This window comes from Manis pentadactyla, chromosome 3 (genome assembly GCF_030020395.1).
Source record: "Manis pentadactyla isolate mManPen7 chromosome 3, mManPen7.hap1, whole genome shotgun sequence".
Lineage (NCBI taxonomy): Eukaryota > Metazoa > Chordata > Mammalia > Pholidota > Manidae > Manis > Manis pentadactyla.
The window spans coordinates 115,875,262-115,947,350 of record NC_080021.1 but is presented as its reverse complement, the minus strand read 5'-3'; the positions used below and the strand labels follow the sequence as shown (position 1 = coordinate 115,947,350).

The 72,089-nt window shown below is 44.5% G+C and overlaps 1 protein-coding gene across 3 annotated transcripts; it reads right to left on the bottom strand.

Moving 5' to 3' along the window:
- Nucleotides 1–28,887: 28,887 nt before the first annotated feature.
- On the bottom strand, nt 28,888–68,937 carry JCAD (junctional cadherin 5 associated). 3 transcript variants are annotated; one of them, XM_036912254.2, is made up of 5 exons: nt 68,803–68,937; nt 55,331–55,669; nt 36,532–40,036; nt 36,282–36,360; nt 28,888–31,546 (listed from the first exon to the last, which is right to left on the bottom strand). In XM_036912254.2, exons 2-5 carry the CDS (start codon nt 55,609–55,611, stop codon nt 31,512–31,514), a joined length of 3,900 nt encoding a protein of 1,299 aa, XP_036768149.2. In that variant the 5' UTR covers nt 55,612–55,669; nt 68,803–68,937; the 3' UTR covers nt 28,888–31,511. The 3 variants fall into 3 exon arrangements, with proteins under 3 accessions (XP_036768149.2, XP_036768147.2, XP_036768150.2); XM_036912252.2 differs by having other exon boundaries at nt 36,282–40,036; nt 68,803–68,936; XM_036912255.2 differs by having other exon boundaries at nt 36,282–40,036; nt 55,539–55,669; nt 68,803–68,936.
- Nucleotides 68,938–72,089: the final 3,152 nt, after the last annotated feature.

Here is a 72,089-nt window from a genome sequence, read left to right as displayed (position 1 = left end):
TACCATTGGAAGTGTATATATTTTTTTTTTTTGTGAGGGCATTTCTCATATTTATTGATCAAATGGTTGTTAACAACAATAAAATTCTGTATAGGGGAATCAATGCTCAATGCACAATCATTAATCCACCCTAAGCCTAATTTTCGTCAGTCTCCAATATTCTGAAGCATAACAAACAAGTTCTTACATGGAGAACAAAATCTTACATAGTGAGTAAGTTCTTACATGGTGAACAGTACAAAGGCAGCCATCACAGAAACCTTCGGTTTTGCTCATGCATTATGAACTATAAACAGTCAGTTCAAATATGAATACTCATTTGATTTTTATACTTGATTTATATGTGGATACCACATTTCTCTCTTTATTATTATTATTTTTAATAAAATGCTGAAGTGGTAGGTAGATACAAGATAAAGGTAGAAAACATAGTTTAGTGTTGTAAGAGAGCAAATGTAGATGATCAGGTGTGTGCCTGTAGACTATGTGTTAATCCAAGCTAGACAAGGGCAATAAAACATCCACGTATGCAGAAGATTTCTCTCAGAACAGGGGGGGTGAGGTTCTAAGCCTCACCTCTGTTGATCCCCAATTTCTCACCTGATGGCCCCCCTGCGACTGTGCCTGTCTTAGGTTGTTCCTCCCTTGAGGAATCTTACCCATCTCTGGCTAACCAGTCATCTTACGGGGCCATACAGGGAAATGTAAAGTTGGTAAGTGAGAGAGAAGCATTATTGTTTGAAAAGGTTAGCTTTTCACTTCTTTGGATATTTATGCCCTGTGGCTTCTATGCCCAGCATTTGTCTTGAGGTATCTTTACCACTTGGAAGAATTATGATACTCAGTAAATTTGATATGAGGCACGAATTCTATTTAAGAGTTGTAATTAGGAAGGAAGAAGAAAAGCTATAGAAGTAGCAGACGGAAGAAAACATGGGAAGATTGATTATTTCTTTGACATATCTTCTTGTAGAGTACTTCAGCATGTATAGGTTTTAAGCTACTACTTAAATTGCGCACACACATTAACATAATAGGAGTACAGTTACATAACCAAAGCATACCTGTAATTACCAGCCATCTCCAGTGAAACCAAGAAAACCAGTTAGGCACCTTAGGCATTTGTGAAAACTTATCTATGATATGGTGGATATTGTCCAACTGAACTTGAACAGTCTGAGAGAAATCAGACAAATTAAAACAACCCATTCCTGGGGAATGTTCACATCCCTTATGTTCTTTTAACAGTAAATAGTCTGTAGTTGTAAGATTTTGGAGCGCTACAATTTGCACTTCTCCTAATTCTTGATTGAGTTCCAACAGTATAGATCCAGTCAAATTTGTTGTTTTACTGTATGCACAGGCCAGCTTAGATATCTCCTTCCTCATTCCCATGGCAAGTCCAGGAAATGGTGGGATGAGTGCATCTACAGCTGTAGCAGTGTGTGGATCTTTGTTGGGGTTTTTTGATGACCATCTTCTGGCATGAGTCTTCCAGAGAGTGCTGATGTTGGAAGTTCTTTTTCATATCGTATCTTAGTTCATTTTCTGGGTAGCCAAAATAGGCTTTGATCCTCTGTATAAACACAAACAGACCCTTTGCCTACACTTTTATATGCCCTTTATACCCTTGTGTAGAACTCATTGGAGGTTACCACACAGGAACTGCCCTTTTTTTTTTTTTTGGTATCACTAATCTACACTTACATGACGAATATTATGTTTACTAGGCTCTCCTCTATACCAGGTCCCCCCTATAAACCCCTTTACAGTCACTGTCCATCAGCATAGCAAAATGTTGTAGAATCCCTACTTGCCTTCTCTGTGTTGTACAGCCCTCCCTTTTCTCCTACCCACCCATGCATGCTAATCTTAATACCCCCCTACTTCTCCCCCCCCTTATCCCTCCCTACCACCCATCCTCTCCAGTCCCTTTCCCTTTGGTACCTGTTAGTCCATTCTTGAGTTCTGTGATTCTGCTGCTGTTTTGTTCCTTCAGTTTTTTCCTTTCTTCTTATATTCCACAGATGAGTGAAATCATTTGGTATTTCTCTTTCTCAACTTAGCTTGTTTCACTGAGCATAATACCCTCCAGCTCCATCCATGTTGCTGCAAATGGTAGGATTTGCCCTTTTCTTATGGCTGAGTAGTATTCCATTGTGTATATGTACCACATCTTCATTATCCATTCATCTATCGTTGGACATTTAAGTTGCTTCCAATTCTTGGCTATTGTAAATAGTGCTGCGATAAACATAGGGGTGCATTGGTCTTTCTCATACTTGATTGCTGCATTCTTAGGGTAAATTCCTAGGAGTGCAATTCCTGGGTCAAATGGTAGGTCTGTTTTGAGCATTTTGATGTACCTCCATACTGCTTTCCACAATGGTTGAACTAACTTACATTCCCACCAGCAGTGTAGGAGGGTTCCCCTTTCTCCACAGCCTCGCCAACATTTGTTGTTGTTTGTCTTTTGCATGGCAGCCATCCTTACTGCTGTGAGGTGATACCTCATTGTGGTTTTAATTTGCATTTCTCTGATAATTAGTGATGTGGAGCATCTTTTCATGTGTCTGTTGGCCATCTGTATTTCTTTTTTGGAGAACTGTCTGTTCAGTTCCTCTGCCCATTTTTTAATTGGGTTATTTGTTTTTTGTTTGTTGAGGTGTGTGAGCTCTTTATATATTCTGGACTTACTAGATTATTTAAATGGAGGGCCCAAATGCTTATAGTAAAGTATGTAAAGTGCCCTATGCTTCACATGTTTTACATGTGTGATTGCTTGGTAACCACCACCAGACCTAGACAGAGGACATTTCCAGCTCTCTGGAAGCCCTCTGCACTTACTAGCTCTCTCCCCAAAGTGCCTACCATCTTGACTTGTATCATTATAGATTAGGTTTGCCTATTTTCTAACTCTATATAAAATGGAATTGTGAAATAGGTGCTTTCTGCATCTGGTTTTTATCACTTATATTATTTGTGAGATTCATTCATGTTGTCATAGGACATAGTTGGTCTTCATTGCTACATGTATTTCATTGTATGGGTATACCATCATTTAATTATCCATTGGCATTGTTTCCAGTTTGGGACTATCCTTGTACATGAATTTTGATGAGTATATTGTGTACAGATTGAAGATTAGAATTACTAGGTCATAGGATTCATGAATGTTCCATTTTTTTTTAGAGGGCATCTATCATGTTTATTGATCAAATGGTTGTTAACAACAATAAAATTCTGTATAGGGGACTCAATGCACAATCATTAATCAACCCCAAGCCTAATTCTCAATAGTCTCCAAACTTCTGAAGCATAATGAACAAGTTCTTACATGGTGAACAAATTCTTACATAGTGAATAAGTTCTTACATGGTGAACAGTGCAAGGGCAGTCATCACAGAAACTTTCAGTTTTGATCACGCATTATGAACTATAAACAATCAGGTCAAATATGAATATTTGTTTAATTTTTATACTTGATTTATATCTGAATCCCACATTTCTCCCTTATTATTATTATTATTATTATTTATTTATTTTTAATAAAATGCTGAAGTGGTGGGTAGATGCAAGATAAAGGTAGAAAACATAGTTTGATGCTGTAAGAGGGAAAATGTAGATGATCAGGTGTGTGCCTATAGACTAAGTATTAATCCAAGCTAGACAAGGGCAACAAAACATCCACGGATGCAGAAGATTTCTCTCAAAACAGGGGGGGTGAGGTTCTAAGCCTCACCTCTGTTGATCCCCAATTTCTCACCTGATGGCCCCCCTGCGACTGTGCCTGTCTTAGGTTGTTCCTCCCTTGAGGAATCTGACCCATCTCTGGCTAACCAGTCATCTTACGGGGCCATACAGGGAAATGTAAAGTTGGTAAGTGAGAGAGAAGCAATATTGTTTGAAAAGGTTAGCTTTTCACTTCTTTGCAGATTTATGCCCTGTGTCTTCTATGCCCAGCATTTGTCTTGAGGTATCTTTACCACTTGGAAGAATTATGATACTCGGTAATTTCGTTATGAGGCACGAATTCTACTTAAGGGTTGTAATTAGGAAGGAAGAAGAAAAGCTATAGAAGTAGCAGATGGAAGAAAACATGGGAAAATTGATTATTTCTTTGACATATCGTCTTGTAGAGTAACATAAGCATGTATAGGTTTTAAACTACTAATTAAATTGTGCACACACATTAACATAATAGGAATACAGCTGCATAACCAAAGCAGACCTACAATTACCAGCCATCTCCAGTAAAACCAAGAAAACCAGTTAGGCACCTTAGGCATTTGTGAAAACTTATCAATGATATGATGGATATTGTCTAACTGAATTTGAATAGTTTGAGAAAAATGAGACAAATTAAAACAACACATTCCTGGGAACTGTTCACATCCCATATGTTCTTTTAACAGTAAATAGTCTGTAGTCGCAAGATTTTGGAGCACTGCAACCTGCACTTCTCCTAATTCTTGGTTGAGTTGCGATAGTATAGATCCAGTCAAATTTGTTGTTTTACTGTATGCACAGGCCAGCTTAGATATCTCCTTCTTCATTCCAATGGCAAGTCCAGGAACCGGTGGGATGAATGCAGTTACAACTGCAACAGCACCAGGATCTATGTTGAAGTTTTTTGATGATCATCTTCTGGAATGACTCTTCCAGAGAATGTTGATGTTGGAAGTTCTTCTTCATATCATATCTTAATTCGTTTTCTGGGTACCCAAATTAGGCTTTGATCCTCTGTATAAACACAAACAAACCCTTTGCCCACACTTTGATAGGCCCTTTATACCATTGTGAAGAACTTATTGGAGATCACCACACAGGAACTGCTTTTTTTTTAAAAGAAAGGAATATTATCAGAAAAATGTACTTCCATAGCTGATCATCTGACACCCTTTAAATGATCAAAATTAAGGATATTTAAAGCATGCAATAATCATTGATTTACAGTTAGTTTTATCCTCTCAGGGAGTAATCCCACTTTTCTTTCTTCCTTTTTTTTTGTTATCATTAATCTACAATTACATGAAGAATATTATGTTTACTAGGCTCTCCCCTATACCAGGTCCCCCCCACAAACCTCTTTACAGTCACTGTCCATCAGCATAGCAAAATGTTGTAGAATCACTACTTGTCTTCTCTGTGTTGTACAGCCTTCCCCTTTCTCCCCCCCATTATGCATGCTAATCATAATTCCCCCTTCTTCCTCCCCCCCCTTATCCCTCCCTACCCACCCATCCTCCCGAGTTCCTTTCCCTTTGGTAACTGTTAGTCCATTCTTGGGTTCTGTGATTCTGCTCCTGTTTTGTTCCTTCAGTTTTTCCTTTGTTCTTATACTCAACAGATGAGAGAAATCATTTGGTATTTCTCTTTCTCTGCCTGGCTTATTTCACTGAGCATAATACCCTCTAGCTCCATCACATCTTGTTGCAAATGGTAGGATTTGTTTTCTTCTTATGGCTGAATAATATTCCATTGTGTATATGTACCACATCCTCTTTATACATTCATCTACTGATGGACACTTAGGTTGCTTCCAATTCTTGGCTATTGTAAATAGTGCTGCGATAAACATAGGGGTGCATCTGTCTTTTTCAAACTTGAGTGCTGCTTTCTTAGGGTAAATTCCTAGGAGTGGAATTTCTAGGTCAAATGGTAAGTCTATTTTGAGCATTTTGAGGAAACTCCATACTGCTTTCCACAGTAGTTGAACTAAATTACATTCCCACAAGCAGTGTAGGAGGGTCCCCCTTTCTCCACAGCCTCGCCAACATTTGTTGTTGTTTGTCTTTTGGATGGTGTGAGGTGATACCTCATAGTGGTTTTAATTTGCATTTCTCTGATAATTAGCGATGTGGAGCATCTTTACATGTGTCTGTTGGCCATCTGTATTTCTTTTTAGGAGAACTCTCTGTTCAGTTCCTCTGCCCATTTTTTAATTGGATTATTTATTTTTTGTTTCTTGAGGTGGGTGAGCTCTTATATATTTTGGACGTTGAGCCTTTATCAGATCTGTCATTTACAAATATATTCTCCCATACTGTAGGGTACCTTTCTGGTCTATTGATGGTGTCTTTTGCTGTACAGAAGCATATAGTCCCACTTGTTCATTTTTGCTGTTGTTTTCCTTGCCCAGGGAGATAAGTTCAAGAAGAGGTCACTCATGTTTATGTCTAAGAGGTTTTTGCCTATGTTTTCTTCTAAGAGTTTTATGGTTTCATGACTTACATTCAGGTCTTTGATCCATTTTGAATTTACGTTTGTGTATGGGGTTAGACAATGGTCCAGGTTCTTTCTCCTACATGTAGCTATCCAGTTTTGCCAGCACCATCTGTTGAAGAGACTGTCATTTCGCCATTGTATGTCCATGGCTCCTTTATCAAATATTAATTGACCATATATGTTTGGGTTAATGTCTGGAGTCTCTAATCTGTTCCACTGGTCTGTGGCTCTGTTCGTGCCAGTACCAAATTGTCTTGATTACTATGGCTTTGTAGTAGAGCTTGAAGTTGGGGAGTGAGATCCCCCCTACTTTATTCTTCTTTCTCAGGATTGCTTTGGCTATTTGGGGTCTTTGGTGTTTCCATATGAATTTTTGAACTATTTGTTCCAGTTAGTTGAAGAATGTTGCTGGTAATTTGATAAGGATTGCATCAAATCTGTATATTGCTTTGGGCAGGACGGCCATTTTGACGATATTAATTCTTCCCAGCCATGAGAATGGGATGAGTTTCCATTTGTTAGTGTCCCCTTTAATTTCTCTTAAGAGTGACTTGTAGTTTTCAGGGTATAGGTCTTTCACTTCTTTGGTTAGGTTTATTCCTAGGTATTTTATTCTTTTTGATGCAATTGTGAATGGAATTGTTTTCCTGATTTCTCTTTCTATTGGTTCACTGTTAGTATATAGGAATGCCACAGATTTCTGTGTGTTAATTTTGTATCCTGCAACTTTCCTTAATTCAGATATTAGTTCTAGTAGTTTTGGAGTGGAATCTTTAGGGTTTTTTATGTACAATATCATGTCATCTGCAAATAGTGACAGCTTAACTTCTTCTTTACCAATCTGGATTCCTTGTATTTCTTTGTTTTGTCTGATTGCTGTGGCTAGGACCTCCAGTACTATGTTAAATAGCAGTGGGGAGAGTGGGCATCCTTGTCTAGTTCCCGATCTCAGAGGAAAAGCTTTCAGCTTCTCACTGTTCAGTATAATGTTGGCTGTGGGTTTATGATATATGACCTTTATTATGTTGAGGAACTTACCTCTATTCCCATTTTGCAGAGAGTTTTTATCATGAATGGATGTTGAATTTTGTCAAATGCTTTTTCAGCATCTATGGAGATGATCATGTGGTTTTTGTCTTTCTTTTTGTTGATGTGGTGGATGATGTTGATGGATTTTCTAATGTTGTACCATCCTTGCATCCTTGGGATGAATCCCACTTGGTCATGGTGTATGATCCTTTTGATATACTTTTGAATTCGGTTTGCTAATATTTTATTAAGTATTTTTGCATCTACATTCATCAGAGATATTGGTCTGTAATTTTCTTTTTTGGTGGGGTCTTTGCCTGGTTTTGGTATTAGGGTGATATTGGTTTCATAGAATGAGTTTGGGAGTATTCCCTCCTCTTCTATGTTTTGGAAAACTTTAAGGAGAATGGGTATTATGTCTTCTCTGTGTGTCTGATAAAATTCTGAGGTAAATCCGTCTGGCCCGGGGGTTTTGTTCTTGGGTAGTTTTTTGATTACCGTTTCAATTTCTCTGCTCGTAATTGGTTTGTTTAACTTTTGTGTTTCTTCCTTGGTCAGTCTTGGAAGGTTGTATTTTTCTAGGAAGTTGTCCATTTCTTCTGGTTTTCCAGCTTGTTGGCATATAGGTTTTCATAGTAGTCTTTAATAATTCTTTGTATTTCTGTGGAGTCTGTCGTGATTTTTCCATTCTCATTTCTGATTCTGTTGATTAGTGTTGATTCTCTTTTTCTCTTCATAAGTTTGGCTAGAGGCTTATCTATTTTGTTTATTTTCTCAAAGAACCAGCTCTTGGTTTCATTGATTTTTGCTATTGTTTTATTCTTCTCAATTTTGTTTATTTCTTCTCTGATCTTTATTATGTCCCTCCTTCTGCTGACTTTAGGCCTTATTTGTTCTTCTTTTTCCAATTTTGATAATTGTGATGTTAGACAATTCATTTGGGATTGTTCTTCCTTCTTCAAGTGTGCCTGGATCGCTATATACTTTCCACTTAGGACTGCTTTCGCTGCGTCCCACAGACGTTGGGGCTTTGTGTTGCTGTTGTCATTCGTTTCTATATATTCCTTGATCTCTATTTTAATTTGTTCACTGATCCCTTGATTATTTAGGAGCATGTTGTTAAGCCTCCATGTGTTTGTGAGCCATTTGTTTTCTTTGTAGAATTTATTTCTAGTTTTATACCTTTGTGGTCGGAAAAGTTGGTTGGTAGAATTTCAGTATTTTTTAATTTAGTGAGGCTCTTTTTGTGGGCTAGTATGTGGTCTATTCTGGAGAATGTTCCATGTGTACTTGAGAAGAATGTATATCCTGTTGCTTTTGGATGTAGAATTCTATAGATGTCTATTAGGTCCATCTGTTCTACTGTGTTTTTCAGTGCCTCCATGTCCTTACTTATTTTCTGCCTGGTGGATCTATCCTTTGGGGTGAGTGGCGTGTTGAAGTCTCCTAAAATGAATGCATTGCAGTCTATTTCCCCGTTTAGTTCTGTTTGTATTTGTTTCACATATTCTGGTGCTCCTGTGTTGGGTGCATATATATTTAGAATGGTTATATCCTCTTGTTGGACTGAGCCCTTTATCATTATGTAGTGTCCTTCTTTATCTCTTGTTACTTTCTTTGTTTTGAAGTCTATTTTGTCTGATATTAGTACTGCAACCCCTGCTTTCTTCTCTCTGTTGTTTGCCTGAAATATGTTTTTCCATCCCTTGACTTTTAGTCTGTACATGTCTTTGGGTTTGAGGTGAGTTTCTTGTAAGCAGCATATAGATGGGTCTTGCTTTTTTATCCATTCTATTACTCTGTGTCTTTTGATTGGTGCATTCAGTCCATTTACATTTAGGGTGACTACTGAAAGGTATGTACTTATTGCCATTGCAGACTTTAAATTCGTGGTTACCAAAGGTTCAAAGTTAGCCTCTTTAGTATCTTACTGCCTAACTTAGCTCACTTATTGAACTGTTATATACACTGTCTGGAGATTCTTTTCTTCTCTCCCTTCTTATTCCTCCTCCTCCATTCTTCATATGTTGGGTGTTTTGTTCTGTGCTCTTTTTAGGAGTGCTCCCATCTAGAGCAGTCCCTGTAAGATACCCTGTAGAGGCGTTTTGTGGGAGGCAAATTCCCTCAACTTTTGCTTGTCTGGGAATTGTTTAATCCCTCCATCATATTTAAATGATAATCGTGCTGGATACAGTATCCTTGGTTCAAGGCCCTTCTGTTTCATTGCATTAAATATATCATGCCATTCTCTTCTGGCCTGTAGGGTTTCTGTCGAGAAGTCTGATGATAGCCTGATGGGTTTTCCTTTATAGGTAACCTTTTTCTCTCTAGTTGCCTTTAAAACTCTTTCCTTGTGCTTGATCTTTGCCATTTTAATTATTATGTGTCTTGGTGTTGTTCTCCTTGGGTCCTTTCTGTTGGGAGTTCTGTGTATTTCCGTGGTCTGTTCGATTATTTCCTCCCCCAGTTTGGGGAACTTTTCAGCAATTATTTCTTCAAAGACACTTTCTATCCCTTTTTCTCTCTCTTCTTCTTCTGGTACCCCTATAATACAGATATTGTTCCTTTTGGATTGGTCTTACTATTGTTTCATTCCTGGAGATCCTTTCATCTCTCTCTCTATGTCAGCTTCTATGCATTCCTGTTTTTTTTTTCTATTCCATTAATGGCCTCTTGCATCTTATCCATTCTGCTTATAAATCCTTCCAGAGTTTGTTTCATTTTTGTAACTCCTTCCTGGCATCTGTGATCTCCCTCTGGACTTCATCCCTTAGCTCTTGCATATTTCTCTGCATCTCTGTCAGCATATTTATGATTTTTATTTTGAATTCTTTTTCAGGAAAACTGGTTAGGTCTGTCTCCTTCTCTGGTGTTGCCTCTGTGATCTTGGTTTGCCTGTAATTTTGCCTTTTCATGGTGAAAGAAATAGTTTGCAGAGCTGGGACGAGTGACGGCTGGAAGAACTTCCCTTCTTGTTGGTTTGTGGCCCTCCTCTCCTGTTAGAACAGCGACCTCTAGTGGCTTGTGCTGGGCAGCTGCACGCAGATAGGGTTTCTGCTTCCTGCCCGGCTGCTATGGAGTTTATCTCCACTGTTGCTGTGGGCGTGGCCTGGCTTGGGCTGCATCTCCGATATGGTGGAGCCGCATTGGAGGGGGAGCGTCCAGGAGGCTATTTATCTCCATGAGGGGCCTCAGTGCTCTCTGCTGCCCAGGGGGTTAGAGTGCCCAGAGATCCCCAGATTCCCTGCCTCTGGACTAAATGTCCTGCCCTGTCCCTTTAAGACTTCCAAAAAGCACTCGCCAAAACAAAACAAAACAAAAAAACAATAACAACAAAATTAAATAAATAATTTTTTAAAAAAAAGGCGCTCCCTTTTCTTTGTCCTCAGGGACCCGCTCACCGGTCTTGCTGCCCTGTTTACCTAGTATCCAGGACCCCACTCATGCACTGTGTCTGCGCTCTGGTCTGGATGGCTGGGGCTCTGTGTTCAGCAGTCCTGGGCTCCCTTCTCCCTCCCACCTCCGACTCCTCTCCTCCTGCTGGGAGCTGGGGGGAGGGGTACTCGGGTCCCGCGGGGCCGGGGCTTGTATCTTACCCCCTTCGCCAGGCGCTGGGTTCTCGCAGGTGTGGATGTGGTCTGGATGGTGTCCTGTGTCCTCTGGTCTCTATTCTAGGAAGAGTTGTCTTTGTTATATTTTCATAAATATATGTGGTTTTGGGAGGAGATTTCTGCTGCTCTACTCACGCCGCCATCTTGGCTCCTCCAGCCAGTTTTCCAAAGCAGTTGCATCATTTCACACTACTGCAGGCTATGGAGGTGGTTCCCACTGTACCACATCTTACCATTGTCAACCTTCTAAAGAACTTCAAACCATTCTGGTGTGCATGCACAGATATTTCATTGTGGCTTTAATTTGCATTTCTTTAATGCACAAAATTGGATACCTTTTCATCTGTCAATGGCCATGTGGATATTTTCCTCTACTACTTATTCAAGAATTTTATATTTCTTTGGGGTTGTCTTGCCTTTTTCTTATTGATGTATAGGAATTCTTTATACATTTAGATTCAAGTTCTTTGTTGGGATGTGTATTGCAAATTTATTCTTCCACATTGTGGCTTGCCTTTTCATTATCTTAGTGATAGCTTTTAATCAACAGAAATTCTTAATTTTAATGTAGCCCAATTTATTTATTTTTAAATTGATTTTTTGTGTGTGCTTAAGAATACTTTGCCTACCCATGGTCATGAAAAGATTCTCCTATATTAACTTGTAGAACCTTATGATTTACCTATCACAATTAAATCTAAAATCCAACTAGAATTGATTTTATTAATAGCACAAGAAAGGAGTAAAGATTCATTTCTCCCTCGCAATGAATATCCAATACCCTTAGGCACAATTGATTGAAAAGAAGATCCTTTCTCACGCATTGTTACCAATTAAATAACCTGTATGTGGTGATCTGTTTCTGGACTTCCCATCCTTTTTCTCTGGCTATTTTTCTTTCTTGGGTCATACCACATTTTCTTAATTATGTTGCATCATAATAAACTTGATATCTGATGGTTGTATGTGTTCTAGCTTTGTTCTTCTTCAAAACTGTCTTTGCTATTCTCGGTCATTTGCCTTCCCACATAAAATTTAAAATCAGCTATTTTCTATAAAAATGGTTGGCATCTTTAATAGGATTGCATTGAATCTACACTTGGGAAGGAGTTGGGAGAGAATTGAAATCTTTATGATATTCAGTAATATACATAAGCATGAGATATCACTCCACTTATTTTTCTTGAATTTATCTCAACATTTTGTAGTTGTCAGTGTAGAGATAGTGAACACCTTTAGTTCCTAGATATTTAACTTTTTATTGCTATTGGAAAAATCATTTAAAATCTAATTTTCTAACATTTTGTTGCTATAGGCATAATTAGTTTTTTTAAGCATTTGAAATCCAGTAACCGTAAGAAATTCAGTTATTTATTCTAATACTTCAATCACTATGTTCAAAATAAAAATGCCTGGTGATAATAACATAATGCCTCTTATAAAAGCTGTAATTTATTTATTAACTTATTTTTCTTGCCTTACTGCATTAGCTAGGACATCCAATACCATAATTCAAAGAAGTGGTAAAAGCAGATTTCATTTCCTTCCCCATCTCAGATGGAGAACCTTCAACATTTGGTCGTTGAATGGGATGTTTGCAGGAGACATTTTTAGAGTTACTTTTTAGTACATTAAGAGAGTTCTCTTATATTCCTAATTTTCTATTTATCACAGATAAATGTTGAATTAAAATACTGTATCTTTGACTTATTTTGTTTGTCTATTTCCTTCATAGAATGCAGCCTCTCTGAGAGCAGAGAACTTTGTCAGCTTTGTTCTCTGCTTGTTTTCCCAGCGCCTAGAATAAGTACCTGGAGTAAGACTCCTGAGGTTGTGGGGTTAAATGAGATAATGTACATAAAGCACAGATATTTCATTGTGGCTTTAATTTGCATTTCTTTAATGCACGAGATTGAACACCTTTTCATCTGTCAATGGCCATGTGGATATTTTCCTCTACTACTTATTCAAGAATTTTATATTTATATAAGCCAAATATATAGTACTTTAATTATAGTGCAGTAAGGCAAGAAAAATAACAGGCACAGTGCCTAAAGCACAGTAAATACTCAAGAATTGTAGCTGGTTTTGTTGTCGTTCTGTGTGACAGTGGCAGGTGGCCTGTCTATGGCTCATATTCTGTCCAGGGGAATTCCTGGAGCTGTGCACCATCAAGAGCACCCACAAGCATTGAAAAATGAGGTGCCAGTGTGAGCACTTCGGGAATTGAATCTTTCTGTAGCTTTGCTTCTTGCCGGCACACCAACCACTGCCCTGTGTGCCACCCAGGGCAGAGCCAGAAAAATTCCATGGGTCACATAGGTGCTGTCAATTCACGTCTGGCACCTCATGGCCAGAACGGTGCAGGACCATTGGAGGGGTTCAGACATGAGTGATGGCTCCAGTGAGGACACCTGACAGGTGGTTTATGAGGCGTGGCTGGATGGAAGACCACTGAGAGCAGAAGATGTTGCCAGGAAAGCAACTATTTAACGTGGTGTGAGGCTGATGTAAGCGGGGTGTTTCTTGAAACACTCCAGGTTAAAACTAAGGAGAGGAGTTTTGAGACTGGCTATTGTGAGGTGTCCCTGACAGAAAGCAGCAGGTCAGCAGTGCATCTTTTTGACAGGAGAGTAGGAGCCTACATCACTTAGAAAGCCAAAAATTAGGCAACATGAAGCACTGTTAATTATTATTGATGAAACTCCCTGATCTAACCCTGCATTGACTCAGATAGGATGCTAGTACATCAAAGAACTGCCAAGGGTCCGTGATCCTCTCATCTTTATCCTGTCTGGCTTGAAGGGGCAGTACCAGCAGTAAGTGTGATTCACTCAAAGTAGAATTAAAATAAACATGTGCAAGTCCAGGAAAGGGCTGAGAAGAGTCCTGCAAAGTGCATGTATAATAACTGACATTATTATTTTTCTCAACAAGCCTGTGGTGTAGAATAGGGTTTTTCAACCTCAGAACTATAGCATATTGGGCCAGATACTGCTTCCTTATGGGGGCTGTCCTGGGCATTGTAGGAAATACAGTGGCATCTCTGCCTCTACCCACCAGATGTTAATAGCAACCCTTGCTCATCATAACAATCAAAAAGGTCCCCACATACTGCCGCAGGTCCCCCTGGGGGGCAATATCACCTCTGATGAAAACCAGTGCCCTAGAGAGAGTGGAACATGAGAATCTGCTCTTTGTTCTGTCTCAGAGCCCAAACCCTTCTTATGTTGTGAACATCTCACCACACTGAACACATTTCAGACATTTCTTCTACTACATGGTTTGAGAAGGCAGCCCAAACACTTCATCCCGACTGGGTGGAAAGCTGACCCATGTAGACTTATTGAAAGATGCTGTTAACATGGAAGTTTCCTAAAGGACTTTTCAAGGAGCACTTGAACTCTAAAAGATTTTCACTTTATGCTCTAACTCTAGACCAAAACCTCTAAGCAGGATGCTACTCCGTTGTTATAACTCTCTGCCACTCCTGGGATTACAAGAAAGACCCATGGAATTCAAGGTATTTTGGACATAGAGACCTGCAGGTTGCCATTCTTGAGAAAACAGGAATCAATAGTCATGTGAGGAATGAAACCATGACATAGAGAATATGGTCCATGACACACACAGCAAGTGAGTACTTGGGTCACAGCTCTGCTGCCTTAACAAAGACACCAAACCTGGGTGCCCTACAGAAGACATTGTTTACATGCCACTCATGTAACAGTCCCTACATTGGGAGACCACATGTGATAAATTAGAGCTCTGGTCCCTGCAGGCAAGGACCTCAGTGTACATCTTGCTATCCCACCATCTCTTCTTAAGGTGTGACTCTTGGGTGCAAGATGGAGGCCAAGTCAAGTCATGAGATGTCACTAAAGGGGAGAGAAAGGGTTCAGGGCAGCACATTCCTCTCTGACAAGTGAGGGGGGAGTGGGAGTGGCGCATACCATCCCTGCTCACATTCCACGGATAAGAGCTAGCTGCCCGGCCACACCCGGTCACAAGAAATGCTGTGGCACTCATAGGCTCTGGCTGCAGGGTCATGAACCCAGGAAGAAGGAGAGAGCAAGTCAGGGGAGGCAGGGGACAGGGTTGGGGAAGGAATCGGCTACTACCAAATGAGGAATTCAAGGTCAAATTCTGAAGGTTAGCATCTCCCTTAGAAAGGGACCAAATATTTTTTATAATCTTTCTAGATTGTACTCAAACTTTACACCAAAGATTGTTTAAAGACGGATATCTGCCTACATTTCCCAAAGCACATTCCTGGGCACAGAGATAGCAAACCATCTGAGGGGACATGTTGCTTGAGAGAAGATGGGGGTCACCAGTTTTAGTAGGATTAGGGGCTTCCTGAGCAATGCTGGGGCCGTTCCTGAAAGCAGCGTGAGGCTAAGCTGGCAGGAATGCCCACAATGGGCAGACTGGCATTTTTTCTACTTCTCCGAAGAAATTCTGTGCCAAGGGAACTGTCTTTCCAACCTCTTCCTCTTCCCTTCTCTGATAGTTGGAGCTAACTGTGCATTACCAAAGGCCCGTGGAAAATAACAAAAAAAGGACAGAAGGGCCTCGCCTTGCCCTGGGTTTTTGGTCCAGGCACTGTTCAAAGTCCAGAGAACTGTGCCAGCCTTGGCTGGAGAAGGGGCCAGAAATGAGCCCTCCCCATACTCGCCTGCTGGGCGACTTCAGGAACAATCACCACAGGGAAGGGTGTGTGAGGGACAGAGGACAGATCAGAGGTGAGGTGGAGGGGGCACACGGACTGAGGGCTGCCCTCCTCAGCCTGAGGGCCTGCATTTCCTAGAGGGAGGAGAGTCCCTGTTCACCCATAGCCAAGACTCCTTCAGCTCAGTAAAGAGCAGCCAGCCTACTCATCATTCCCCCAAAGCTGGCCCCTCCCACCCCTGCTGTACCCAAGAGGACAGCAGGACCAGAGAGCACACAATGGGGACAAGCCTGGCCCAGCAGAGCATCCCTGGTGTGGAGAACCAAGCCATTGTCTGGTTCTGTCCTCGGAGAACCTGCTTCCCACGTGCAAATGGTGCACAGGATTTCTCATGCCTGGAGTTCACCGTGGCACTAGGTGCCACACTGGAAATTCACCTAGGAGAGTTATTGTGGAAACACTGATGCCAACCCAAACACCCAGAAATTCTGATGTATTGGGTCTGGATGGGGACACAGGCAGCGGTCTTTCTAAAGGCTCAGCCCAGGCTGAGAACCACTAACATACAGGATCTCAATCAATCTTCTCAGTTATCCCATTGAGAAAAGTGGGACATTTTAGGGACAAGAAACTGTCTCCAGTATGAGGTGATCTACATAAGACCACCAGCAGACTAGCCAATAGATTCTTGTCCAGAAACCGCAATTTAATTTTCCCGTGAAGGAAAATGAAAATTTTTTAAAGAGTGAATTCATAGGTTGTCCCTGCCTGAGTGGTTTCTAGAGATAATGTGATTTAATTTTACTCTTGCAAAGGGCAGCGAAGGAAAACCATCCGAGGACCTGGCCGGCCCACCCCGCATTCTCCATGTGCCACAACAGGCCTGCCTGCAGTGGGGTGAGGACAGTCAGCCCCTGGTCTGCGGGCGATTCCAGTGGGTGAGTGTCTGCACCGCTGTTCTTGGTCTCTGCAGGGAGCTCAGCCATGAGACATTCACATCTTTTAATTTTTTTCTTGTCTGGCACGAGGCAAGGGTTCCCTGAACGGTAGAGAATCAGCTTAATCACTCACTGCCACCTTCCCCAAGAACATACCACCACGGGGCCAGAAAGCAAGCTGTTCAACACAGAGCAGGGAACGTCTGAACCCTAGAAGAGGTTTGAATATCTTGTGGCCCACAGAGGGTATTTTTGTGTACAATTATGGGAATGCTTTTGTGTTTAAGAAAGACTCGGCACTGAAGCAAGACCCTCATGAGGCTTGAGCACCCAGATTTGTCAACAGGCGACCCTTCCCACAGCTGCTACAGGACTAGGGAGAGAAGAGCTAAGCTCAACGATACTGTTGTCTCGGGAGTGTTAAAGCAAGCGCGAGTGTTGTGCACACGTATAATTACCCCCACACATGCAACACATGCTCACATGAAACAACACTCAGAGCCTGTGCGGGTGCATGTAACACACGCTGGTGCAACACACACAGTATACACACGCTCCAGACCCGCGCTATCCGCAGCCCCAGAGACTTGAGGGCCCTCACTGAGCACTTCCAACAACCCGCCAGCAGGGGGGCAGCATTGAGAAGGCTTTGGAGGAGGAGGCCTTTGCATCGAGGTAATAAGCAGGAAGGATTAATTGACTGTACAACCTGCATGCAGTGCTCACTATGTGCCAGGCATCATGCTAGGTGCTGCAGGGGGCCAGCAAGGAGGAAAACAGGAATGTCTCTTCCTTCAAAAACGGCTGCACACAGAGCCGGTGTGTGGCCCCTGAATGGTAGCAAAGTTGAAGCTTTGGACCCAGCCCTGCCTGTGACTCCGTTTGTGATGTTAGGCCAGCCACTTAATCTCTGCCCCTCTTTTGGGACATGAAATGGCTGGTAGAGCAGTATCATCTAATAGAAAGACAGCATGAGCCTCAAATGCAAGCCACATCAGTGACTTTACATTCCCTAGTAGCACCTTTAAAGTAAAAGAAACAGGTAAAATTAATTTCATTAATGTATTTGAGTTAACCCAACAGATTAAAATAGTGTTTCATTGTGTAATATAAAATTATGGAGCTACTTTATGTCATGTATGGGGGTCTTCACATCTGCTTGGACAGGACACATCACAGGTGATCAATAGCTGTATGTGGCCAGTGGTTACATACTGGATGGCATGGACAAGGCCTTGCAGCAGATTAGAATCAGCTGGGAGCTGTGAAAATTCACCTGTGCTGCTATAAAATTGCCAACCAGTGTGGGGCGGGGCCCACAATATTCATTGTTTTGCTGAAAGCCTGAGCTTATCGCCAAAATGCTAAATGACAACCTAGCCCTTTCTTTTCATTCATCTAGTGCACACCTCCGTCCTTCCTGACACACAGACACATATATAGATACACTCACACACCCAGATATACCCACAAATATACACACATACAGATACACATACACACAAATACAGATACACACACACACACATGCACAAAGTTTAGAACGTGAAGTTAGAGTTTCCTCAGAGATCCCTTTCATTAAAAAATACACAGTGGGAGGGAAAAGAGAATACATGTCTCCATGTATTCTTCCCTACATGTCTGTACTCTGGACTCCCCCTGTGGTCCCATGACCTTGCTGACACCCCTCAGGAGCACCCCCTCACGTTGTCCCCCTGACCCCAGCAGACACCAAGGCCAGAAGGGCTGGGCTCTGCTCCCCCATGGGACTCATGACCCCCACCCTGCGGGGTGCTCCAGGGCCTTCAGGCCTCCTTGCCTGCAGGTACTTCCAGTGTGAAGAAAGTACTACTGGGACAGGAACTTGCCTAAGAGGAACCTGGGTCCACCAGCTTCCTCATGGCACAGGTATCCAGGCATGTGGCTGCTCCAACTCCAGGAAACCAATGCAGGATGAATGGCTGTTTGACGCACCTCCATCGTGTCCCTTGGGCCCTGAGAGCAAAAGGATAATGGAGCAAAATCCCATTGATACTTTTTCTACATAGGGAGAGGAAACTAAATTAATAACAAACACCCACATAGCTCCTGGTTACCTCGCTAAGATTTGGGAAGAGAAGAGAGGTTTGGAGGAAATACCATTTTTAATTATGTAGCACTTGTATTCTAGACTTAAGTATCTCCTTGGCCATGGTGTTAGCCGACCTTGGAAATGGTCTTAAACTTCCTGAGCTTCTGTTGCCTCACTTGCAAAATAGGAATGAAAATACCTGCTGTACAGGGCTTCGGGAATAAGGAATCACACAAGGAAACTGGCTGAAACCTGTTCAGGACAGTGAAGGGTCTGAGTCTGTGCCCTCCTTGTAAGCAAACAGGTGAGCCTGCCAGTTTCAAGGATGGTGGTGGAAGATTCGACTCCTGGGTCAGAGATGAAGGATTCTGTCATTCCCAGGCACAACAGCAGGCAGGCAGCTGGGTTTTCTTGCATGGGACCCCTAAACCCCAGTTCCCGCAGGACCATGTGACGAGGGCCAGGTGAAACCTACACACAGGACAGGACTTTGAGCTTAGCTACCCTCCTCATTTAGAATGAGTAAGCTTGCCTAAGCGTTTCCCCCAAGGGATACTTTCTCTTTACTCTGTTGGGCAGTGAACAAACCTGCTTTCTGCTCAGGAGACAGCCACTGCCTCTGTCATCCCAGGCTGTTTGCTCTACAGACATCCTCAGAAAGTGGGTCCTGCACAAAATCTCGAACAAAAGCGGGCAGCCCCTCTGTGGGCACAAGGACAGAAGGGCAGAGGCCCATGGAGAATTCTCTCCACAGAAGACCAGGTGAAGTGCAAGTACTATGCATACCCCAGGTATCCTGCCACGCATGTTCTGACAATTGTCCTGTGGGAATGCAGGGCAGAAAGGCGCCATTGTGCTGCTTCTGTGGATAGGGGGGTCCCAGGAAGGAAGGGGTTAGGTATTTGCCCAGGGCCATCCAGTGCCTTGGTGAATTGCCATGGTTGACACTGAGAAATCTAGACTCCAGGGCCCTGGCAAGATTATCTCTAATGTCATTCAGCCTCATTCATCCCCACCACAAGCTACAAATTGTAACACTCAGCAGTCACTGCCCTTAGAGTCTTCTGAGGCTTCCAAGGCTGAGCTCATCTGAAAATAGGTGATATGTGTGCAAAACAGTTGGCTTTGTTCTGGGATATCAAAATGTTCCCAGGGGCAGCTCTGACCCACCAACTAGGAAGTCAGAGGGAGAGGAGCAAGCTCAGGGACACTCAGGGGCAATTGGAACCATCAGAGTATCCGTGGCTGCTTTGAGCTTCCAGGAGCAGAAGCAGTTGAGCTTCCTGGAGTTGGGGATGAGAAGGCCTGGGGGGTCAGCCAGCCACCCTCACTCCTCCTGCATTTCTCTGTCCTCAACAGATCCAGACCTGAGCGGTTCTTTGTGTGCAAACAAGATGGCTGGACTGGAGAGGTTATGTGGCCTGGGGAATGAGGTGTTTTTGCTTCAACAGATGCCAGTGAGTCTCTTGCCCTGGAGGGATTCTCACTGTGCCCCTGTGAGGAGGGTCTTGTGCAGGAGCTAGGAGAAGCCCTTCACACACATCATTTTTTTTTTTTCATTAAGGTATCATTGATATACACTCCTTTTTCATGAGGACTGCTCTGTTCTCCAGGTGTATGCAGTCTGGCACAGCCTTCTTTCCCGTTACTTTTTTAGGATTAGTTGTATTAACTATATTTTCATATTATATGCGATTTGGGGAGGACTTCTCTGTCTCACCTCTCACGCCGCCATCTTTAATCCTCGGGATCAAGTATTTTCTTAATCTTCATGAGACATGCTCAAGTCACACCACAACAAAATTCTGATTCATTAAAATACTACACTGGCTCTAAGGCCCCCAAATGCTTCCAATCAAGGGCTTGTGGGTTATCCACACATTTTCACAAACAAAGAGGAGGTCCAGAAGCAAAATCCCTTAAACAACTCTCTTTCCTGGCAGCCGGCTGCAGCCAAGTAGCTCAGTCTTAATCAATAGATGAGCAGGTGTGCACGCGCTGTTTGCCGGTTAAACTGCAAGGCGACAGGCAACTCCTTCCTTGGTGTGAACATACACTGCCCTCTAGTGTGCAAATGTCAGAAGCACACCTCCTCTGCTCAGGATGTACAGGATGGCCGCCCTGGTCTTCCCAGGAACCCGAAACAAAGCCCAGGTTTTCCCACTCTGAAGAATGGGCCATTTCCCGGTGGCCTCTCCCACACAGACAGCAGGGACCCCTGTGTGAAAATCTCAGGCATCAGTGTGCCGGGTGGGGCTGCCAGCACCCTTCTGCGGGTCCACTCTATAAGGAGGGATTTTTTTTTTTCTCTGAGGGGACATTTTGTTCAACATTTGCTATAGTCAGTCATCCCTGAACCATTAACCCCAATGACAAACGGCAAGTTGTTATTTGGCTATTTTCAACTTGGATTCCACACACCTCAAATGTATTTTCTATTCTCTCCCAGGTCACCATCCCTTTAGAAACCAAGTATATTTCCAAAGACATTACTCCACGTACACTAAGGCGCAAAACAACTCCTGATGTTCGAATTTTAGGAAAACGTTTGTATGTACAAAAAGCAGAGGAGTCCTCTATTGTAATGATTTGTAGCCTTTGAAGAAGTGGAAAAGTCTGAGTTCAACTTGACCCTCAGTATAAATGGGGGAGGAGTGAGAGGGGACACTTCCCGGGGTAGTAGCCTAGACCAACCAAGCACCCCTGTTGATGTTTTCAGGGCAGGCCTGGGGCCGGAAGCCAGGGAGACCACCTCTTGAGCACACACCCTCTATACAGGGGATTTTTTATATTCCAGAAGGCCCTGACCTCAGGCATTTGAAAGTTATAAAAATTCATGGATATCTTAAGAGCACACGATTCTCCCCATAAATGCAGTAGCATAAAATAAAAAACATAATCAGGCCATGTCCCAGTCAGCAACTATTGTAACGTTAAGAAGCAGCCACAAACACTTCAGGAACACAGCACTTTGTTTTTCATGGTTAGCTGGGGTGACCCTACTTCATGCTATGGGTCTTTGGGTTGACCAGGGTAGCCATCCGTTGTGTGTTTCTCATTTTTTTAAATGCTGCCTGGGGCACATTCTCATGGTAGTAGGAGAAGCCCAAGAGGGAAAGCTTAACCATGTGAGCATGTTCCCAGCCTTTGCTTAGATCAGATCTGCTAATAAATAATTGGCCAAAGTAAGCCACGTGACCAAACCCCAAATCAACAGGCAGGGATTTACACTCTGTACTTGCTATTTGCATTGGGTTGGAGGGAGTGGGGAGCAGAGAAAAACACTTACTCAACAGTAATGCAAACCCACACACCCCCTTGGGCCCTTGAGCTCATCAGTGATAGATACACAGAGCCATGTAGCGGCTGATGCAGGCCTGCTCTCTGGGGGGCAACTTAGCACTGCAAACTGCAGGATTTATGTGCAGGCCTCAGAAAAATGACTGATTGCTACTTTGCGTAAAGATCACTCAAGGATAGATAGAACTGTGCAGGCCAACTTGGCAAAGGCTCTGGGGTTGTGCAATTTCTTAGGGCCGAGAGGGCTCCTGGCAGACAGGTACTCATTGTGGCCATTGCGGGGTGGACAGTGGCGATGTCACTACAGGCGGCTCCTGGTTTTGATTCAAGAGCTCGCTCCTTGAAGTGGGTGGTCCCTCAGAGATTCTCCAGGATGCCCCAAGCAAGGCATCCTAGAGAAAGCTGCCCTGGAAACCACCTTTTATTTTCATAAGATGTGTGGTACCAGGATCTGGGCAATGGATCTGTGACTTGAAACTTCTCTTGATTAAGAAAAAAAAATGAAACCCTTCATAGGCACCATCCATTGGAGGCACTGAGACTTAAAAAGATTACCTCTGGTAAATGAAGTAACAAATTCTGCAAACTTTGGCTAATTTTTCTTCATGGTACCGTCGGATGTGTGTGGAATGGATTAGAACCAGATATAATGTAGGCACAGTTACACTCTGTGAGTAACCAGCCTTTATCATAAGAAGAGTCATTTAAAAATGGTAGTATAAACTTGGCAGCACGACATGGCACAACTCCGACTTGGTGTGCTGTCCCAGTTCATGGATGTAGGGCTCCCCAAAGGCAGAAGTAACTCTCCAGACAGCTTCTTCCTGTTCTTCCAGAGTTGAGAACAAAAAGGGCAGATTCTATGGAAAAATCAGGGAGCTATCGAGATGCTTCCTCCCAGGCTCCAGGCTTATATTGCTTTGTCTTTCCCAACAGCAACCACAAGATTCCCTCTTGCTTACTAACTTCCTTTCTCAGGTTCAAGGTCAAACATCCAGACTAAGTTTTCCATTCCTGCAAAATGAATCACCTCCAAATACAGCAGTTTGAAAGAACAGTACCATTATTTCACATCATTTCTGTCAACATGAAGGGGCAGCTGAGCTTGGTGGCTTGAAGGTCTCTGGTGGGGCGCACTCACAGTGTAGCTGTGGTCATTTGAAGGCTCCACTGAAGCTGGAAGGTCCTGTCCTGGGTAGCTGCTTACAGCTGGTGCTTTGGGCTTTGTGTTGGCTCCCCCATCAGCGCCACCCATTTGGGGCAACATGTTTAGTCCTTGGTAACAAAATCTTCAGTGCTGCCTGTGAGGTTCTGTCACAAACCTTTCCACAGACATCTGGGAAGCACATGTATTGCTGGCTGGTGGGCAGTCTTCAACACTGGGGATAATGCCTGTAGGTAAGCTAAGTGTGGCCCAGGCTTACAGTTGCCAATAATAATTATTGTTCATCTTTTTATTAGTAAGAGAACTTTGATTTTATTCAGACTCACAAGGGTGCCCAGTTTAAAAAAACAACATTTTCCAGGTTCCCTTGCAGCTAGTTTGATCACAGTACTGATTTCCAGCAAGTAGAATATAAGCAGAAGAGTGTAGGACTTCCAGGAAGTCTCTTTAAAGGAAACTAACTCATCTGGGAGAATTCTTCCTTTCAGCTACAGGGAAAGTGTCAAAGATGGCTGGCATTCTAGCAGCCATTACGGGGGTCTTGCCAATGGGTTTCAGCCCTGGGCAAGTTCACTATGCATTCAGTGTGACCAAAGAAATGACAGTAGAATGTTCTTGGGGTGAAAGGGTTATACCCAACTTTATTTTCATGGTGGCAGGTCAATCACTAAAATCCTATCTACTCAGAGTGAGTTTGCATGCAGCAAGCCAGTGTCTGCCTTTGGGCCTCTCTGCCCGCACGCTGTCCTCTGGGCCTCTGTCCTTAGCGCTGCCACCACTCCAGCTTCTTCTCTGTTCTCTTGCATCCTTGTAACTGCACCACCATGTCACCCAGAGCACTGGGCAGAGCTCTTTATATAGAGTCAATAGCAATGCATTGCTCACACATGTGTAGTGAGCTAGCCACCCAGGGCCAGGTGAGAATCCTGGCCACAGGAACTTTTATTTTATACACAATGGGCCATGAGGTTACCTTGAGGATGGAAAGCAACATGGTTACCTTCAGGATGGAAGGTGCTGGGACTGAAATTTGCAAGAAGCTTGGCTTCCCAGCTGCCATGGAGCTGACGTGCTAGCCCCAAAGCAGCTGCTGATGGACTCCTTTAAAATGTGGAACACATCTCCATCTTGTCTAAGTCACTGCTGCTTCCAATTTTCTGACATAAGCAGCTGAACCTGATCCTACCAAGTGCATTTAGCTGTTATATTTGAACTTCCTGACTAACTGGAGGATCGCTCTCTCACCTCCTGGGGTGCAGCAAATTAAACTAAACAGCATAGACTTTGGGACATAGACATAGACTTGAATCCCTGCTCTGCTGCTAGCTGCATGCTGAAGGCAATTCTCTGTCTTCTCTATACTGGTTTCTTTTGTAAAATGGTGTGCATTAAATTAATTCATGTATATAACATACCTGGCACATGGTAGAGATCTGACAATATTAGTTTCCTTATCTTCCCCTCTTCCCCATGCTGAGGATTTTATTTTAAATACTCAAACTCTAGGTTTATCTCTCTACAAACTGCCATAATAACCTTACGAACACCTGCAGGAGTGAGGCTAGGTAAAAAATACTTATAGTTAATGCAGCAGGAAGCAAAGGACAGAAGGAGGCAGCCAGGAGAAGAAACAGCAAATGGAGGCCTCATTGTCTTCCAGTGGGTTTCAGCCCTGGGCAAGTTCACTATGGATTCAATGAGACCGACAAATGACAATGGAACGTTCTTGGGCTAAAAGGGTTTGTTCCCAACTTAATTCCTACGATGGCAGGTCAGTCACTAGAATTCCGTCCACTCAGACTGGGTCTTCATACAGCAAGCTAGTCTTTGCCTCTGGGCCTCTCTGTCCCTGCAGCCATCTCAGTCTCTGTCCTCAGCACTGCCACCACTCCAGCCTCTGCTCTGCTCTCCTGCAGCCATGTGGTCATGCCACCATGTTGCCCAGAGCATTGGGTGGAGCTCTTTATAGAGTCAAAGCAATGTATTGCCCACAGGTGTGTAGTGAGCTAGCCCACAAGGGCCAGGTGAGAGTCCTGGCCATAGGAACCTTCACTTTATCCATGCCCATGATCTGGCATGGACATCCGCTAGCTCAGAGAAGAGCTGGCTCTCCAGCTGAAACCAAGCCCAAGGCCCACTGGGCCTAGGAGGGCTGGTGCTCACTATTCTTCATGGAACTGTTGTCTCCAAAAGGCTGGGCAATGGAGTGACCGACAGCATTTCCAGCCTGTGAAATACAACTTGGCCACCTGAGAATTCATGTGTGGAGTAGAAGCAGAAAGGCCGACTTAGCTGGAGAAGACACTAACATCTCTGAATCCAAGCACATTAAAAAGACACTAAGCAGCCAGTTGTGTGAAAGGCAGTCTATGTAACACTGTAGATTAATGCCTTAGGCTGACTGCCAGGCTCAGAACACCCAGTGCCCTGCTTGCACGTAAGAGAAATATGGGAGAATTCTGTGTGGTCAGTCTCTTGGCTGGTCACAGCCACATGTAGGGGGGAAGCATGGTGAGTTACTGGAATGGACAAGTAGACCACCCTGGTGGAAGAAATAATGCATCTGCCTGCCCCAGGGATGACCCTCTCCTCAGCCATGTACAGCCATAGTATCCAAATTATTTTAGTCTTGGACCTTCTGGCAGGGCAGAAGACCCCATGGGCTTCCAATTTTGACAAAAAAATGGTTAAATAATGTTAGAGTTGGAAGGAACCAGCTAATTCAGTTCAACTAGCACTTCACCACTTATGAAGTATTCCAGAGAGAGCCAGGGAGGTGGCCCCGTCACAGCTAGGTAATGTGGAGGCAGGCCCAGGATTGGGTCCCCTGACTCCAGGGCCGTATGTTTCATTTTACAGCATTAAGTTGGTCAAGGGACTTCTTTTCAATTATATTTTAATATGTGGATTCAAATATCAACCAACGGGGAGTAGCTCGTACATTAAAATCCACATATTAATGTGATTCTGAAATTTCATACTAAGAAGGCCCTGAAACTGTGGAGCTTTGAGACCTTCCCCACCGCCCCCCACTCCCGATGTGTAGAGCCAAGGAAGGGATACAAGGATAACAGTCTGCAAAAGCTAATGGAGAAGAGGAGATCAAGTTGCAAAGAAGGACCGCATTTTTTAAAACTCAGAAATAACAGGTTATGAACTTACTGGGCTAGTAGAAACACTTTGAGAGCATGACGGGGGTACCAAGTCTGCATCTGCTTCCAGAACCGTGACCCTAGAAATGACGTGCATTCCTAAAAGACAGCCCAGGCTTGGACGGTAAAACCTACGAGCTGCCAATCAACACTCTCCCCATCCCCGTAAGGTATGGGTCTGCAGTCTGCATGCATTTCCTATGCACTGAACACCCACCATGTGCCCAGTGTTATATTCAAGGAGTTAGAGGCAGATGGTGGGGGTGGCAGGCAGAGGCTGGGGAAGGGAGGTGTCAAGGCCATGTGGTTAGCAATGGAGCCAAAATTCACACTCAGTCCCCAAATTAACTTGAGGCCTCCTTCCGCCATGTCGGCGAGCCTTTGCGGGACACAAAGAGGGGCCTCCACAGCCAGGAAGCACTGGGTGGAGACCAAACGTGCTGGAACTGCTTGGGTCTCCTGCCCCTGGGTTACGGACGCCATGTGAGCTGCTCCCTGTGCAGCCGGCTGCTCTACACGGACCAGCCTTTAAGGCTCACCCAGCAGCTTTTGCATCCACAGCCAAAGACAATGGACAGAAGTTCTTTCATGCAGAATCTTTATTTGGATCCATGTATTATGAAGCAGGGCAATCATCTTGAAACAGTGGGAGTCTTTACATTGTGCAGGGAAACAGAAGAGCTCCTTGAAAACACTCATCTGTGTTGTGCTGGCTTTACTGTTCTTCACCCACCTTCACCTCTCGTCAACTGAAGCCTCTGGTTCTGCCTGGTCTGTGGGCAACAGCCTGCAGCTGGCTCTCAGCCCTTTCCGGAGCCGTCTCTTCCAGGGACCCTCTCTACCTGCCTTATGTAATAGTGGTGCCCAAAGAAATGAGGGGCAGATACAAAGTTAAAGTGGCTTTGTCCTCACCAAATTTTAGTTCTTTTTTCTTTTGTTTTTGAGATGCTTCTGCTTAGCTTTCCTGACAGATCTGAGTTTAGGACTCTGATTTCAGCTGACTCACGCGGGGAGGACTCCACTGATTCTTATAATCTGCAGGTCACTCTTTTCTCCCTGCTTGGGACATATGGTTTTCATTTCTAATTTCTGCCACAAATGCTTCTCAACTTGAACTTGCCTTTGCCTCCCTCTTGCTCTGTGACAGTGCATGTCAAACATGCTGGCCCTGCCTATGGGTGGGCCGACAGGGGGTCGGAGGGAGCAGGCTGTGCCGTCAGCAGCAGGCCCCAGCTGGCCCGGTTTCCACAGGAGAGAGGGGGTGTCTCATGGGGAGCACTTTCTTCTCCTCCCAAGTCGAGGCAATGGGAAGAAGGGCTCAACACCCTGGACTTGCCTTTGGGTTCAAGGTTCTGTCACTGAGCAGAGGCCACAGGACAAAGCCTCCCTCTAGTCTGACATAAATGCAACTGTGACGGCTTTTACAAGGCAAAGCCAGGAATCTGCAGGTGCTCTGTCCGCCTCCCTGCACTGCTGATAAACCCAAGGACCATTCCAGTGGGCAGTTTGCTGGACTGTATCAACCTTTTCAAGAGGCTGCAGTCTGAACTGTAGTCTTAATTGCTTTTTTTTTTAACAAAGCAAGCAGGCTGGGGACCATTTTCAATGTTTCTTTATCATCTCCCCCTTCTTCACTTCATGGGTTCCAGGAGGGACCAACCCACACTTCTGAAAAAGGACCTCCCCCCAGGCGGACTATTAAAGGTCACTTGGACTCTGTCTCCTAAATCCTGCTCTGAGTAGCAACTCTCCTCCCACAAACAGATGTACAGAATCTGCAGTTAAAAGAAAAATGAAAAGAAAATGCAAAAATCCTCCAGGTTTGCAATAACTTCAGCTTAAGAAAAACTCTTCTTTAAGCTTCACTCTAACCTTAAGCTTCATCTCCCTGCACAAATGGACCCAGCAAAACAGTGGTACAAACATCTAAACCAGCTGCTTTTGAGAACATAGATATTGGAAGTGCTTCTCTAAGTTCACATATTAGAGAGACAGAATTCTGTTCACTGGTCACTTTCCAAGAGATGCTAAGCTGACACTTAATTGTGTACTATTTAATCATTTTAAACAAAACAAAACAGAATAGCCAAAATGCACAAACCTTATCTTTGGGGGGGGTCACAGAGGAAGTGGTGGGTAATCTCATCTTGCATCAGTCCTTTCTGCTCAGAGCTGGGAAGTATTTGTGTCAACAGTGGCTCAGCTCATCATTTTTCCTCAGAAGCCTAGACCAAGCTGCTGTCAGAATAAGATGCTTTGCTGTTGTAAGAAGGCCTGAGTCTAAGCCCTGAGTCGTGAATTTGAACACTTGAAGTCCCTAATGACAACCCTTCCCCAACAGTCAAATGTAATAAAAAAATCTACTTAGAATTTCCACATGAATCAAAACCTCAACCTAAATTCCAGTAAGAAAACCAGGATCTCAGAGAGTAGCTACATTCTTAAGGGACTTTTAAGGATGAACTTCAAATAGTTATGAATGATATGGAAAAGAATCTGAAGATGCAGTTGGGGGCTGCACACTTTAAGGAAGAGTTTTCTGAGGTCTGCAGAAAATTTTGAAAATGATAATGAAGAAACTTGGTTTTTGATCACTCACAAATTTTCTTCAAAGAAAGGTAGTGACAGCTGTAGTACCAACATTCTCCCCCTTCTTTTGTAAATCAAGAAATACAAATACATCTCATATGTAATTCCTCATGTAATTTTTAGCATAAATGGTGAAAATCAGAGCTTTTAATTTGATAAGCCCCAAATTACTACCAACAGTAGGTCATATGTATGAAAAAACAATGGTAAACACAAAATAGGAAAACTACTTTTCTAGTCACAAATAACAAAGAGTTATGTATGAGAAGTAGAAATAATAAAAGGATAATTAGCATTAAGTTCGAAACCTCTGGGAAAGCTATTTTTAATTACAGACTGTATTATTTACCACAGAATATGCAAGTTTAAAAGTCTAATGTTCAAAGTTACTTCTCCCAACTGCTCCACCAAAAGATTAATATACAGGCTGGATTCCAGAAATTGAGGTGGCAAGTATAAATATTCATAATTTCAGTGAAATTCAGAATGGTTTCACAAAGATATGATACAACAATTTAAATAAAATAAAGCAGAGTAGTATCATATTTTGGGTTGTTTTTCCTTAGGATCCTTTTAGTTCTCTTGAGAAGGAAGTTAAAATTTAATTCTTTTCATTAAAAACAGTCTTTAGATGGACCAACAAAATGCAAGAGGAAGTGAGCACAGAGTTTTTATGTATGTATATTTACTTATACGTATATTTATATTTTATATATGTGTGTATATGTGTCTATATGCATATGTGTAAATATGTATATGTATACATGTGGATCCCATCCCATTTGCATTTAAAGAGCAAAGCATGTGCCACAGAGACTGTCAGGGAGCTCCCTCATTTAGCTCTACACATGACTGTGATTTGCTTGCTAACAGACTGGTCACCCTCCTTCCCGCTAGTTTTCCTGGGAAAAACAGTTTTAGCCATTCCTAGCAGAGCCTTGGCCCATCTCACTGGGTCACGAGAACGAGAGCCCTACTACAACACCTCGTGAGGGCCAAAATTTGGACAGAAGTGACTATAAGCGATAGGTAAGAGCCAAGGCTGCTAATCAGTGTATTTGAAAAGACTTTTCAGAATTACTTAGATTCTGTGTTGCTTATTACAGTCCAAATGCATGAAGTTCTTACGAAATAAAATCATATGGTACAGATAAAAAACGGCCATGAAAGCCCAGTCAGAGCTGTTTCAGGGCCAAATTTCAGACCACCCAACAGTTCACATTTTAGGAATTTGAAACGTCTTAAAATAGATAAGGTGGTTTCTCAAAAAATAAAAGAAAGAAAGAAGAAAAAGAGAAAAAAAAGGAAAAAAGGAGGAAGGAAGAAGACAAGAAACTGCTCAGGAAATGTTAGCTTAGAAGAAAACCTTAACTTGGATGGGTAAAATGCATAAAAATGCTTAAACTTTGTGCAGATTAATGCAACAGTAAACAGTAGAATACATAGGCCTCATAATACTTTCGTAATGGCATATATATAATGACTCTAGCACTTTTAAAAAATATGCAGAGACTAATTAAGGAACATTCTAGATAAAAATACCTATTTCTTAAAGGGGCAAGGGGCAGGGTGAGGAACTATGGTCTCAGGGCAGATCCCCACAGACATATAAAGATGAAACTATGTTTTTTGGTAATTCTAGTGGATATGGCAGCAAAAAGAGCTGTTGAGATGTTGGCTGGTTTTGAGAGGGATATTTTCAAATATAACTTTAAAGCTACATTTGTAAAAAAATCTCCATTAAAAGATTACTGTATTAATTCTGTAAAATGTCTATATTGACATCGCTAAGAAAAAGAGTAGCAGAATTGTGAATGAGTAAGGGATGTATGCTTTAAAGCAAAAGTGAACCCTCTTTGGGTTCCTCTCACACAAAGGGATATAGGCTCTTAAATAAAATAATATGTCCTTAAAAATCTGCCACCTAACGATTGTTTACATCATAGAAAAATAGCATTTTTGTAAAAAGAAATATAGTTACTTTGTTAAAATGGTCTATTTTAAACCAGCAATTATTTTTCATATAAAGACTTTCTAAACATCCAGGAAGAAAAAAAAAAATAGATAATATTGAGTGCAAAGCAGACAATGGCATGTTTGCAAACAAAGTATTTCATTGCCAGATCAATAATAGTCTTAGTACATTATAGTACAAGTTTTAATCTTTTAGGAACTTAAAAGATATTGCTTTTATTCTCTGATGGCAAGTTACTTATAACTAAAGTGACTTCCAGCAGCAGAAGGCCAAATTGATTAGAAATGGATTATATATATTCATTCACAATTGCCCTAAACTCAAAGTGCTGAAACACTAGGTAATGGTCCTTGTCCCAAACTCCTTAACACGAGTGTGGGTTGCAGGCCATGGAGATGCAAAGCAGAAATGGCAACATTCACAGTCCTTTCAAAATCACCCACCATATCACCTACACTTGCATTTTCACATAGAACCACATTAATGTCAAACTATTTACCAGCTTGGCTAAATGAATCATTAAGGAGAGTCTATGTGACTCTTTTCTAAATATAGGTATTAATTTGTCATGCTATAAAAACAGGTGGTTTCAACGGATTAATGCTTTATTTCCATAAAGTGATTCCGTGTGGATGGCAAGCTTCCTGGTGGCAGTGGTGAAGAATGGAACAGTACACTCAAAGTCACCATGTCCAGCTTATGCACAAACAAGCTGGGCTGACAGGTAAGTCAGACAACTTCAATCAGCAAACTACAGTGACCCACAGGCCACTGGCATCCATCACACCCTTTCCACCCTGCTAGGGTCATAGGAATCTATAAAAAAAGAAACAATAGAAAAGAAAATCAGTAGTATATTCAACTGCTCTGTTTTCTGATTAATCCTCAGACCATAAATAAATACATTCAGAGAGCAAAACCCCCAAGTATATGAATGTTAATTTTTACATATTTCAACAATCCTGTTTTCACTGAGTAAAAAACTAGCATCGAAAGGCTCTTTTAAAGGGGACACATATGATCATTACCTAATCACAGATGGAAAAATGTGAACTGCTTAATATTTTGATAGTTCCTTCCTCTCTTCATTGTGGAACTTACTTTAAATCAAGGCTTGTAAACCAGCAGTGACGTGTTGGGATGATGCCAAGGATATTTTTTTTTGTAAATTACAACTCTTATGACAGCTTACTTTAGGATGTGCGTCCTGTGACCAAACAAGGATGTGCTCTCCCAAGAAGGTTTGTGGGCCCTGAAATCCTGTCTTCTTGTCCGTCAGTGAGGGGCCCCTCCGTCTCTGACCACCATCAGCTGGCAGGGAGGCCCAAGGCGGGACAGATGACTCAGCACGATCCTTCCGAGCCTCCCCACAAATGGCTGCACCAGTCTGGACTGCCACACTGGTCCATCCTACACTGGAAAATCCCCAAGTGGGCCGGCTGACCTGGGTGTCCTCAGATGGACACCACACAAGGAACAGCAGCCCTAACTGCCTGTGCCCTGCAGCTGGGTGATGCAGATCTGACCCTCGGGGCTCACAGGTCTCTGGGATCCAAGCATACCCAAACCTCAGGTGCACCTCCCATGGTCAGAACTTCCTGCCTCAACAGCTCAAGGGTTCCTAACTTCCAAAGAGAACACAGTTAAGAAATCTGAGAGGACTGGTACAATATGTCAGTTACAAAAACTATTACAAAACAATCTCTTCTCAAAACCATCTGGACACCTGGGCATTGTGAAGGACACTTAGTTTCCAATTTCTCTAGCAGCAAAATGTCTTACCACATCCTCCTCACATCTTCTCAATGGAACCACAGTCTGTTTACGATACAACTGTGACAGCTAAGACACTGGTGCACTTCAGGTCAGACATTCTAAGCCAGAGGACACAGTTTCTGCATTTAGGAAAAGGTCTGCTCCTTGTCAAATATGACTTACCACACTCAGCACCTATCTGGCTTGAAGCAAGCTGAGTTCTCATGAGTCAGTCACCTTCTGATAGTTTACACATATCATCACCCAATGGGACAGCATAGTATATTAACAGCTGAGCTACAATCAGCCTCATGGTGTGCTGATTCTGCAAGGGACCTCCTGGGAGCTAAGGTGTGTTTTTTTCCATTAAGAATGATGGGGGTGGTCAGTAAGGATGACCAGTGGGAAGGGCACACTGCCAGCAGGTGAGCAACTGGAAAGAGGAGGAGTGTCTGTTAAGCCTCCAATGACATGGACGGACACTGTCAGGGCCAGGGCTGTGGAGGTGCCTCCACAGAACCTGTTTGCAACCCGGGGCCCCACTGTTGAAGCTAAGAGCCCCAAGACAGGAAGCTGGGGAAAATATTCAGTAGGACACTGGGATCCTTCTTCAGATGGCAGAGGGTCTAGGGCTAACAAAAATATAATGTGAGTCATAAAACATTACTGAAAATTTCCTAATAGCCATCTTAAGGCAAATAAAAGGAAAGAGGTAAAATAAATAACATATTTTATTTCACCAATTATATCCAAAGTAGTATCATTTCAACAGGTAATCAATATAAATATTATTGAGAAAATTTAGATATTTTAAAAAATACTCAGCCTCTGAACTCTGGTATGTACGTTACATTTATGGAATATCTCAATGGACAAACCAACCACATTTCAAATGCTCAGAAGCCATATACTGGCCAGCACAGGTTCAGAAGACAGAGAGGTTCCTGTGGGCAATACTGAGAAACCTGGTTACCAGCAACTTTTCAGGTGGCAATGACCCACCCAGGCCCACCCTTGTAGGTACTGCATATTATTAACACACTCAAAAGCAATAGCTCTTGGAAATATGCTAACGTCTAGCTTTTTAATGGCATTATTTGGCATCATCAAACCTTCCCAGATTTCCTCCAACTTCAGGCCTGAAGCCAATAGTCTCTCTTCATTCTCCTCCTGTATGACAGCATACATATAATATAACATAATATAATGTATAATCTCCTCCTATATTAACAGAGTGCACAACAGAGGCAGATGGAACACCACTGGTGCCTGGGATTTCACTTCTGAAGTGGATCCAGCCAGTGGACATGGGAATTGAGTCACCTGAATTAGATCTGAGCTGCTGACTTCTTAGCCTGAGCCCAGAAAGACCACTAAAATAGTGTTAGCTGGAGTACAGCCACTTTGTGATACCGTAGGTAGTAAAACACAGCACAGACAGAGAAGTCCTAGCACAGTGCCCGTGTGTGAATGTGGAAGGCCCAGTATACTCTCATTTTACAATTCCAGAAAAAAATCTGAATTTAAGCGGACTGTGAATTCAGGAGTATGGCAGTGGTTCAGGCACACTGGGATGACAGAGGGCCGGGTAGTACAGGACAGAAGTGATTATTTTTGTCTATAAAATGACAAAATTGATCAAAAGGAAAACAAAGGCCAAAAGTTTATGAGCGACAAAGCAACAAGGCTTCATTTTAATTTGTGAGGCAACTATGAGTGAGAAAGTTAACATATGCCAAAAGTTCTACTATCTCAATTTTATGAGCCTTTTTCCTTGCAAAACAACTGGCTTTGATGACTGAGGCTGGTGACCATCCCATGAAAAGGCCAATGGGGGCCCACCTCCTCCACTGCATGTGCGAGAACCTATCCCTAATTGTGTTTGGCTGTGGATTACTGAAAATGCCAGAGGTGGCTCTGCCTGCAGATTTTTGGTCATATTATTGTGTATTAACAAGTACATCAAATGAAAAAGGGGAAAAATAATTAAAATTTCTACTGCTTAGCAATTATGATTTAAGAAAATAAGGTTATGGACTATGTGTCTTTAATGACTGGCTAAACTTAAAATTGGCATAACCTAGGTGTTTTCAGTGCCAAATCATCTAGCTAAAAATTGAGGGAGTGTTTTATAGAACCAGAAATTTTAAGTTAAAAAATACTCCTTGGAATATGAACAAGGTCTGAAACATAGAAATCTTAACAAACTCGTGTTTATTTTAACAGGATTTGACTTATTTTAAAATCCTACAATTCTGGATAAGATAGAGTTTAGAAAATCACCTAGATCTGATAAAGAAACTCACTTTAAAAGCCTACAATGTCTTTTTAACTAGCAACTAAAAGTGAGTGGGTGTATTTGGGGGGAGGCAGGCAGGGAAGGAGGAGTTGCCGAAGCCTAATAAACCCCAACGGCACAAAAATGGGCTCTGGAACACTTTGCCCACCATCATGACAAAGGCTCCACATTCCTAGTATTCTCTTCCTCAGCAAAGACCAAATCAGATGATGCAATTTCAGTAATGTATTTTGCATAAGGATTAGAGCAACATTGGCTAACACTCCCAAGAATCATACTGTGCTTGTGGGAAAATTTTTAAAGTGCCAAGTAGATTCTTTTTTAACAAAACTTTCTGGATCCTTCTAGCTGAAACAAGTGATCTTTTCCATCTGCTTTTAAATTCCTGGATTTCAAAATAGGAAACAGGGAAGGAGGGGTAGGGGGACCACCCTATTGGGGCTGCATAAGGCGACATGAAGGCCTGGTGGCAGCAGGCAGTGAAGACTCAGTTCCCCCTTACTATGAAAAGCTCTGAATGAATGAATGACTTCAGGCCTCTTCCAGTCCGTGGATTATGATGCAGGCCTTTGGAGATCTACTTAAACTCCTTCTTCTAATCATTTCTAGGATATATGATCTGTAATCCCCAGTCCCAGAAGAAAACGCCTGAAGAGAGACTGGTGAGGCTGTGTAAAATTGTGACAGAATCACTGTTTCTGTCACTGGGAACCTACCGTGTGGCTTTAGGAGTGGCAGGAGGCTCTGAAGACCTTACGGTAACAAGGCTCCCTCAATTTTTAGCTAGATGATTTGGCACTGAAAACACCTAGGTTATGCCAAATACCTAGGCTCTAGCCAAAACTGTCTCACCTGGGATTTAGCAATCAGAATTTAGGGGAGAGTTAGGGGGTGAACTTTTTAGGGGTGAGGTGTTGAGAAAGTACAGACTGTTAACTTTGTGCTGCATAGATGGTGTGGTAGTGAAAACAGATAAAAATGAGACAAAAGGATTTTGGAAGGTGAGAATGTATGTCACAGCATCATGGGACAGGCAGTTATTTGATCAACCTGGTCTGTCTTTTCTTATTAGGTTAATAAAGAGCAATGAGGTTGTTTGGGTGAATGCTTATCATTTTAGGACAAGGCACAGAGCACAAATGCTATGACCTCCTCCTGGATTTTTCAAGATGCCTGAGCCAAAGTTAGAATACTTTTTTGATTTACCTCTTCACAGGGGCCCAAAATATTGGTTTATACAGATAATTTATATCGCTGTTTACATAGGTATTTTCTATGAAGATATAATCATTTAAAATACACTACAAGGTCTTGATTTTTAAGGAAAGCTTCTGGATAATTCTTTGTGAAATGAAGACTCTTTGGGTATGCTAATCCACAGGGTTAACGTTAACTTTTCTGAATATGCAGATTTCTGTTACCCACCCACCTGTACTGTTTATACTCTAAGGATTCCAGATTACTTTCTAACACCTGCCCGCTTGCCTGACTCCTCACCTGGGCACCAGAAGTCCTGACAAGTGTTCTTCTCCCTTTCTGCTGCCAGATGTCCATTTTCTTCCAGTGATAGGATGCCCTTGGAGACAGAGAGTAAGAACCCGGCCTTCTGTGCTGGGTCCTGGGCATTCAGAGGCGCCAGGCCTCCAGGCTGCATCCCGGAGACCCTCTCGGCCTTAGGTTCCCCAGCCTCCTCCAAGGAGTCAGGGCTGCGGGAGCTCAGGAGCCTCATCCGAGACACTGAACTCACCTCCTTCATCCTCATCAAGCGGTGGGGGTCTGCTCTCCTTGGAGGCGAGGCCAATTTCTCCTGTAAACTCTCAATCACTTTGGAGGTGCTTCTGAGCCTCTTTTCTGAGCCCGCCACACTTGGGGTCTTTTCTATGAAATGGAACAAAGTGGACCTGAAGGGAGGTCTTGTCCCCATGTCCCTGTGGTCCAAGGACGTGGATTCCTGGGGGCCAGGCTGTGGCTGGGCGCTGGGGGCCTTGCTGGGGACGGCCCCAGCCACAGTGCAGTGCTCAGGATCTGGGGGAGCCCGGCGAGTACTATCCCTTTCCCCTACAAAGAGAGGACTTTCAGTCCAGCCACACCTCCTCCTGCCATAAAAGGAATCAGTGGACACTGCAGGGCCGTCTGGCTGTGCAGAGCTGGACAGCGACTCCTCCCTTGGGGACTGGGGCCTGCGGGCACCTCCTTCAGGTTCAGGGTGCTGGGTCTGTCCCGATCTCCTGACACCTGGCAGCAGGGACTCCACGGCCACCTCAATGCCCAGGATCCTCGCAGCCCTCTCTTGAAGGGACTCATTTGGGGGGATTTCTACTGCACCGGCATCACCTAGAGACCTGTGTGATTTACTAGCACTCTGCTCTTGAGCCAGTGTCAGCCCCACAGACCTCAAGTCTGGGGCCGAGAGTCCCCGGGGTTTGCTAGAAAGGAAGAGTGTGGCCACGGTGCTCCTGTCCTCCCCACGGCCAGCCCTCGGGGGGCTCACTTTGCTCAGCTCCACAGAATTGAAAACACTGGGAAGCCCCTGCCTCTCCCGGGGCTCCCTCAGTTCAGCGGAATTGGAAGGGGACATTGGTTCTGTGTCATTTGGCCTGGAAGACGTCATTCTTTTTGTAGGACCTGGGCTGTCTGCTGGCTCCTTTATCTTCTTTTCCATGGCCTGGTTTCCCTTCTCTATCATCAAGCTCCCATTTGCTGACAGCAATGTGCCCCTTCTGCTATCTTCTGCCCTCAGGGGGCCTGGGGGCTGGGCACGGGCGCATGGGTGGTCAGGCTTCTGCTCCTCACTCCAGCTCTCGGACTTACTCTTAACTCTTCCTGACCTCAGTGTGGGGTCTGTTCCCCACCCCCTCGTGTCCTGGCCACCTTCCACAGAGCCCAGATTCCTGGGTGTGGAGTCAGGGCCGCCCCGCGGCCACTCTGCCTCACTTTCCCCGCTACCACCGTCGCTCTCACTGCTTTCCTCCTCTTCCTGAAGCTCCTTGTTAAAACTTTCTAACTGGCTTATCAGGTCCCAGGGCCGACGGCTGACCGGCTTCAAAAGAAACTGACCGAACAGCTGTTTGCTATTGCATGGGCCTGTGGTCTCCCCCTTCACCACCTCGCCCCTGGGCACCGGGCTGGTGCCACGTCCCCGGCCATCCATGCAGGGCTGACACTGGGCTTTTGGCACAGATGCCTGGTTTATAGATGAAGAAGTCCTGGAGAAAGCACTGTTGCTGGATGGGCTGAGGGCTTTTTGCCCTTGTAGGTGATGAGCATTCAATCTCCAGTCTGGGTCACTGGAAGCTTTTGCCACGGGCATCTGAGCTCCAGAGGCAGCGGGGTCTGAAAGTCCTGGAGTCAGCACTGCATTACGTGACCCTGCCGGCTTCTCACCTGGGAGGGGCCGCGCACTTCTGGGTTCCTCCGTGAAACTGGTCTGTGTTTGCTGGTCTCTGCACTGGTGCCCTGGCCACAAGCCAGAATACGTGAATTCCGGGTGTTTCCGAGGATGAATGAGTCTGAGGTCATTTGTTTGTTTGTCTCCTGGCTCTCCCACTTGTTTTTGGAACTCTGTTCTCCCGGCCATGCTTCCTGTGAGAGCTTGCAGCTCCAGGTCAGTGGAAGACATGCTCAGCGGACTCTGTTCTTGCAAAGCCGCTTTCTTATCAAGCCCATTCCTTTTATCAGCACTCTGTTTTAAGTCATTGTTGTTCGTATCTATATCTGGCAGATGTGATTTGGATTTAACTGGGATGGAAACCAAACAAAATATGGTCTCATTCATTTTTTTCTTTGAACTTTTCTTGGTCTGCAGCCCAGTTTCAAACTTCTTGAGCTTGGGTTGAGTTGCACAGGTACTCTCACCCTGTGGGCGCTGGGAGGGGACGGGGGCCTCTGCGAGTCCACGCCGGCCACCTCTCACATCAGGCTGCTGTCCTCTCAAGACACCATGGTCTCTTGGGTCAGGAAAGCCACCATTTTCTTCATCCCTGGGGAACTGGCCCCCCAGCCACTGGGAGCTGGGATCTGCAGAGGCAGGGCCTCCTGCAGTCCCTGGTGGGGGTGTCGTCATACCCTCTGGATTCAAAACAGCACCATCCTGGTGAGTGTTTCCCTGAGCTGGCCCTGGAGCAGGGACCAGACCAGAGTTGTATGGCTTATCATCAACCGTTTCTTCACAGAAGCCCTGGGGGTGGCTTAGTTTAATATGTCGTATCCGCGGGTCATCAAAGGGAATATACAGAACAGAGCTGTCGTAAGCCGTGGTGGGATGGGACTGCAGAGGGGGCCCGTGGGGAGAGTGTGGGCCCATACCACACTCATTCCCGGGCTCTGGGGTGCCAGGAGGAAGCTGGCCACTGGCCCCAGCCTTCTCCACTGGATGCTGCTGCTGGCGGCACCCACCACACACCTGCTCAGGCATGGCATCCTCCTTGTAAGGGTTTGGGACATGCTGGGGAGGCGACCTGTATGACGGTGGGGGCACATACACTGGAGGTTCCAAACCCGAGTCGTACACACAAAGCTCCTGTCTGGGGTCGTGAGCTCTGCTCAAGTGGGAAACACATAGGTCTGTCTGCTGACTGTCCAGGTAGTCACTGCTCTCTGCCCCGCCCCTGGGCTGTTGGCAGGAGCCATAAGATGGAGGCTTGAGGGGTCTCCCAAACTTAGGCCGGGCTAGAGGGATTGAGGAGCCACCTTTCTCAGAGTTCCTTGGAGGTTCCAAATTTGGTGCACAGTTTGAAGGATAAAATGGCATTTGGGGAACACCTGGTAGATGTCCATCATTTAGTGGAATGGGAACTTCCATGCAACTCAGGCTCTCGGGAGAAAGAACTCTGGGCAGCGACTGGGACTTCCCTTTGCTCTGGGAATTCAACATCTGCTCTCCTTGCATGAATGGGTACAGATCCTGGAACAGTTTCTCTCTGTCACCATCAGACATCTGCCTGTCTAGTTTCCTTGGCTGGTTCCAACTCTCCAGGCTTACATTCTGCCACCTGGCAGGACCTGACATTCTCAGCTCTTCTTCCCAAACAGCCTTCTTTGTCACATTCTCTGTCCTTCCTCCAACTTCCCATGGACCCTCCCTCGTGTGCATGGGCAGGCTGTGAGCTTGGGCCATGCCTCTGACTTCAGGGTCTTCTTGGGCCCTCAGACCCAGCAAGCCACTGCTCTCTTGTCCTCTTCTTCTCCAGTAGGCATGGCTGTGACCGGTCTGGGGCTGAGAGGACCACGCTAGCACAGGGTGATGACAAAACCTACAAAACAGGGAGGCATGACTTTTCACAAAGGGAGGAAGCACACACAAGAGACATACACTTCTCTGCTTCTGTAAGTCAAACTTAGGTCAGTACTTTTGAAAACTAGATTTCCAACCAGATTACTTGTCCTCCTAAAGAAAACACATCCCACTAATTATGGCTGGGAGGCAGCCATGTGTTTTGCTACCAGGGCCTAGGAATGGCAGCAACAGGCTGCCCACAGAACAGCAGGACATGGTCTTACTTGAGAGATGCCAAGTCCCTCAGAACTCTGCAATGCCCAAGGGGATAAGGATAAACACAGATGCGGTGTTTCTCAAATGTAGTCTTGGACCACTGGGAGTCCATTCCAGTCTACTGAGCTCTCAGGAAGTGAGTCGGGAGCCTGCTTTACAAGCCCTGTCCTCTAGCAGGGGTTCCTAGGCTTCAGCATGTGCAGGAATCACCAGAGGGCTGCTAGGCATGGGCTGCTGGGCCCCATCCCATGTCTGACTCAGGAAGTCTGGGCGGGGCTCCCTCTGTGCACACCTACCATGTCCCCCAGGTGGGGGGTCCTGGTACCCCCCCGCTGGGGCTGCTGGTCCTGGCACCCCACTGAGCACTGTCACTGCCAGCTGCTGTCAGCCAGGACTGCACACTGGAATCTGGGGGACCTCCCACCCCCAATGCCCAGCAGTACTCAGGGCCTCTGCATCAGAATCATAGAGGCGGGAGGGGAACCAGGCATCAGGGTTTCTCCAGATCCCCCAGGTGTGCAGCTGGGATGGAACCACAGCTCTAGCAGAGTCCCCACACTTCCCTGATGGCGAGAGTCACCCGGTCACACTACCACATGTCTCCCCGAGAGTTCAGATTAAGTAGGTCTGGGCTGGGGTCCAGGGGAGTCCCATCTTTGGGCAATGTAGGAAATACAGTTGGAGTCAACTTTGAGACTTTGAAGCCAGAGGATGAGGGGGGCACTGTCACAGGGCAGTCCTCTCTGCCAGGCAGGAAAGGGTAGAATCAAATTCCAGCCTAGTTGCAGGTCACTGTTGCCCTGGCTGCACATTCGGTGAGCCTTTACAAAAATCGAATGAGCAGGGCCCACCCCTAAATATTTGGATCTAATCAGTATAGTGAGGATCCCAACCACAGATTTCATAATCTCCTTAAATGATCCTAGCATGCATGCAGAATTTGAAATCACTGTTTTAGTAGAGCTGAAGAAAGAATCTGAACATTGTCACACGGTACAGGAATATTAACCTAGTACCTGCAAATGACCAGAGAGTGGGACAATCACACAGAAAAACCATGAACTGGAAGGAAGCCGGGGGCACTCAACTATCTAGATTAGCCACGGGCTAAGCAGAAGATGTCACAACTCTAAAATTACTGTTTGTTTATTAACTTGTAAAAGTTTGTGCTCATTGTTGAAAATTTGGAAAAATATAGGAATGTACAAAAACCAGACATTGCTTATAATCGTTCTACTCTGAGATAGTTATTTTGATATATGTCTTCTGGCCATTGTGCGTGCAAGGATGTGGATTTTCAGATAGCTCTAGTGTTCTGCTAGGGATCTGGGTTTATGTGAACATTTCCCAACACTTGTGGTGCAAACAGGGCTGACATATCATGGTGACCACATGCTAGGTCCATCCTAAGTCCTTCCACACATTAACTCATTTAAGCTTCACCAGCATCCCTCAGAGGTAGGAACCACCTCTTACCTCCCATTCCCATTTTACAGAGGAGGAAATTGAGGCACAGAAGCTAAATAGCTTGCTTAACACTAACATTTACTAGGCACATATGCTATGTCAGGCTCTGTGTGAATCATGCCAAATGAATTATTTCACTTAAGCTTTATAGCCACTGTTATTTCTCCCTTGTACAGACAGAAACTGAGGCCCAGAGAAATTAAACCTCTCCCAAGTCACATAGTGATTAAGCAGTTGGGAAAGAATTCAAATCTGACAAGTGTGACAAAAAAGCCCATTCCATTAGCTACTCCATTTTACTAACATAATGAAAAATTCCTCAAATGCATAACTCTAAGGGATGAAAAGTATTCTATCATATGTATATGATTTATTTAAGCACTGTACCACTGTTGGACATCTAAGTAGATTACATTCCAAAACATTGTGGGAAGCACTATTGTTCAAAAACACTAAGCATATCTAAGATACTGGATCATTTAGAGTATTATTTAGAATAAATCCTCAGAAAAAGAATTAGTAGATTGGGGGTGTCATGTTACCTACATTGTTGAATCTGAGTTTAGATCAACCAACCATTCCAATTTACACTCCCGCCTGTAGTGTGGAGGAGAGCTGGTCATACTGGACCTTTCCCATTTCTGGTTATTGTGATCAATTGACTTCTTGTAGGTTTTTATTTGCATTTCCTTGATTACTAGTAAGGTTAGTTTTCTCAAGTGCTTAGGGGTCCTCTTTGGTTTCAAATGACTGCTAAAGCACAGCCGACTGTTGAGGTGACAGCATAGTGGGGTGAGGATGGGACTGACCGGGAGGAGCCCCTGGGCCACAAGCTCTGTGCAAAGGCCTAGAATAGGGTGACTGCCAGGGGCTGGGCTGGAGGAAAACCCTTCCCAACACACAGGCACAAGGCTGCTGTTCTGCATGAGCCTAGATGGCAGACAGAAAGTAAAAATTTATTCTATGATAAATAAGTAATAAAAATTATCACTTTTATTATTATTATTTTTGTAATTACTTCTTCACCTTAAACAGCGAAGGTAGCTCTTCAAATCCTGCCTCCGCCCCCAACAGCTCTACCCTGTTAAGCAGCCGCTTAAAGCAAATCTGAGTGATGGGCAGAGAAAGTAAAAACTATTTAAAATTGGTTTGAGATAAAGCATTTGCCACAGAGCAGCCTAAACTCTTCTGCATTTACTGCTCATACATGGCGCAAGTTGCCTTGACACTGGGCATGGAGGAAGGTAGATTTCTTGGTTGCTTTTGTTGTCATCAGTCATGTTTTGAACATTTAGCAGAGCGCCTCTTGGGTCAGGTTCTAGAAGGACAGGTCATTGTGGAAGCCACTGCCACTGGCCTCCTTGCACACGGCTGCCCACCCCCACCACCAAGGAGAGCAGCAAATGGCCCTCAGAGCTTTGGAAGCCACAGCCACAGCCCTTAGGGACTCCTCTGTGCTGCCCACCTGAGCCTGAGAAACTCTGCAGAAAACGAACCATTCGAAAGTCCTCAGCACTTATTGGCTATATGAGGTCTTAGACTCTATACAAAGTCCAAGGGCAAGACTTTAAAATTACAACTTAATAAGAAGCTGCAACTGTCACAGACAATTAAGAGAGAGTGAAGTAAATCATGAGGAAGTATGTGGTCCAAGCTCTGCATCAGAATCTGCTTTCTTGCCTCTGTTCTGCAGCTGAGGGTGGGTGGATCTTAACCTTTACAGTCCTAAACATGTGTTCCTGCGGTGCCCAATTTTATGGAAGAAACCACACTGTGCAGCTTTTGCTGACTCTCTCAATACGAATTCTGGTTTCTCAGTGAATGTGTGGTGTGCTTAAATGCCAAGAAGGGGCTCAAATCTGCAGGTGCTATTTGTCTATATATGTGCCACGAGCATAATCTGAAGACAAAAGAATGACATAAATAAGACAAGGATATAAACAGAGTGTAATTACCTACCAAGTAACATGGTGAGTTTTCTTTCCCACCCAAAAATGTTCCATTATCACCTTAACGTTGTTGAAACTGCCATATATAACTAAATAAAATGCTTAAGTATTCTGGATTCGATTTTTTTCTATTTTCACGATATACCAAAATCCCACTTTAAGGAAAACACAAGTCATTTGGAAATTTTAAATCATCTACTTAAAAAATAGTCCACACGCCATAGAAAACTATAATGCATTTCCTTTACAAGTATCTCTTCCGTACATAGTATGAGCCTGGCCCTGACGGGTACCAGTGGACCCCACATGATGACAGTTCTGGTAAATTTTTCCTTCAGACAAGTTATCAAGTGTGGATATTTACTGGCTTTGATATGTGACATCCATTATCAGCTAAAATGTATGCTAACTCATAGGGCTTCAAAGCCAAGAATATGTTTTCTAATACCTTTGGGGAAATACAATGAGATCAAATTTTTCTTTTTAAAAAATGAGACTAATAATTTACATTTTACAAAAGTTAATAAGGAGCCATTTTATAGAAACATGCTGAACACATTAAAACAGGGTGGGAAAAAGATAAGGAAAGCCAAGTGGAATGTGACAGCCCAAATAAATTGTGTTGACAAGTTCAGTGAGACAAGCAGGATCTTTACACAGAATGCCTGGGAGAACAGGACAGAGACGAGACAGAAGCCGTGCCGCAGACAGCTCCATGCCTCATCACCCAAAGGGGATGGTGCCTGCAAAACGGCCGATAGAAACTGTTTGGAAAAATATTTGAAATATGAACGTGTGAAAAACCAACACATCTAAAGGAGAGCAGGCAAACCTATTCACTGAATACGTAAAAGCCAAAGGTGAAGAAAATTAGGAGACACTTTGGTTAGTTCACAGGATTCCTTTTCAACCACAATAGAAAATACTGCTCTTCTTTTAACAAGCAAAAGCCTACTTAGAATGGCAATATTTGACATGACTTAACCACCGCTTCACACGCTCTGGGATTATCTCCCCAGTGGTCTCCAAAGTCCTTGGGAGCTGTGCAAACTGGTTAACTTCTGGCCACACTACAGCCTCATTATGTGCCTGATACCTGGTGGGCACAGGTAGGTGCCCTCCCTCCTTGATGATCAAAATCCTGAGCCTGGTTCCCTATGGGCAGCCCCCAAAATCTAGTCAGTTGAGCTTCCCTATGGAGGTCAGGGTGGAGGGTGGGAGGCCCCACTCCAGGGGTCCCAGGCCCAGTGATTTCTTCCAGTGGTGCTCAGCACCCACTGGTGCTGCCAATCACCTTCAACCATCCCCAGTGATGACTGAAGCACTTTGCTGCAGCCATTCCTTCAGAAGCCACTCCTCTTCCACATGGGCCAGTCTCACCCAGTTCAGCATAGTCTGAGCATAAAGGTGACACTGGCACATATCACTTAAAGAAACTCACGCTATGGAATTTGCTTTTAACACTCTATGGGCCTGGAACTCTGCAATTTTATTTTCCAGCATGACTTGGTATATTCAATTGACTACACTGTGGGAATAACCCTTGGACAATTGGTAACGAACATGCTAATTTTGGAAAGAGGAAATAGGAGGTCAAGAGAAGATTAAGACCAAGGTATGGAGGTTAGCATAAACTAAAGATTGGCCAGAAAAGACAAACTGCTCTGGAACGTAATGGATGAACATCACTAGACAGCAAGGTTCAACATAATGAGAATTGTGGGCTGCATCAGTGCAGCTGTCCCTCAAAAGTACACAAGTTCCTGATCCAACTGCTAATGGGCTGTTATGTCTGCTCTTCTCAATGTCATAATAAATGAGTAAAAATGATAAACAATACAGATTCAGTTGAAATACAGTACCAGGTAGACTATTTCAGGAGGTTACTTTTTCATATATGAAAATACACATACTTGATCATGGGCCTGGAAGAGGAAGCTTGGTAATTACTGGATGTATAAATGATGCTAAATTTAGACATATGAACAAGGCAGGGATAAGAAGACAGATTGAAGCACTCAGGGAACAATGTGCCCAGTGGGAACTAAGGATATTTGCTTGGGAAACCCTATGGCCTGAGTCCTGGGTTGTCCCCCACACGGGGGCTTTGGACACCATAGCTTGGGTCCTGGCTCTACAAATATTAGTTCAGTAGGAAAAGGTCACTGTGGAAGCCCTGCCGCTGCAGTGCTGACTTGCTCTGCCACAGGACCACCACACTTTAAATGCTGCAATGGCTCACCCCAGTCAGGATGGCCACCATCCAAAAGACAAAGAACAAGAAATGCTGGTGAGGATGTGGAGAAAGGGGAACCCTCCTACACTGCTGGTAGGAACGTAAACTAGTTCAACCATTGTGGAAAGCAGTATGGAGGTTCCTCAGAAAACTAAAAATAGAAATACATTTGACCCAGGAATTTCACTCCAAGGAATATTACCCAAAGAAAACAAGATCCCTGATTCAAAAAGACATATGCACCCCTATGCTTATCACAGCACTACTTAAAATAGCCAAGACATGGAAGCAACCTTAGTACCCATCAGTAGATGAATGGATAAAGAAGATGTGGTACATATACACAATGGAATATTATTCAGCCATAAGAAGAAAACAAATCTTACCATTTGCAACAACATGGATGGAGCTAGAGGGTATTATGCTCAGTGAAATAAGCCAGGCAGAAAAGACAAGTACCAAATGATTTTAGTCATTTGTGGAGTATAACAAAGCAAAACTGAAGGAACAAAACAGTACAGACTCACAGACTCCAAGAAGGGACTAAAGGAAAGGGGGTGGGAAGGGTGGGTGGGGAGTGAGGGAGAAGGGGATTAGGGGGCATTATGATTAGCACACATAATGTAGGGGAGGCACAGGGAAGGCAGTACAGCACAGAGAAGACAAGTAGCGACTCTACAGCACCTTACTACACTGACAGACAGTGACTGCAATGGGGTGGGCGGGACTTGATGACATGGGTGAATGTTGAAACCACAATGTTGCACATGTGAAACCTTCATAAGATTGTATATCAATGATACCTTAATTTTAAAAAAAAGAAATGCAAGGGAAAACCACATGTGTTCATACTCTGACATAGTACTTTGATTTCTAGGCACTTCGTTTTTGATAATAGCAATAAAGATGTATCCATGAAGATTAAAAAAAATGCAGTGACTCAAAATGGGCACAAATTGTTTTTCTGTGGTTGACAGCAGTTTTCTGAATCATTTTTGGAGTAAGACTTCAATAGGTCTTTGCCTGTGCAAGGTCTAGTACAGCCCTTCATGTGCGCAGCAGAAGGCAGAGACCGCCCAAGAGGCCCTGCCTCGGAGGTTGCTTACTTTTCACAAATTAGTAAATGTCCCGTGGTGATATGGAAGACTGGGCCACTGGTGAAGATTCTTGCTGTCTATCTTTTGCATGTACATAGCAAAATCAGGAGCTAGGAAAAGCACTCATGGAAGGGGATCCTTCCGAGGTGAAGCCTCCATGTGGCCACAGACAAACATGCACACAGAGAAGGAAGAGATGAGAGAAGCAGAAGGGAGCGAAGGGATAAAACTGAAGGAAGAATAGGGAAAGGGTTAGGTGGGAATTGGTGGTGGGCCACCCAGAGTGGGCCACCACTGTGTACCATTACCCTCAACAGAAAGAACTACAGCCTCTCACAGTGAGCCATCATCTCTGAACACCCTTCCTATATTACAACTGCACTTAGGAGAGAAGTAAGCCTGTTTCTCAGACTCCCATCTCTGACTCCCATTGTTTAATTATTTAAATTGGACCATCAGCCTGACTGACATGGCAAGGATATATTGTTGACTGAATTTAAAGGCAAAGCAGCCTCCTCAGAAGGACATGTGCCCACACTCCTACCCATGCAAGGCTCCTAAGGACAGATTATACACTCCCTCTCTATAAAATCACGTGTGCACCATCATGATCTAGGGGCATCGTGGAGCTGATGGAGCTGCCAGCCCTCAGAGGGGATTTTCTCAGCAGGGCAGGAAGCCCTGGAGACCACCTGGAGGTAAAAGCCAGGTAAAAGTCGGGGCAGATACCGTTCCCTCCGTCCAGATAAGGGACCTTCCCATCTGAGTGCTTGGTAGCTGACCTGCGTTACTACAGGTTACTTATCACCTCCTGACGAATTTCATGGCTTCAGGAAGAAAGCGCTGAGATGGAGAAGCTGGATTGGGAGGAGAGTCAGACCTAGGGGGGCACAGACCAGGAGCCCAGCGAAGGCTGCTCCCGGCCAAGAGAGCAGCACAGGCTTACAGCACCTGCACAAAGCTAGAGGGACCACTAAGGACTTCCGGCTTCTCTGCACCACAGGGAGCACTGTGGCCTCGATGTTGGAGACGGCGAGCAGCTGGGAACCGCCAGACAGTGTGGGTTCAGTCGCCAGCATCACGGCTTTCAGACTGCGAGCCTCCTGCAACACACTTGACCCCTCTTTGCCTGATGCTTCATGCCTATTGTGGGAATGGTAATAATTCCTTCCTTTTTAAGTTTGTTTGGAGGGATTTATGTGATAAAGATATTTAAAATGTTTAGCAGAGTGTCTAACACACCAAAAAACCCTTGTTTTTAAGCTACTATTACTATTATAAGCCCATTAAAATAAATTCTCAGTGGAGTGGATTATTTTGAAACTCTGTTCCTCCCACTATCTGAGGAAGGGGGTGAGGGGCACAAAGGAAAGAGAACTGAGTGTTTGTCTGATGTGATTATTTTAGATCTGTATTGTCTTTTTCTAACTTGTAATCAATAGACCTTCACAATAACAGGAAATAATGATATAGTTGACTGTCATAACAAGACTCTGCCCCTCTGGTGAGGGTTGGTCTCTAAGGAAGAAGCTACACCCATTTCCATAATGATGATGTAGAACAAACCAATATATAGTTTATTAAAACAAAGCAGGAAGAGGAAGCTCAGATCCATTTTCTCTTACACAAATCCAATAGGTGAGGCAGATTATTTCAGTATTTCCCTATTTTCTCTTTAATAAGGATATATTTCCACCCAGTTAAAACAGCTTCCCAAGCATAGTCCATACGCTGTCACTACTGACAATGAAAATAAAATCAACCATGGTTCCTCACTTCCCGTTCGTGATTCTGCCACCACCCCTCACTTTTATATGTTTGTTGAATATGTGCATTTACGGAGTGCTCTTGTGCCTATGACCCTCTGTTGTTTGGGAGGTAAGCTTAGAGCAGTGAAGGGCAGGGAGGCCGCCACCAGGGGCAGGCAAACCCCAGAGCCTGGAGGGGAAGCTGGCTCACGCTCTCCACAGACGGACAAGGACACTACACCCTGGGATGCATGTCAGTACATGGCTGCTCGTCCACCAGACTCCACTCTCGGCTCTTTGAACTTCATCAAGACCTCCGAGGTAGAGTCCTTTTTGGAACAAAGCACTTCCAGGCATTGCTGGAAGGCCACTTTGCTGATGAACCAGAACAATACCCACAGAAGAAAGGTTTACAGAAAGACAATGGTACAAATAGGAGGTGTGACCCTTCACATGTGTTCATGAGTGCACCAGCTCCAACAATTCACACTCTTCTATGTGAAGGGGTCAAAATAACAATGCCTAATACTTAGGATCTGATGCATAGAGCTAAAACACAAATAATGCTTCAGGAAGTGTAATTTTGTAAAGAGAAAGCAATACATAGAAACAGATGTTAAACTTGAAGCATTCTTTTTTTGGGAAACAGTTATAAGCAGGATATGATTTGAAAGAAACTTAAAAGGCCTCCAAAAATGAACTGCTTACCATATCCAGTAGCACTATCTAAAATGGATGTTTACCAATCAAACACCAGCCTCCCACGACGAGGGCCCCAGACCGCCACATCAGAGATTCTCCTAAATTGCTAAGTCTCTGCTTCGTTATGATTGCTACTGATGACTAGACATAATTACAAGTCATTCTCATGGTTAACTAGCAAAATGTTTTTCCAGAATTCCTGGGACTAAGCAGAGAACCTATTATGGTTCAACTTTCAGATTCAAACCTCTGCTATGTTAAGTTATTTTACAGCTTCCTCTGATTATAATATTTCAAAGGAAACAATTTAAGGAAACAGTGAATGCCTGATAACAGTCTTTTACTTATTGTCATGATTGCTAAGTATCATTCAGTTATGGTCACTTGCATTTTAAGCATGCAGTTTCCTCCATGTATAGATAACATCTAATTTTTCTTCTCTGCCCACTTCCTCTTTTTTCCCCTTAATTGTGGTGTGTGTGTGTGTGTTTTGGCAAGCAAGCCTTGGAACAAGACAGTATGTACATACTTGGTTAAACTTAATGCAAACTGAAGGACTAAAGGAATGCTTGCCATTATAATTTTTGAACATAAGCTTTCAGAAGCATCTTTTTTTCATCTTGTCAGAGGGAGGACAGAGATCACCATAGAAGATGCACTTAGTAAGTATCTTGTTGGTTGTATGACAAAAATTAGGACATAATAAAAACCTAGCACAAAATCATCTGACATAGAACGCTGTCTACAGTTGCACAGACATGCGTGGTTTTCCTGTTATGAACCTATTAATGCTGTGGTGACATTTGACATGGCCTGTGAGGTTTTTCTGTACCACCTGAGTGACTTTCATGCGAAGCCTGCAGGCGGCTTCATCATCACAATCTGTTAACTGCGCCCATTTAGAAGTGGTTTAGCATCTAGATGAGCTCTCTGTGGCGTAATGGGCTCAAGGGGGATGCGGAGTCTTTAGAGTTACTAAATGAATGGCCTGTGAAGAGGGAGTTGTTTTGAGGTGCAGGGCCGGCACCCACCTCCCGGCCTGGAAAGTACCCTCACCCATGGCAGGGAAGCTCAGACCTCCATGACTGGCCCTTGCCTCCTCCTCTGTCCTCCCTCCCCTCCCCTTTCCAGCCCCTGCTCCTGGCCCTGCTGCCTATAACAGGGCTGACACATTTTTGAAAGAAAGAAGTGTAAAGGAAGATATACAGGTGGCAGGCATCAGGGGCTCTGGAGCTAAACCACCAAGCAGAGGCAAGAGAAGAACAAGAGGCCAGGAGCCACACTTGGTGCAAAGACCTGATGTCAGTGAGAGGAAGAGGCCGGGTCATCGGAGGAGGGAGCAGAGTGCAGGGAGACACCGAGACAGGCAACAATGTGGGGCAAAGATGGAAAGAGTCCCCAGAGGGAACACCCACAGCTCAGAGAGATGCCACTGACAGCCTGTCTAGGTTCCCAGCTTCCTCATTCCCGCGTCAGTGAGGCCGGCTTGTCCTCGTTTCCTACCCATGGATGCTCCTTGTGGTTCCTCCTTATGGCCTTACTACGGCCCCTCTTCATTCAGGCAGCCTCCAGGGGCTTAAACCCACGGAACCCCACCAGGGACAATGCAGCCCACTGGGAGTTCTGCTGAGTCCGTGACTTATTTCCTCCTCCCTGCCTCCACACTTGCCCAAGAGCTGGTGTGCACAAAGCCATCAAAATGCTCCCTTGACTGCCCAGCAGGGAAAGCCAACACCCGTCCTTTTCACCACAGACCCTTCACATACTGGCCTCACAGTGGAAAGGCCCCATTCCCCACATTCTATTCCGTTGTAGCCAGATGCTCTGAAGTACCCAGCACCAATACAATTGCCTTGGCATATAGTGACGAGGTTCAATCCAATTTATTTTCAAAAAAATTCTAAGTGTTTAATAAATGCAAAATTCTTCAATAGGAATTAGCAAAACCAGAGATAAGTTAAAAATGTTGTCAGCCTTTAGGAAGCGTCAGTTCTGGGCACCAGGAGAAAGTGCTGGAAGAACACTTGGGAGGCAATAATTTCAACCAGAGGAAGTTGAAGTCAAACTGATAATGCAGGGTTTCTTGAGGGAGACGGAAAGCAGCAGGTTCTGGGTGCCTCCAGGCAGGGCTTAGGGAATGGGGAGCACATGGTGTCCCTGGGTGGTTGGCACCCTGGGAATGGGCAGGGTCACAGGAAGGCAGGCCAGACTCACAGGGGCTGGAGGAGGAGGCCTGCGGGGCCACTAGGGAGCTGGGGGCTGGCAACGGGACCAAGGAAGGCCCCTGAGCAGGGAGCCACATGGTCAGGGTGCAGAGCCCAACTTCTGTGCTTGAGATGCTTGTAAAGGTACCAGCCCTGAGATCAATACAACGCAGGGGCTGTGGCTTTGGAAAACTGCTCTCTAATCATTAATTTGGATAATCTGCATACAAATGAGAACCACCTCCTGGTCCTGTCTCGGCATGTGAGAATAAGAGCTTTACGGCAGCTCCCACCTCTCCTAACAGACCCATCACTCTTCCGCCATCTGCGGTGGTGCAGGACCCCTTGGCCCAATAATAGTGAGGCTGAAAGCACTGCCTCCTCAGCAAGTTAGGAAACATAGATCCTGCCAGATTGGAAATCTAGTGAAAGCTCCCTATTTGTGGCCTTCTTATCTTTGTTTCTTAAGTTTTATTGGATGTAACCGCCCTTATGTAGGAAGCTCTGCTGAGCTGGTGTTCATCATCACAGGGAAAGAAGTAGGTCTGATCATTCTCACTAGAGCGTCTTGGTGTCCTAGCCCTGCCCTGGTCAGCTACAATGTTGGCTCTCGTTTGCAAAGCCCTTCTAAGGACCACGGAGAAGTGGCACTATGTATGCCTACTACCTGCCGCACAGCAGGATGCATTCTGTATGCAGCTACCCAGACAGGAAAGAGACAAGGCTGGGCTCTCACAGCAGTTACACAATCCTGCGTGTCACAGGGAGGGTGGAGGACCCTGAGGCGGGAGAGGATGGCCCACTGCAGCCAGCCAGGAGAGGAGCTCAGAGAACAGAGTGCCCCTCTCAATCTGGGATAGGCCTCACACAGGGACAGGCCTCTAGCCCGTCTCGCAGCCCAGGGCCTGTGGCCCAAGCCAGCTTCCCTCAGCCCTGAGTGGCCCTTACAGGGTCCCCAGCATTCTCTGGCTGTCAGTATTCTCAGGCTGTCAGAAAACGACATTGCTAACATGCCTAAATCCTGCCAACCCACAATAAAATAACTCAAATCTCCTTTGAGTCCCATGGTCTTTGCAACTACTTGGACCACCATCTTCCCCAGGAATTCTTGGGACACTGAGGATGGGCCCATGGTGTGGGGTCGCACTCAAGGACAGGCCTCAACCCACCCGGGAAACTGCAGGAAGGGAATGCCCTCATGATGCTTCCCAGTCACCCTGATGGCTTGGAGCTGCACAGGGCCATCCCCTGGGAGACCAGCCGGTGGGGTCACTAGCAGGACAGGACAGGCAGTGGGGCCACAGCTGCACTGTGCGAGTGACTGAAGGCTGGGACCTGGCAGAGAACATTTATTCATCCAGACTCAGACTCCCATAAGTACTATTGGGTTTTCTTTTTCCTTTTTTAATTTTTAAGCTTTAACTGTTAGTACCTATTTATTTCCTGCCAAAGTACTTTTTTTTCTGATAGGGAAAATAATTCTGCCTACTTTTCTGTTTGCCTCCTGTTTTCAGCTTTCTGTTGGCTACTCACGTTCTTTTCATTTCAACGCCGGCAGCCCTGCAGGCTGGTTTCTGAGGCTTTGGGCCCCGGCATGGATTTTTGCAAACATGTATGCATTTTCTTTCTACTCTACAAAGCAATCTTCAATCTAAAAGCTACTAAACTCTTCCCCAGTTAGTCAACCAACCTCAGAAATGGGGGGAAATGGCCAGATCCATTGAGAACTCTGCTATCTGTACGAAAACATCCCAGTGCTTCACAAAGCCCCTTATCTGCACACTTCACCCATGACAGAAAGAAAGACGGCTTGCAGATTTGCTGATGCCCATCCACCTAGCGGCCGGGCTGGGGGGGCCCCTGGGGTCCTCAGGATCTCATTAGCACACCGGGGCTAGAAGCCCTGAGCAAGTAGTGGAGCAGACTGGGGGCCACACCGTCCCAACAGAGGGGGGATTCCACTGACTCCCACCCTGGGACCCAACTCTGAGCTCTGATCCAGCCCTTCCAGATTGAGGGAGACCCTGCAGAGCCTCCTCAGCACATCTGTAGGGATTCCACCGTCACTGTCTTTACCTCGTTAGAAATCGAGCCTTCTGCTTCCCAACAGTTGTTGCAATGGTGGGAGAATGAAGGGCACCCATGAGCATACAGTAAACACACTGTGTGCCCAGTCCTGTAATGAGCTCTGAGGGAAATACAAGAACAGGGGCAGACCACGTATAGTCTCCGTATCCTGAGGGGTGGAAGGTACAATATACTCAAGACAAAACTAGAAGCAACAGGAGATAAAATCAAGCACCAGTGTGTGTAGTAGCTTAAGGCTGTCCTAACTCTCAGCCAACTCATCCATAAGCACCCTCTCCCCAAATCCAGAGTGGGCATGTGTTCCAGGGACTAGGGCTGAACAAAGACTTATGCCCAAGACAGTAGTATACACAGAATGAGTTTTGAGGGGCAAGGACAAAAAAGGCAGCTTCAGGACCTTCTCCAGCTGGCCTGCTCCTGAGCCTTGCTCCATCCGTGGGAACTCTCACCCCTAGCCAGAGAAGTGGTTCTAACTTTGCAAAGCAAACATGCTTTTACTGGCTTGTGCATGAACAGGGGTTACCACCTATGCTTTTACTCAGTAACCAAGGTGCTGAATGCTCTGAATTATAACAACAAAATCCCTCCCATATTTGTCAACCAGCAAGGAAGATCCTTTCAGTGTAAACAGGACTTCTAGCCACAAAAGGCCAGTGCATTCCTTTTACACTTAATTCACTTCCCTTTTTGTTGGCTTGTTTTTGTGTGTGATTTTTGTTTGTTTCCCTTAAAAGTAGGCCTCTGCTTCCATTTATTTCCTTGGTCCATTTCTTGCCAGTTACAATGGTTATGTACCCTGCCCCACACAGGCAGAGCCTTCCTTCCCTGAGCCTGCTCCTAATGCAGCACTGAAGACAAACACAGTTTATGAAGTGATGACAAAGGTTTCCTCTGGGCTGAAACTGCTTGTATTAAGAGTTGCAGAGCCCCTTTTCCATGCTGGCTCTGTGGCAAGCTGCTGAAATTCCCTCTTCTTTAACCTCCCCACCATGCGTTCCCCAACCAATCCACCCTCCATTTGTTGTTTGCAGGAAAACACCCCCAGATGCAGCTGTACTCAGATGGAATACCCATGTTAGGGCCAGGGTGTGTGTTAGGGCCAAGATGGGTTGGAAGTCAGTGGAATTACACGAATACACAAGAAGAAAGGTTTTCTTCTTTCAATTTTGTAATGTACAAAAATATTGAAACACATTAGTAAGAAAGCTCCATGTACTAGGAATGTGTGCCTGACATAAACTAGCTCTTACAGGGTTCTTAAATGACTCCTTGCTGAGGCAATATGAAGAGATCAGAAGGGAGCAAAGAAACTAACTATTAAAATGCAGTGTTTAACACGACAGACTCACTTTCCCATTACTAGGTGTTGAAGGCCTAATATGGCCAGGACCTGAGCTACGGTCCCCTTGGAACATCCCAAATACCTCCAGGGAAGAAGCATTCCTATCTCCAACCCTCTCCCTCCTGGGCCCCAGTCCAATATAATGCTTTGAAGGCTTTTATGCTTACGGACTCTCAGTCAAACACCCAGTCAAAAGACAATGTGGGCCACATTGAAGCTTACCCTGCCTGGGAAGTCCTGCAAGCTGGAGCGCCCTGAGGCTCCCCGGGGACTCTGGGTGCACGGCGGCTGTGTGCTGGGTCGCTCACATGTCCTTCACCTCCACACGTCTTGCTGGGGGCCAAGGCTGCAGGGCCCTCCTCACACCCGTTCAGCAGGCCATGGCTGACCCTTGCTCCTGTCCTCACTTGCTGGCGCCCCTCATCATTACCTTCGCGTCGTACTGGGGTATTTCTTGACAGTTTGTATCCATGAGAGATCAGGAGGTCTTCTACACTGTACATAGTGCACTGGCCTCATCAAAGCCTTGGCGCTGGGACCGTTGTGATGGCAGAATGTACCCTGAGGGGACAAGAGAGAGCATTTGTGAGGAGCCACTGATTGTCCCTGGGCCTGTGTCTGACACCCCCTCCTCCCTTTACCCCTGTGGTGAACACAGCATGGTGCTGGCATTGAAAGTGAAGAAATGTGGGCTGCTCTGCCTGGAACTATTCTCCATCTTAGCCACATGGAGAGGGAGGATGCGGCATGGGCCCTGCAAGATGTGGCAGTAATTCTGGGGTCCTCACCCCTTGCTTCCCTCAGGGTTGTCTGGAAGAGTGTTTAGGCAATGGGATGATTAACAGTGTCCATGCCCTGGCCCCAGCCATCCGAAAACATCAGACTTGAGTGAGGACAAAATAAATACAGACTCAGAAGCTACACTATTGCAAGTTTCTAAAAAGAGAAACTAATGGAGTCCAGCTTAATTCTTATTACTTGTTCCTGCTTTCATTTCATAGGCATGCATACCTTTTGCTCTAAAAGGGCAGAGTGGGATCTTCGATCATCACATACCATGACAGACTTCAGTGAGAGCAATCTAGATGGTTACCATAAGGACGCCACCGCCAGGGTGGTTAACTAGCCACTGAAATCATCTTTGATCACACCCCCATCACAGGACACAATCCCAAACCTCTCCTTTCCACGTGAAACTCTTAAGAATCACATTCCTCCCAATAAACCTTGGGGCGATGGCTTGCATTTTGTAGCCAAGGGTGCCCACATCCAAACCCTGCCCAGTGCATGGAGTCAATAGCAGCAGCTGCCGCAGGGAGGGACCTAAAGCAACAGCCTCAAAGAGCGGTGGGCGGGGCCCAGCAGAGCACATGTGAGGAAACAGGTGGGGCTGAGTGGTTATTTCTACATAAGAGAATCTTCTCTCCTACGCTTCCCATTGTTAATAGGGTGGAAGAGAGTTTGGTCACACGCATCTGTCACTGCCTCCCTAAGGCTGTGGAGCTGGTTTGGGGGAGGAGCCCACAAAGGCTGGGCTGGTAAGAGCTCGGCCAGCTCCCACCCTTCTTTGCTTGCACTGGACAGAAACAGGGCTGCAAACAATGGCCAGGAAATGCCTGCTGGCCCGTGTGCAGGTGAAAGGGAGACTGTGCTTCCCGTCAGTGGAAATTCTTACTGGGACTTCTCACAGTTCTGCTGACTATGCACGTCCTGCTCTTGCTCACATGCTCCATGATGGCAGCAGAGAAGTCTCAGTATCAGCGTAGAGAGTACCAAACTTCTGAAATACCTCTAACTTTCCAGTAGGCACCTACATTTCATGGAAGGTTGACAAGCTCAGCAGTTAATGTGCGAGAAGAACTCTCTCCATAGCAACCCTGACACTGCTGATACCCCTGCTGCTTGTCTTGCGGGCAGTTGTACAACCTGGGTCATTCACTTAGACAGAAATGGAAGGCTCAGAGAGGCAAGGATTTGCTCTTTGACTGACTGAGCAACTCACTGGGTTAAAGACCAGAGGAAGGGAATTCCACAAACATAGGTCTGGGGGAACATAGGGGCAAGGCTGTGAAGGATCTCTGTTTTGGTCAATGCTCACACCTAGCACATAGTGTGCTCTCAGTAAATGACCGTTGAATGAATGTACAAATGAAAGGGACTTCTGTGCTAAGTTTTGAAGCATGATTAGGAGTTCACTAGATAAACTGGACTTGCATGTGTATGAGAGAGGTAAATGGTATTTTAAATAGATTTGGGGTACAACTATCCCAGGACTTAAGACATGACATAGCATCAGATCCTAGTGGCCCAGACCAGAGTCCCCAGACTTCCTGGCTCGGTGTCACATATCCAGTCAGCACCAGTTAGAATTTATGTTTTAGGACACTCAGTCTCTCTCTCTTTCTTTAAAAGCAAAGCAAAGTGCATGGAGCTCCAACTGGGCCACCCGACACACTGAGGAGAAGGCTAGTGTCCACCACGGAGCTGGCTGTGCTGCAGCCCACTGTCACAGTGAGTAGAGGAAATGGCCCTCACAGAACTGTGGGGAGTTTGTCCGTACAGTCACGTCTGCATGGTGATGACAGTTAGCAAGGCCTTTAGCAGCAGGGCAACCCAGGCTAAGCTATAGCCACCTTCAAAAAAAGATTCAAACTTGTAAGGGCCATTCTTTGACCTTACAGGTCTGAGGTCAAAGTGTAATGATTACCAGAAACTCCAAGCTTGTCTCATTTCACTGAGGCCAGCAGCATATGGGGAGCAGGCCTAGGAAGAACACCAGCTTCTGCCATGCAGGAGAGGTGAAGGGAGGGAGGGAAGATGACCCACAGGTCTCATAACGCAAATGAGTGTTCCCAGGTGCCCTCCCACCCACTAGGCTTCTCCCCTTAGGCTGACACTCTACATTTCCCCCATCCCAGCTCAGAGCCTGGCTTCTACCTTAATTCCACACCGACACTAAACATCACCTACCTCCTTGTACAGACTTCTGAACACCCACATGTCTTTTTTAAATCCCTATGGTGTTCAACTTTCTTTCTTTAGCATCCTTATCTACTGAAGGCAGAATGGGCTGCCTCAAGAGGTAGCAAGACTAACACATCAAGTACAGCAGCCACCAGGAGGGGACACTGAGGTGCTGCTGAGGCAGAGACAGCCATCCCATAAGTGGCTGGGTGAAAAGAGGGCCCTTTTAAAGTTCTTTCCAATCCAGAGATACCAGCATTCTAAAAAAGCCATATTTATTTCCATCACCCACTCACCAATTCAAAGCGCTGCTATAAAGGCAAATGCACACTGAAGTTTGGCATGAATGTTAAGTTACTGTAACATTAGGTTTCACAACTTGGAAAGGCATGTGTCTGGGTAACACAGCACAGCATCAGGTGGGATCCTTTTCATCCCAGCGCTTTGCTGACACCCAGTTCCCAGCTTTGATCCCTGCAGCAAGTCACTCCCTGCAGCAAACCTCAGTTTTCTGATCTGCACACTGGCAATGCCAGTATTCCTTTCTCACAAGATTGTTTTGAGGGCCACATAAGAATAGGTAAAAGGGTAAATCCCACACGAACAGAAGATTGTGGATTTATTATGTTACAATGGCTCCAGTTTGTCTCTGAAGGATTATTTGCCACATGGAACGATTTTCACATTAGCTATTCATTTTCACCATGTAGTTTAGATCATTTCCTAACTCCTTTGGTATCATTTGGGATGTAACTCTTGATTCCTAAAGTGACACCTGTCATATCACCCAATCACCTTGTCTTTTTTGAATGGATACTTTAGTCTCCATACAAGTTGCTTAGAACAGTAAATGTTATTTTACACAGTCCCTAATATTAAAACACAATTCCTAAGTGCCTATAATGCACGAGGTACTGAAACTGTAAGACATGTGCTTTGCCCTTACTGAAGATTACTGTCTTGCTGTAGAGATGCCAGACATACAGGCAATTAACACATTGCATCTGCAGGTATCAAGTGAGGGGAGCTCACCACCGCTCCACAGTGTCAAAGCACTGTGACAGGGACAAGGACAAGATGATATGGAAGGGATCCTCACCCAGTCTCAAGGTATCCAAAGGGCTTCTGGAAGATTGCTTCTAAGCCAAACAAAACCTGTACCTCAGGTAGACCAGCACTATAAGGTCACCCTACAAATATGATTATCCAGACAGTTCATTTGAGAAATTTTTTCCTTCACTAGCTTATTTCTTTCTTGTTATATCAAATACTCATAGGGGACATCTAGGAAGAGTGGTTAAGGTGATACAGGTTGGCTTGATGCGATCTCAGCTGAGGAGGGGACTTCTAGCATTGGTTGGGCCAGGGCACAAGGACAAGAGACAAATGAGCACTTCACAAGCCCTTATCACTCTATGAATATCTGAATACCATTCATGCAGAGGAAATGCTCAACATAAGAACACACACTTCCCGGAAAAGTCCATCAGAGCACACTACCTCTGTAAGTGGCAGGTTCCTGGCTGACAGGTTCTTAAGCAGAACTGGAATAACTGATTTGTAAACCCTTTTTGTTTTACAGCAATCCACTGAAGGTGTGTGCACATACATCAATCAAAACTTTAAAGGCAAAATATTTACCCCCACATCCTGACATGTACTGTAATGTTTTCTATTCTATCTCACTTTTAAAAAATGCTGGCCACTACTCACTAAATTTCATGTAGCACCAAACAGCCACATCCTACAGTTTGGAAAGCACTCAGGTAAAAGCCATGCCTGGGCTGGTCAGGATGCTGGACGAGCTGACCATTAGAATTTTTTCAAGTTCAAAGATCCTATCAATCTATGAGAAATTCCTGTTCTCAACAGCAAACAAAGCTGTTCTAGCCTGTCAAAGATTTTATTTCCAAAAAAACTCATGGCCACTAAGTGAATCTATTCTTAAAAGCAAAAGATGAAAAGAAATAAATCTCCATGGGTTAATAAGAGCTGTCTTCTGCTACCGTCCCCACTCTACTTATGACCTCCTGGGGCCAGATAGCTGCAGCCTCAGAACAGAGTCACTGGCTGACAGATAAACCCAGGGTTGCAGAAACAGGAGGAAGCTGTCGGCCCCTCCAGAAAGTAGTGAGCTCACAGGCTGCCACTTCCACTCACTCTTTGGTTTGAGAAAGTCAAGAGGCAACTCCTTGCTTTTTTTGATTTCACTACTGTTCTTTTTGTATTTTCCTACTATTCTCTGACCAATATACTCCTAAAGTAAGTCCATTATTTCAAAGACAAAATTTATAAAAGCATTTTAAAAACGACACCACCATAAACGTGGACAACCTAGTAAATGCTAGAACACAGATGCGAATGATCTGTTTCCCCAGGTAATACATGTTTAGCTGATGCTTCTCACCCCAGGTGGAAGGTACATGCAATCTTTCTCCTGTACAAGCATAGACAGAACAGAGAGCACAGGACCAAGAACATGGGCTTTGATGTCAGAAAGACCTGGTAGATGACCTTTATAAAGCAACTTAACTTACAAGCCTCAGTTATCTCATATGTAAAGTAGGATGAATCTACCATTTACGCCAAAGAAAAGTATGTGGTTCCTAGGAATTTATAGGATGGTAGGATAGTAATTTCTGTTGGCTTCACTGGAGACAAATCAGGACTTAGACCCAGTCACTGGACTCAGAAACTTCTCACCCAGGTGTACAACTTTGTAGAAAGAAGGAAAACTGGATTTATAACAATTCTCTTTTTATAGATGAGAGATTTTGTGCTAAGTGAGCAACACAGAAAAAAATTAAGATCAATGCAAACTTTTGTTTTCCTATTTTCTATTATTCAAATGCATACTTACAAGCTTCAAAACTTATAACTAGAGAAACAAATAACAGGTAACCCTGAGCCAGGTGAGAAGCCAGGGTTCAATCCACTGTTCTCTTGTTCTCCACTATAGGACAGGTCTAAATTAAATTCATGAGTTGAGATAAAAAAATAAGTGCATACTGCATGTAGTCTCTAATTTAGGTGGTTTAAATGAGGAGGGAGTGAAAGACTAACAATGCTTAACAGCCATGTTTTCCTGGGCTAGGTTATTTTCCTTGATTCATGACACCACTGGGTTTATATTCTATTACTTTTCCCCCACAGGATGCTTGTGATAAGTGGCAAAATGCACAAAAGACTCTCCAATAGATGCATTTACTAAGAATATCTTCCACTGCGTGGCTAATTTATTCTCCCTGTGGCCCAATAAACTCTACAAGCAGAAGGTAGAGCATTCTAGGCTCTAGGAGCTCAGAATAGCAGCACACATGAAGAGTAACACCTACCATCCACTGAGCACCTGCAATGTACCGGATACTCTTTTAATTGCTTGGCACACTTTGTCTCATTTTAAAATCCCAGCAAACTTCCTAATGTAGATATGAATGTCTCCTTTTACAGACAAGAAAATGGAGGCTAAGAGTCAAGGTTACACAGCTTGTAAGTGCAGATTTGAGGTTCAGACCAAGATGTGCCTACCTTCAGAGCCCATGCTCCCATTCTACTGTCTACATTTCCTTCCTTAATAACAACAAGAGTTTCTGAATTTACCAAATAATGCATAAATATAAATAAGAAAAGACAGAAGGCACGGTGGCATTAAAATGACAAAGTGTATATTTAAAAGGAAAAAAGATCTCCTTTATTCTGTGGGATTAGAATAACTGTTCTAGACCATTCTTTCCTTATACACACCGAGCACATACACACAAGCACACACGCACAAGGGCTGATTCTTCACTTGACTGTAGTGACTTGGTGGTAATGCTAGCATTAATTTTTAAATACCCAGGAACATGATTCATTCACAAATATACCACACAATTGCTCATGACCTTCAGCAGACCTCTTCTATCATTTTGGGTTTCATGGTCTTCATCAATAACAGAGAGCTACCATAAAGCCTGTGTGTCAAACTGAGAAGCAGACAAACTACATCTAAGATAAATGGGAGAGGAGTCAGTAACTTTCAGAAAAATACTTAATTCTAAAAAGAAAAAAAAATCTGCATAGAAATAGCAACTCTTATCTGCACCATTGATTGAATTTGGACTTTATTTGAGCAGACCAAGGGAACCCACAAAAGGGTTTGGGAAAGGCTGCTTTGCAACTAATCTGGCAGAAAGGGGAGGACCCAGGAGATGACAGCAAGGACAGATGTGGGGACAAGGAGGCATGGGTCTCTTCTACTGGAATGTGCAGGGGTGGCAGAGGAGGGGAAAGGAAGAGAGAGAGAATAATTTTCAAGGGAAGAAGTACAATGGATTTTGTCTTGGTGACTGAGATAATGGTCATTTCATTAAAAGAAATGCAGACACCAAAAATAACTATTGGTTGGAGAAGATGAGCAATAATTTGATTTTAATTTATCCAACTTATACCCACAAAATTTTCTCTTCTCAAAATCATTTTCAAATGGATTTTTATTTGTGGCTTCCAAAGAACCTGAATGAGACCACTTAGGGTAATCTTATTGTACAGTTTATTAAATACTGTTCTTTAAATACTGGCCACATCATTTATATTCAGACTGAAGGGATCCTAAGGTTAGGCAAGTGTTGCTAGCAATTCATTAGCATTTAAGAGTTGTCTGGGGAAGAGTTGTCTACCCTCACTGCATCCTCTCGCGCCTCAGTCTTCTCTCGGAAAAGTAAGTAAGAAGGTTGAACTGCAGGTTCTTCAACATCCTTCTAGCTCTAGAATCTGCCCCTCTCTAGCCTCTTCCCCCTTGTGATGAACAGCATGCATTTCTAAGCTGGTCACAGTAAAAAGAATACAGTTTGTGGTCATGACACAGAACAAAGTTAAGTAGGTCATATGAAGAGAGCACCTCTGACCTTGGCCCCATTAGTTCCCGATGGAGGCCACCAAGACAGCAGAGCTGAATGGTCACACACTGAGAAGAGGAGGGAGCTGGGGCAAGGTAAGGGGGTACACCACCTAGCAATCCTCCATCCAGAAGTCTCAGAGAACAGGCATTGCACACTGTTCCAACTTAAATAGGTCAAGACACTTGTTCTGCACTGGATATGCCAGGCACTGGGCCCTGTGCTGCAGGACGTACAGACACATTAAGACCCAACAGTATCCCTTGTGGATGTGAGTCTAGGTGGTGGTATTTCAATGACGGGCATGCTCATCACTAGAGTTTGAGACTCCCAAATGATTGCTATTTAACAGATACCATTTCTTCCTCCCTTTCCAGTTATATGAATAAAAAAATTTTTATTCTCATATTTACAGTTATAAGACTCCCCAAGACAGCAAAATGAAATAAAATATTAATAAGCTCATTAAATCAACCAGAACTGTTCTTTTTAAAATTTTCCTAGAACATGAACTGAAAAATGAATAAAGGAAGGGACAAATATTCAATTAAAAATATGAAGCAAATGTTCATCCCAACCTGTAATCAAAGATATATAAATTAAACCAAAATGCCATTATTCACTTATTAAACTTTTAGAAAGCAGTACTTGTTGTTGGTGAGGGCGTGGTGAGCTATAAGGGTTCCATTTGTGGGTGTATAGAATGTATGCAGGGGCCTGTGTGTAAATTGATATTTCCTTTCTTAAAAGTGATTAATATGTTATAAAATCTTTAAAAATCTGAAACCCTATGGACTAATAAGTTCACTGCTTAGGATCCATCCTAATGAAATAACTAGATACACACTAAGTTTTATATAAGGATACTTATCCAGGTGTTAATGATGATAATAAAAAGATTAGACTAATTGTCCATTTAAGGGCTGGTTAAGGTGCATCTACATGGTAGACTGTAATATGTATACACATGCACAAATTTATGTTTTGAGGTGTATAACAGCATAAGGAAATGCTCATGGTACCATGTTAAGTAATAAACAGGATAGAAAACTCTAGATTCAGTGTAACACCATTTTCATTTATATACAGATGCACACAGCAGGGGGGGACACCAAAAGGAAACATACCAAAGTAACAACAGTGGTATTAGATTCTGGGATTTTTTTTTAGTGCCCTTATTTATACCTCACTGTATTTTATGATGTGTCTTGTATATTAGGTGGAACTATACTAAATTGTCATTTTTCAGGTAAAAAATGGTCAAATATTGGCACTTTCATATGGTTTACCTTCAGATTATTTCATCATCAGAAAAAAACTTTCAAAAACAAAGAGTTGCTTAAGTAGGATTAGGAAAATATATCTTTAAAAATATATTGCACATTTGGAAGGCTCAATGAGAATAAAAGAAAGACCAAAGAGAAGAATAAGTGAATAGTACATTATATAAAGTTTTAAAGGTCTGTCTAGTACATGGGTCATGTGTCTTATCTACTACAGAGATTCTTAACCTGTTTCTTATAAGCCTAAAATTACATGTTCTGTTGATAAAATCTAACCCAAGATTACAAACAGCATTCTAAAGGTCTTGATTGTTACTCCTCTAGAAAACCTCAAACTTCTGTTGTATTCACTGACATTCCATACTTAAGATGTAATTAGTCCATCAAATTGTTGGCAGTTCACTGTAAATATTTCTTCAACTGACAGCTGTTCAGTCTAATGTTATTATTAATATATAACAAAGTATTCTCTTTAAATAAGAGGTAAATAGCCAAGACATAAAACAAACCAGTATGAAGCATGATGCTAACTGATACATGGATTTTTTTTTAATGCTGTCTATGGCTTTTTTTTCCCCTAATGGTGGAACTGTGTATTGTATTATGAGCAATAGGATTGTCATTTCCCCTTCCAGACTTCATAATTAAATAGAGAACTCAACAGTTCCAGTTTAAGTTCTGGGGCAGTAAGCTCACATGCTGTTGGTCCCATACACACAGTGTGAAGACCAGCTCTGCCAGGGTCCTCAAGCTGTTAAAAATCTCCTAGGACATAAAAAGCATAGTTAATCTGTGAAGTAATAATTTTAGTAGGGCAACCGTCACTGAGTTAAGTTTCTTCAAGGTGACCAAAAAAACCCAAAAACCAACAAGAGATGGGAACCTTGGGTCCGAAATCAAAAGGATCCTGGAATGCTGACCTTGCTGGTTGGGTCTCTGTGAAGACATGGATTCAGAAAGAGGGAGAAAGAGAAGAAAATAAGGTACCAAACATTATGCACTTCATTTTTTTTCATAAATATTATCTAACTTTTTCTTTTTTGTGTTTTCCTCCACAACCTGTGTGAACACCCCACCTCCCCCCACTACACACACACTCCTGTCCTTTCTTCACCTCTAAATTCTGTCACACAATTATTGTTTTGTTGGCTTCACTCCATTTTTATGAGACCTTAAGTACCTCATTAACATTTCAGAAAGATTAGCAGTCATTAAGCATGGGACTGAAATTGGACAAGACTTTTTAAATCTTCGGAATTTTTGGCTGTGTGAAAACAACTATAAAATGTGTGATAGGTTAGAATTCTATTCCACCAATGTCATATATGTCAAAGAACACATGTAAAGATTTCTAAAATGGTTTATTAAACCTATAAACTTGTTTTTAAATATCTTTAGAATGGAAGAATCACAGTCGTATACAAATGTGACAGTTCAATTACATTTTAATGAAGAAGTAGAAGTTCCCAATCTGTCCACTGTGCCAAGAGAAAGCCAGCAACAAGTTTGGTTTCTGTTTCTCCACCTATTCTCCCCATATGTACACACAGTTGCTTTCTTCCTCCCTCCCTCTCTCTTGAAAGCTCACCCTCGCTTTTTTCCACTCTTAGAACTGTATCTTGGTGTTTCTTCATGGCAGTGTCTTACATACACAAGAAACAAGCTTAATGAGTAAGCTATAGAGAGGTCACCAGTAACAAGGAAGCTACAAGGATATTTGGTGGTCTGATAAGAATCTTTGCTAGTTTTGGCCAGGTTATTCCCAACTATATTATCTATAGAAAAGTTTTTGGAAAATAAATTTAGGTATAAAAAGTAAAGGTAGGAATCCAAGTTTTAGGCAGGATACCACAAATTCAAATCAAGATATTTGAGGTTTTAGTATCGGGGCAGTTTTTTAAATGACATTTAGTGTTTAAAGGATATATCAAAGTATTGGAGACTGACCTAGCCTCCCCCTGGGCTGCACGCCTTAGCAAGTGTGTCCCTCAGCATTCCTGAAGTCAGCGGGCCCTTGAAACAAAGCACAATAGCCAGACTTTAATGAGTGAGGGAACCCCTCCCATCCAAAAGGTGAAAAACAACATCTGTTAGAAAACCAAATCAACTGCAGTAATGGGTTCAGCAATAGACCTAGATAATTTTAGAGATAGTCTTTATCAAAATAAAAACTGGAACAGAACAATTGCTTCAATCCAACCCTGCCTGTTCTAAACTCTCTCTACATTAATCAACGCTTAACTCTGCCAAGCTCATTAGAGGAGGAACTATGGACTCTAATGGCAGGGATGGTGCTCACTGTCCCCCCAACTAGAAGGTTCTCCAGCAAGGACAAGAACTTGGTGAAACTAGACTCACAGCCTGTCTTTACAATGGAATTTCTAGGATTTATTCTTACTGCATTTTGAAAATTAGACTCCAAGGATATTTTCAGATTTTTTTTTAACTGAAAAATTGGTCCTTATTTTTGGCCCTTATTTTGGGGAGGGATTTATTTTCCTTGTGTGCTTCCAACTTGCAGTTATATTTTATACCTACAGAACAATGCACCGCACGCCTCTGGTATCTGCAACTACTCAGACCATAGTTAGATAACTCTGATTAGCTTGTCAAGCCCCTCAAGAGCATTCGGACATTAGAGCATTTTAAGCTATGTTCTAAGGAGGTGGAAAGACAAAATCCTTTCTTTTTCTTTTCCCTGTGGCACAGGCTTCCTCCACCCACCTAATCCCCCTAAATCTCCTGGGCCTGCCAAGGGCCTGACCTTCCAGTCTCTGCAGCAGAGGATAAAATTTTGGTGGGAGGAAGGCCCAGCAGATTAAGGCCTCCGGTCAACAAATATTTGTTCAATGGACTCCAGCAGGAGTGGAACAGTTTGCCACATGCTGCCTGACCCAAGTAACACTTAGGGACCTTCAAAAAGATTGTTCAGCTGGTGACTAAGAATTAGACACCTAGTATTGGGCAAATATAAAGTTCAAAGCCACAAAATATTATGGAAAACCAAATGAATTTACGATACTCCCCATTTCACATGAAAAATCAACACAAGTCCCCTGAAACAGAATCTGTGTATGATTTACCCAAAACTTCCACACACGTCTTGCTGGATGTTCTTAATCCAGTCACTTAAATTCTAAAAGTAGCTGACATAAGGCCCGGTTTTCCTGAAGTTTTTACCTGCCACAGCCTGAAACCATTCGGTTTTGACTACTGCGTCTGCCATTTATCAAAACATTTCTGGCTGCCTGAAGCCCCTCTCATCTGCCAACCCCTCACCTCAAATCCCTGGGATGTCTATTCTTTCCAAATCTTAAAAGACAAAAAAACAGAGAAGAAAGACAGGAAGCTGTGGGAAAACCTCATAGCTGTGTGGCCGGTACCTCTCCACCCCTCTCCCCAAGGGGCAGCGCAACTGGACTTAGGGAGGGAGGTTCGGGCCTGGGGGTCAGGGAGGTGATGGTAACATGTGTGTCCCGGGTGGAGGGGGTTAAGGCGGTGATCTGCTTAAGCAAATTCCCTGGAGAGCCTGGATGAGCAAGGACTAGGGCAAGACCAGGGTACGCTGGCGTGAAGTTCGCCTTTTCATTTTTTTCTTTGGTAGTTGAATCACAGCTTCTTTCCCAAACCCCCGGAAGAATCTTAGGTGCTCAGCTGCTCAGCGACAAGGAGCAGGAGCCGCGCTTGCAGCCGTAGGCTTGGCCTCGCTGTGGGCAGGGCGTCTAGGAACACCCTGGCACTCCAGGCTCCACTGATGGGATAGGGGGTGAGGGGCGCGGGGGCTGCTCGCTGGGATGAGAGCTCGGAGACTCCAGGCCCCATAAACGAGCTGGTCGACCAGATTTACGCACTCCTAGGCGAGGTTCTTGGCTTTCCCCTACCCTTTTTTCTCTTTTCTTCTCTTTTGCTTAGCCACGAGGGCCGGGGGCCGGCCGCCCAGCGCACTGGCTGGGAGGCGGCAGCGATGAGCGCCCTAATCTCTGGGCCCTGACCCAGCGGGGCCGGGTGCGCTTAGGCCGGGCGGAGGCCAGGGAGGGGCGGGCCGGGCTCCAACGTCCTGCGGGCAGGTCCGAGCCACGGGGCCACCGTGGGAACCGGGGACCTCCGCACTCGGAGCATTGCTGTCAGGTCCTGAGGGGAGATGTCCGCGAAGTCAGAGCGCGCAGGCCAGGGAGGGGCTGGCCTGACCCGGGCTGTGGCGGGGAGGACGCAGGAGGTGAGACACGACCGCCGCCCTCGCGGGCCCCGCGCGCGGAGGAGCCTCGCGAACACTAACGCCGGTGGGGTCGACGGGCCGGTAAGGGAGCCCCGCGCCCCGGGCCGGTCACTGAGGAGCGGGGACCCCTCCCAGCAAGGCCGGTGCCCCCCACGCCGAGGCTGTGGGCGCCGGGCACCGCGCGGGGGCTCCGGGCGGGGTGCGGACATCTCCACAGGCCGGGGAGAGATCGGACGGCAGCAATGTCCGGGATGGAGAAGTTGGGGGGCAGCGCGGGAGGCGGGGGACGAGGCCCGCGAAACGCCAGAGGGGCCGGACGAATGGACGTGCGCGTCAGCAGGGTCGAGGACTTACCGAGCGGCTCCCTCATGCTGCCGGCGCCGCCGCCGCCGCCTCTCGGGCCGGCCGGGGACCAGCGCGACGCGCCCCGCTAACAGCCGCCGCGGCGGAGCATGCCCGGAGCCGCCGCGGCCACCCCGCCCACCGCCGGGATCGCCCCGCCCATCGCCCCGCCCGCCCTCCCGCCAGCCTGCCTCCAGGCCTTGGGCGGGAGCGCGGCACCCAGGCCGCGAGCCTAAGGCGCAGACCTCCTCCCGGTCACCTGGGTGGCTCGGTCCCGACGGGCAGGTGAGCTAGCCACCCTTACCTTTCTCTTCCTGTCACTTATGTTTGGGCGACTTCAGCTCTGCGTGAGTGTCCACGCACACACAGATATACACAAAAAATGCTCATGTACAGTTACACGCAGATGCCCCCAAACACACTCATATACAGTCACACCAAATGAACACAAGAGACTCATATACAGTGACACACAAACGCATATACACACACATACACAAAGACACACATGAAGACCTATACCCACACACACTTTCACAAAAACACAATCACGCTGAAGGCATTAAGAGCAGTAGTGACAGAGACAACGGCTTAGTGCTGGAGATTGCCTTCTTTAAAAAAAAGACATTTGAGAGTCTTAGCTGTAGGCTGGAGGAGACCTTAGGGGTCAGCTGGTTTGTCCTCTCTTGTGACAAATGCGGAAACTGAACCCAGGAGTGGGATTTGCCGAGAGCCAAGACCAAAGGTGGGGGAAAGCCAGACCAGAGTGTACACTGACCGACCCCCACCCACTCCATGTTCTCTGGCTGCAGTGATGAGCTTGCCGCCAGCTCTGTTCAGGCACAAAGTCCTTGAACTTTGGAGGGCAGAGAAAAGACATAACGTTCAACTCTGCTGTTGAGCTGAGGAGAGGGAGAGGGTGTAGGCTAAGTCAAGTCTCCTGAGGGAAAAATGGATGGCAGAGCAGACTGGAGTCCCTGCAGAGACAAGTTTTAGAAAACCAATGTAGCCACACCACGGATTTAGGGCTGTGTTAACTGCCATAACACCAATTATACCTAAACTTGCCTGCACTCTCACCACAGATGGCCCACAGGCCAAGCTCCTCGAATGCGTTATTTTGTTTAACCCCTTACCACAGTCCTATGAGGACTCCTGGAAACAGGCTCAGGGACACACAGATAAAGTTGCAGAATCTGGCTCAAGACCCTTGCCTTGAACCCTAGCAAAGAGGAGCATACGGTTGGTCTAAAACATCAAAATAGCCAGACACACGAGCACAGGAAAAGAAAAACAATATGATCAAGCATGCTGTGCATGATCTATAGTGCATCCAAGGAAACCTTGTGTGGGAGATGGGAGCAGACAGCATGATCAGGCACTCAAGAGGCACAAGTCTTGGGTCCCAGTCTTGGGTGCTTCTACCACTTTCCAGATGTGTTACTTTACTTCTGTCAGCCTCAGTTTCCTAACAAAATGGGAATAATGATAGCGCTCACCTCATAGGAAAGCCATGGGAATTAAATGAGCTAATGCCTTTTTAGCGCTCAGCAGAGTACTGGCCCATAGTGAGAATGCAGAAAATGTTAGCTCCTCCCACTAATTCTTGTGCTAATAGTGCTCTGTGGGCTGGAGCCACCAGGCAAGACTTTGCGGGAAGTACCCTGATGGACAGGTGGGCTGTGGCTAGGCAGAGACAAAGGCTAGCATCTCCAGGCAGGGGGAAGAGGATGAGGAAAAAGAAAAGAAAATGAATTGCAGAGGCTTTTCTGGGAAATCACAGTTATATACATTGGTGACATTACTTCTTGTCACAAAAGCATCTTTCAGGGATAGATTGCTTCAGTGATATACAATGCCCATTTGTCCTCAGTTCATCAACTCAATGAAGTAACTTTTTCTTGTGGGTACCTATATGTGTCTCAAACTATGCAGATACATATGGAGCCAAATATTCCCGCAAGATCATTTATCAGCCAACAACCTGAAATTAAGACACATTTCCCCTAGAACAATGTTATATTGTTGGGTTTCTGGGTCAAACCAATGGAAGTTTTATTATGTAGCTGAAGTGCTATATAGTTGCAGGAGAAAACAATATTGAAGCAGTGCTGGAAACTAAGCTAAACCAACCCAAATAAAGTTTCATAAGAAACTGTGACAGTTGGTAAAGGCAGATGTCATTGGGGGAGGTACTGAGATAGAGACACTGGAGATTCTGAGGAAGATGCCTTTGCTATGTAAAAGATTTTTGTAGTTTCTTGACACTGGCTCTTTATCAGGATGACATCATTTGAAAATGTTTGGCTTCCCTCTTTTTTCAGCACGGATCTATCCCAAGTCCTGCCCTAATGCTTTCTGGCCATAACTAAGGCCATGTCAAATGAATGAGCAGAAACACAAAATGAAGACAGAGTGAGGTGGTGGGGCCGGGAGCAAGGTGAACACAGGAGATTTTTCTGAAGATTTGGGTGAACAATCATGAAGAGAAAAGAGGGTTGGAGATCAAAAGGACACATGTGTAGGAGTAGGTGATTGTCTGAATCATAATGTAAGAAGACAGAGGTGAAGGGGAGAGTGCTGTTTCCCCAAAGGAAGATAAAAGTTGGTGAGGAAAATCCATGGGGCCAATTTTCCACACTGGTCACAGTACATAGACATGGGATGGTGGGCAGGAGATGTGAGCATCCGGCTATACATGTATATACACATATACACCTATCCGGATATATACGCATTGACACATACATGGATATACATATATATGTATATACACATATGTCTGGTTTATCATACATATATGGATGTAGCCTTATGTGCTTTATATCTACACATACATATACATCCATATATACATTATTATGTTTTTAGAAAAAAGGGAATTTCTTCATAAGTCAGGACTTTGTAACTCAGAAAACACCTGCGTTGTTTTATTTTGACCATAAGAAGAGTCACTTTCCTTCTCTTCGTTGCCACCCACTCCCCATTTTGTGCAACTTCAGTCCTTTTCCCTGCCTACTTGATTTGGAGAGATATGAACACAGGAAAAAATATCTACCTACTGCTTATGTGATATAAAATATAACATACAATTTAAAACAACTTTTCACATAATATTATTAGAAATCTGGTGCTGCCCAGGGAACATGTGCCAGGATGCACCCCAGTGTCCCCACCTTTCTCTGAGTCCTGGAGAAGGGATTTCACAGACTCAGGAAGGAACTTGGATTATTGAGTCATCAGATCAGGGCAGATGTGCAATGACCAGAGAAAGAATGTTTAACGACCTTCTTAATGAA

Bases quoted from the DNA above. Each gene is read 5' to 3' on its own strand.
- JCAD (XM_036912252.2), bottom strand. From the start codon at position 55,611: ATGTACAGTGTAGAAGACCTCCTGATCTCTCATGGATACAAACTGTCA. The intron at 40,037-55,330 runs GTAAGCTTCAAT...CCTGTTTTGTAG, and splicing joins TGCAGGACTTCCCAGGCAGG to GTTTTGTCATCACCCTGTGC. The intron at 31,547-36,281 runs GTGAGGAGTCAG...CTTTTTTTATAG, and splicing joins TCAGGACTTCTGGTGCCCAG to ATTCCTATGACCCTAGCAGG.